This window comes from Scyliorhinus canicula, chromosome 6, assembly GCF_902713615.1.
Source record: "Scyliorhinus canicula chromosome 6, sScyCan1.1, whole genome shotgun sequence".
NCBI classification, from domain to species: Eukaryota; Metazoa; Chordata; class Chondrichthyes; order Carcharhiniformes; family Scyliorhinidae; genus Scyliorhinus; species Scyliorhinus canicula.
This window is the reverse complement of record NC_052151.1, coordinates 102,895,945-102,967,613: the sequence shown is the minus strand read 5'-3', so window position 1 is coordinate 102,967,613 and position 71,669 is coordinate 102,895,945. Positions and strand designations below refer to the sequence as shown.

General features: G+C 46.9%; 2 protein-coding genes and 1 long non-coding RNA gene across 12 annotated transcripts in view; 1 reads left to right on the top strand and 2 right to left on the bottom strand.

Moving 5' to 3' along the window:
* The first annotated feature begins 20,549 nt into the window (after positions 1-20,549).
* Positions 20,550-66,339, top strand: echdc1 (enoyl CoA hydratase domain containing 1). Of its 4 annotated transcripts, none has more exons than XM_038799775.1 (6): positions 20,550-20,609; positions 39,679-39,914; positions 44,199-44,341; positions 52,693-52,745; positions 55,519-55,599; positions 65,502-66,339. In XM_038799775.1, the coding sequence occupies exons 2-6, from the start codon at positions 39,698-39,700 to the stop codon at positions 65,905-65,907; spliced, it is 900 nt and encodes a 299-aa protein (XP_038655703.1). In that variant the 5' UTR covers positions 20,550-20,609; positions 39,679-39,697; the 3' UTR covers positions 65,908-66,339. The 4 variants fall into 4 exon arrangements, with proteins under 4 accessions (XP_038655703.1, XP_038655701.1, XP_038655704.1 ...); XM_038799773.1 differs by lacking the exon at positions 20,550-20,609 and adding an exon at positions 37,243-37,421; XM_038799774.1 differs by lacking the exon at positions 20,550-20,609 and adding an exon at positions 38,040-38,420.
* Positions 34,414-37,165, bottom strand: LOC119967357. The gene is made up of 3 exons (XR_005460966.1): positions 36,948-37,165; positions 35,674-35,754; positions 34,414-34,811 (listed from the first exon to the last, which is right to left on the bottom strand). It is a non-coding gene; the product is annotated as an uncharacterized LOC119967357 (long non-coding RNA).
* A 2,223-nt stretch (positions 66,340-68,562) lies between the features above and the next one.
* The window catches only part of rnf146 (ring finger protein 146), an 18,490-nt gene continuing 15,383 nt past the window's right edge, over positions 68,563-71,669 (bottom strand). For 6 of the 7 annotated variants that reach the window (XM_038799771.1, XM_038799766.1, XM_038799765.1 and 3 more), the window contains exons 3-4: positions 71,604-71,669; positions 68,563-70,526 (exon numbers count right to left, since the gene is read on the bottom strand). The exon at positions 71,604-71,669 is cut by the window's right edge and continues 20 nt beyond it. In XM_038799771.1, coding sequence (XP_038655699.1) covers positions 69,434-70,525 — 1,092 coding nt within the window. In that variant the 5' untranslated portion in view covers position 70,526; positions 71,604-71,669 and the 3' untranslated portion in view covers positions 68,563-69,433. The remainder of the gene's footprint in view (positions 70,527-71,603) is intronic. The other variant, XM_038799772.1, reaches the window with a different exon arrangement.

Here is a 71,669-nt window from a genome sequence, read left to right as displayed (position 1 = left end):
TCGATTATAACCAATGGGATTGTTTACCCCAATTCCCATTGATTTCAGCGTTGCAAAGGCTTGTTGATATCACATCCCACCTCATGCCCAACTGCCAACTCCTTCTCACATTCCTTCCTCACATTTCTCACACCTCCTTTAACATTCATGAGGAGTATGCTGGTCAGCCCCTTAAGCTTGCTTTACCAATCAATTAGATGATTGCTCCCTCGATACATTTATTGATCAAAGCTCCACCTTTCTCAGGGTTAAAAGCTGCAATTTTCCCAGCAACTCTATCTACTCTCAGTGAATAATTTTAACATTCGAAATACCTCAATTAAATCACCCTCAATATTCTAACCTCAAAGGAATACAAGTCATGTTTATGAAACCTGACCTCAGATTTTAAACCATTAAATCCCTTCATTTCCTGAAATACAGTCCACAAAACTGAATGTAATACAGGTGAGGGTCTAACTAATACTTGATAAAAGTGAATTATAAATCTCTTCCCTTTTGTACCCTAGCCCCCTCAGAATAAAAGTCAACATTCCTATGTTTGAGAGGCAGTTTGCCACAGGGTGAGATCCTCTCCAGTTCCACTGAGCAAGATAGAGATTAAAACTTCAGGAAGCTATTCGTGAAGAGTAAACTGCATGTCTAAAGCAAGCACCAATACCAGATGTTGAAAGGCTTGTCAAGGATTTTTAACACTATAACTGAAAATATGGAAAAGCCTGCTGTCCTTTAATGGAGCATGAACACTGTTCATGAATATTGCTGACTAGTAGTCTGAGGCCCTGATGAGAACATCTCAGCAGTCAGTGATGCTTTGGAGGCAAGGGAAGCTAGCAGCTACCCTATATCTTTGAAGTACTTTGTGTTGTCTGTTCTGATCATTGAGGAAGGTGATGGCCTTGTTAGCCGATTCGTACAGGCTCAATAATGATCCTCAGTTCTGATTATATTGTCAGGGCCTAAACCTTCACTTTTATCGCGAGATTTTATGTTCTTGTATTCCGGGGGCAGGATCGGCAGCAGGGATGGACAATCCTGTGGAAGTCCCAAAATGGGTTTTATGGTGACAGGATTTCCAGTTGCGATTGTCCCTGCCCCCCTGACCCCCCCACATTGATGGCATAACAGGTATCGCGACATTGAACTTTGGGATCTGAGCAATCAGTGATGCTTTGGAGGCAAGGGAATCCACCCTATATCTTGAAGTCCTTTGTGTTGTCTGTTCTGATCATCGAGGAAGGTGACAGCCGATTAGTACTGGGATTTGGGATCCCCATTTGAATATCTTTAAACATAATTAGCAGGCCTTTACTATAATTAGCTCCCATTGCCTCCCCCACACTAACTTGTCTATTCACGCTGACTTGATGGCACGCCAAAGTGAATAATTATGTAATGGCGGAGGGATTATCAGGTGTAGAAGTTTGATAATGAGATGTAAATGTATTGTGATGGAATTCCTGACATTTAATGTCAGATTCTCATTACGTCACTGGTGGGAGGCAGGAACAATAGCAACGGGAACTCCCGCCAGCGTAAAGTGGGTTTTGGGCATCTTGTGGGATTTTCTGCTCCCCTGGCGGTCCTGCCCACTGAAAAAGGGAGAAGGAAGCTCCCCCTCCCATCCCCCCCCCCCCCCCCCCCCCCATCACTAACTTTACTCAAATCCAAATACCTTTATTTCACTACTTTCAGAGCTAATTCTCCCTGAGCGTTCCACAGCATTTTATAGATGTTTAAAAACTATTTTAAAAATCCAATAACAATTACCACATTAGGAGTTACATATATATTTAGGGGATTTGTCTGATGTAAAACAAATAACCGGTTTCTCAAGACAGGCTCACTTCACGGTCACGACTTGTTGGAATTTAAGAACAGCTATTTCTGCTATGGCTGGGGTTTATACAGTATCTATCACTGCCGAGGGTTAATCGTTTCCTGTTATACAGATTTTCCCTTTTGATCAATCTTAACCGAACTAACCTCTTTAGAAGTCAAACGTAATTACCTTAATTTTGTAAGTCTACCTTTTAGAGTGAAAGTCACACCTTTTGTCCTCCTTTGAACCTCTAACACCTTATTCAAAACCCTTTATGTCCTGTTCCCTATTGTTATCAGCTTGCCTTAGGTAAACATCTGCAGTGTTTCTCAGTTTATCGATGTATCAAAAACTCTAGTGCCATCAGCAAAACCAAACTGTCCCTGCCTTAATCAGCTTACATTTTCCAATAGTTTTTAGAAGTATATAACCAACGGAGAACATTCCAATTTATTGGATTTCCCTGATATTTTCATGTTATCACTATTTCCCCTGAAAATGAAATGAAAATCGCTTATTGTCACAAGTAGGCTTACTTGAAGTTACTGTGAAAAGCCCCTAGTCGCCACATTCCGGCGCCTGTTTGGGGAGGCTGGTACGGCAATTGAACCGTGCTGCTGGCCTGCCTTGGTCTGCTTTAAAAGCCAGCGATTTAGTCCAGTGTGCTAAACCAGCCCCTGACAAATGGGAATGGTGATATACAGGTTAGCCCTGGCGCAGTGGGAAGCACTGTTGCTTCACAGCGCCAGGGTCCCAGGTTCGATTCCTGGCTGGGTCATTGTCTGTGTGGAGTCTGTACGTTCTTGCCGTGTCTGCGTGGGTTTCCTCCGGGTGCTCCACTTTCCTCCACAAGTCCCGAAGATGTGCTGTTAGGTAATTTGGACATTCTGAATTCTCCCTCTGTGTGCCCGAACAGGCGACTGGGGGCTTTTCACAGTAACTTCATTGCAGTGTTAATGTAAGCCTACTTGTGACAATAAATATTATTATATTATTATTAGAATCTAATAGCAACGAAGTTAAAGGCTGTGGGCACTTTGAGAAAATGGAGGCATGCAGAAACATATTGGGAATGCATCAAGAACTATGTGGCCATCATTTGAATTTTGCCAGGTGGACGTGATTAAAATCAGGTTGAAAGATTTTTCAAATAGCTGAGAGAATAGTAATTGAAGCAAAATTAATATACTGTACCAGCAAAGTTTTAAATTTATGTAAAATCTGCTATCGCAGCTGGAAACTAACAAGTTGACAATATAAGACGCATTCATGTGTGGCAGCTGAAACAGTGAGGTCGAGTGTGGATATCAATCCTGACATTAAATGGCAAACATTTACTTGCTCACTAATTGAACTCACAGGTCCTTAAATCACAATGGTAAAACAAAATAGGGGAAGGGGATACAACGACGAATACTAATTTTCCCTAAGCAATATATTGCAGAACCAGCTGGAGAAATGCTAATACTATTCATGATAGAGGTACTACACTTGGGTAGGAACTGGCGTGGAGCTCAAAAAATAGCTGAATATACTGAAGGCACTCAGTGGATCAGGCATAATTTGTGGAGAGAGGCAAAAGGATAAGTTAATGTTTCAGGTTGATGACGCCTCAGCAGAACTCTGCATTGGATTCTGCAGTAGCATTCCACTGTTTGGCTTATGACATGCTTTGCAGTTCAGTTAACAGCCTCCACCGATCTTCACAAATAATACTCTTTCAGCTGCATGGATGTTTGAGGCAGGAACATTTAATTAGTTTGTTAATTTGGTTACTTACTGAGGACCAAGATCATGGGGGAGACAGTCAGTTTAATCAATCACAAAAGTCAGACAGCATCAAAGAGATTTTCTAAATGTGGTGAAGATGTTATGAAATCATAATCCAGGGAATATGAATTCAATGCTCTAGTGATCAAAATCATTTTTATACGAACATACAAACAAGGAGCAGGAGTAGACCATTCAGCCCCTCGAACCTGCTCCACCATTCAATAAGATCATGGCTCATTTGATTGCAACCTCAACCCCACATTCTTGCCTCCCCCCGATACCATTTCACCCCCTTGTCAATCAAGAATCTATCTAGCTTACCCTGCAAAATATTCAAAGATTCTGCTTCCACTGCCTTTTGAGGAAGCGACTCACAACCCTCTGAGAGGATCAGTTTCTACTCATCTCTGTCTTAAACGAGTAACCCCTTATTTTTAAACAGTGATCCCTAGTTCTAGATTCTCCGACAAGAGGAAACATTCTCTCCACATTCACCCTGTCAATGTACTTCATGATCTTAAAGGTTTCGATCAAGTTGCCTCTACTCTTCTAAGCACTAGTGGATACAAACCTAACCATTCCTCTGAAGACAACCCGCCTAGTCATGGAGTGCGATCTTCCCAAAGGGGAACAAAGTTCCCGAGTGAGCACGTTTAGCTGCGTGTTTCCCGGCACTCGCAGTGCTGAGAAACGCGTGGCTATTCAACGCGACTCGCTTTGGATAAGGGGCCTATGCAGGTTACGCACGGCCGAGGCTGCACATTGCCCCAAGTTTTAAATGGGGTACCGATCTCCGAGGCACACAAAAAAATCCCCGATCTTCCCCTCCCAGTCCAAACCAAACATGAGAGGGTCTCCCACTCGCCACCATGGTGCAATCGCGCGTGCGCAAAAAAGCCAGCTTGACAGCATGGCAGTGCAAACCTGGCACCCCGGCGGTGCTCCTGCCAGCTGGCAGTGCCACCTGGGCACCTAGGCAGTGCCAAGCTGGCACCCAGGTGGCACTGCCAAGGTGCGAGGCTGGCATCGTCAGGGTGCCAGGCTGGCACTGGCAGGCGTGCACAGGTGGCATCAGCAGTGAGAGGGCACCACCGTGCCCAAATGGCATGCAGCTGGGGTCCTCTGATCCACTCTGCCTTGTAGATGGTGGACAGACTTTGGGGCATCAGGAGGTGAGTTATACATCACAAGCTACACAGCCTCTGAGCTGGTCTTGTAGCCACAATATTTATGAAGCTGGTCCAGTTCAGGTTCTAGTCAATGATAACTTCCAGAATATTGATGGTTGAGGAATTTGGCAATGGTATTGTAGTCGAATGTGAAGAGAGAGTGGTTAGATTCTCTCTTGATGAATGATGAATCTTGGCCAGGATGCCAGGGATAACTCCCCTGTTCTCTGGAATACTTCCATGGTCAGCTGAGATGCAGGCAAGCCTCAGTTTAATGTCTTATCCAAGAGGCATCAACTTTGACAGTGCAGCATTCTTTCAACATTGCAGTGGAGTGTCAGCTCAATTTTCTGCCCCAGTCTATGAAGTGAGACTTGAACTCACACTATTCTCATTCAGTCAAGATTGATATCACAAAAGCTCCATACTTTTCTTCAAAAAATGAAATGGGCATGTTTTTCATTCATTTGTGACAGCCCTGGGTTAATGTTTTGTCTGAACAACTGTAAGGATGTGTTTTGACTTGAGCACAGCTTAGGAAGGTGGTAGACAGTTTGGATACTGCATCCATCCAAAGCAGTAGGAATGCGGCCTGTGCCATTTACATAGCTATGCACCATGTTCATTAATTCAGGTAGCTGTGAGCATGCTACACTTTTCCTAAAGGCATCTTGTGTTGCTCGTTCTGGGTGAGTGTGCTTAACACTCAATTGGCTCTGTTTTATTCCTTAGCTCTAGAGTCGCCAGGTATCTTGATGATACCGCCACGAGGTTCAAGTTCAAGTTCAGATCAATGACTCAATACACCAGTTAGTAAGTTCAAACAAGACACGTTTATTATTCCACAGTTATTTACTACTCATGCACATAATACTAAGACTAAACTGTTCCTACCACTACTAGGCCAATACTTATCTGGAATAAGGGAACTGCCGGATCAGGGAACAATGGCCTCTTGCTTTGTCCTGGATCCGCAGGCTTCCAGTTGGTGTGGACTAAAGGGGGCAGGAGTGTCTGCTCCCGTAGCGTGTGTTGTATGACACTTACTTGTCGGTGTAGCAATTGGCCAGGCCTCTCCTTCCCACGTCCAAGTTCCTGGAGAGCTGCTGCAAAGGTGTTCTGCTGGGAGGCCAGCTCAGGGAGAGAGCTGGGGTCAGGGTCTCTGTCTTATACTGTTTTGGGTTTCACGCCCATCTGGGCGGACCCTCTATAAACGTGCAATCGATTGGGTCTCTTCCCAATCGATTGATTTGAATTTCCCCAATAACGGGGCTGTTCCTCGATCACTGGGCGGTTCTTGGGGCTGTTTATATCTTATTGTCCGGGACTCCTGCTGGCGCTGAAGAGTCTAGCTTGGCCTTTGTTATTCTTAATTGTGTCCATTGTGCCCGGGAATCGTTCAATTAATATGCGCAGCTTGTTAGTTTCTATGCTGTCTGGTTTCTTCACAGACAGAATCCACAGAAAGATTCTGCAACCTGCTTGCCTCTCTGACATTGTCCAATTTTCCCTGCATGCAATTCAATGTTCCATTTTATGTCGGGAAGTGGCCAGCTTCGGTGGCTACACTTGTTCATCTGGAGGCTGAGAAACCTAGTGAGACAGCTAATTTTGAACGGTCTGCAAGAGCATCTTGAAAGGAAAGGTGGAGGTGGATGCATTAGGAGTAAAGGAAAACTCCAGTTTTGAGCAGCAAGCAAGAATTTTGCAGCATGTAAGATAGTAAATACAGTGGCCGGGATTCTCCGACCCCGCGGGCAAGTTCTGACGCCGGCGTGAAAAGCGGCGTGAACCACTCCGGCGTCAATGGTCCTCGATTGTCAGGTATTCACCCTTTCCTAGGGGGCTAGGTCAGCAGTTTAGTGGTCTCCACTGCTCCAGCCGGTGTGCCGCGGCCGACACGTCCGTGCATGCGTGCTACAGCCGACGTGTGTTCACGGATGCGCGTGGGTTCCCATCTCTGAGCCTGCGATCCCCGGGCAATATGACAGAGCCCTACAGGGGCCCGGCGGGGAGGAACATAGGCCCCCATGGAACCAGCCCGCCCGCCGATCGGTAGGCCCCGATCGCAGGCCAGGCCATCGTGGAGGCCGCCCCCGGGTCGGAGCCCATGGGCCCCCCACCAGGATGGCCCACACAGACAGAACTTCCAGGTCCCCGCCGTGTGGGACCATATGTGACCCATGCCGGCGGGATTCAGCCGAATTCAGCGGGCACTTGGCTCGTCGAGGCCCGGAGAATCGCCGGGGGGGGCTTTCAACGGCCCCCGACCGCCGCCGCAGTGATGCCACGGGCGCACAAGAATCGGCCCCGGAGAATTGGCGAGCCGGCATTGGGGCGGCGTGGTGCGATTTCCCCCCCCCCGGGGATTCTCCGACCCGGCATGAGGTCGACGAATCCTGGCCATTAAATGGTGAAGCCTTTAAGCTTCAATGCCCACCAACAATTGACATGAAGGAAGTATGACAAATTAAAATTCCAGCTAGCTCTGACTTTAGATGAGGATCCCTTTATTAGATGCTCAGAATGGCCACCAGCTCTCATGAACTGTCCCTGATTGGTGGGTGGGAATAGACTTTGGCCTGGATTCTCTGCCGGGAAATGGATGTAAATGGGTCAGGAATTGGATTCTCCAAGCCCTCGTGATCCTCTGGGGCGAAATTCTCCGACCCCCAGCAGGGTCGGAGAATCGCCTGGGGCCGCCGAAAATCCGGCCCCCACCGTGGCAGAGATTCTCCGCCACCCGGGAAGTGGCGGTGGCGAAATCTCGCCACTCCGATCGGCGAGGCCCCTGCGGTGATTCTCCGGCCCGGATGGGCCGAAGTCCTGCCGCTGGGAGGCCTCTCCCACCGCCAAGGTTTGAACCACCTCTGTAACGGCGGGATCAGCGGCGCGAGCGGGCCCCCGGGTTCCTGGGGGGGGGGGGGGGGGGGGGGGGCGGGGAGCGATCGGACCCCGGGGGGTGCCCCCACCGTGGCCAAGCCCGCGATCGGGGCCCCCCGCTCAGACTCCGGGCCAGTGCCCTGGGTGCACTATTTCTCTTCCGCGGCCGCCACGGCCTCCGCCATGGCGGAAGCGGAAGAGAAACCCACATCGCGCATGCGCCGGTGGTGACATCAGCAGCAGTTGGCCGCTGACGTCACCGCCGGCACATGTGCCGACCGGGAATTAGTGAATGGCTTGCAGCTCAAGGATCAAGGGTTTAAACACAGGTCACTTGTTTATCCTTTCCACAAATCAACATGCGGTCCTTCCTCTGTCTAAGCCAGCAGCTGTATGCCATGGTGAGTGTTACAACAGTATTTGTTTTCACTTGCCCCTGCCTGGACTGCTGTCTCGCTTCTATACAGGGTCTCTTTTCTGGGGTATGTGGGGGTCCCTAAATTTAGGGAGTCTATTTGAGGCCCCCTTTATTTATGGGATCCCTAGGAATCCCTTTATTTAGGGAGTCTCTGGGGGGGGGGGGGGGCTCTCCTACTTAGGGAGTCTCTGTCGAGGACCCCTATTTCGGGCGTCACTGGGGGTCTCCTTATTTAGGGGTCTCAGGGGCATGGATGGGTTGTATCACCCCCATACTTGGGAGAAGGGGGGGGACCTAGAAATTCCAGGGGGGGGGGAGGCTGATTCACGATGCATATGGGGGGGGAGTTGGCTGATTTGCAATGCAGAACAGGGTGGGTGGCCAGCTACAGGACCACGTTTTCGGGCTGCCACTCAATGTGGAAGTCCCTTGTAATCCTCGCCATACATAAAGTTGCATGCTGAGGGATAATGAATTGCTTCCTGACTTGTGCTCCCAGTTCCAATTCACTTCCGATGAACATTGGGCTGGATTCTCTGATTCTGAGGCTATGTCCAGAGGAAGTGTCTAGTTTTACAATGAAAAAGTCGGCGCCGCCCCAGACCAATGTTCCGCCCGGTGGGGGGCTAGCAGCCGTGCCACTCACTTGCAGATACGGACGGAGAATTGCTGGGACTGTGGCCGCGCATGCGCACAGTGGTGACTGCAGTACTAGGGTGGCAGTGCCAAAGTGCCAGCTGGGCAGTGCCAAGGTGCCTGTGTTACAGAGGGAGGGCCAGTGAGCTACCCTGCACTGACCCTGACCATCCAGGGATCTACGAGGGTCCGGGAGACCCCCCCCCCCCCCCCCCCCCCCCCCACCCCGGTCACATCATGAGCAGAAAAATTGATTTAGATTCTATTAAATCAAACTTGACAATTGGGCACTTAAAAAATCATAACATGATTAAGCAGAATCAACATGGATTTATGAAACAGTAAACAGTGCGGGTGTTTGGATTTTCAAAAGCATTTGTTAAGGTGCCATCCATGAGATTATTATAAAAATCATGGGATTGAGGGTGATAAATTAGCAGGGTTGGGAATTGGTTATGGGGGAAAAGGCAAGAAAGTGAAGATAAGGCCACAATCAAATCATCCACCACCTTATTGAATGACAGAGCACGCATGAGGGGCCAAACGGCCCACTCGGGCTCCTATTTCTGACTATCTTATATTCTTACTGTACAGGAAAGCAGAAAGTAATTTGGGACATTTTCAGGTTGGCAGGCTGTAACAAGTGGGTTTGTGCAAGGGTCAGTACTTGGGATTAAGCTATTTATAATCCATATTAATGCCTTGGATGAGAGATCTGAGTATAACGTATCCAGGTTTGCAGATGAGGCAAAGTTAGGTGGGAAATTAATCAGTGAGGTGGATGCAAAGAGGCTCCAAAAATATAGTCAGTTTGGGGAAATGGGCTAGAACATAACAGATGGAATACAATGTGGCAAAGTGTGAAGCTATCCACTTTGGTGGGAAACATTTTTAAAAAGCAGAATATTGAATGGCACAAGATAGGGAAATATTCGCATTCAGGGGAACCTGTTTCCTTTTACATGAATCACAAAAATGTAACATGTAGGTACTGCAAATAATAGGGATTGGAGTGTAAGAGTAAAGAAGCCCCAATATTATTATGACGGGCAATAGTGAGATCACACCTGGATTAACGGGCTGGATTGTACCATTCCCCGAGGGACAGCCTGAGAGGTTTGGGGCAGGGAGCATAGAAAGGCAAGAGAAGATAGAGTATTGAGTGGCTATACCCTTCCCACCACCAAGCAATTTATCAGCAGTAGGGAAGGTGAAGAATCACCCTTCTGCCCAGGGGCCAGTTGAGCCACTTCAGTGACCAATTAAGGTCCTCTTACCATCACTGCTGACATTTTACCAGCAGCAGGTGGGCACTCTGCTGTGTTGGGAGATCACCTGGTATGTATTGGTGGACTCACTTTCGGTTGGGGCAAGGGCTTCCCCTCTTAGTTGGCCCATGGAGGGGCCCTCAGTGGCAATAGATACTCCCACCCTCACCGAGTCCTCCTCACCCGTTCTTTTCACAGGGCTTGACTGCCTGGCTTGGAGAACTCAAACTCCACTTAACTAGAACATGGGCCGGGATTCTCCCCTACCCGGCGCCACGGCTGGCCAAGAGGCCTTCGCCGGTCGGCGTGAGTCCGCACATGCGCCGGAGCGTCAGCGGCTGCTGACGTCACCCCGGCGTATGCGCGGTGGTGGGCCCCGATCGCGGGCCAGGCCACCGTGAGGGCACACCCCGGGACAGATTGCCTCGCGCCACCCCCCCCCCCCCCCCCAGGACCCGCTCGCGCCGCCTGCTCCCGCTGGCACCAGAGGTGGTTTAAACCACGTCGGCGGGAGAGACCTGACAGCGGCGGGACTTCAGCCCATCGTGGGCCGGAGAATCGCTGCGGGAGGCCTGCAGACCGGCGCGATTCCCGCTCCCGCCGATTCCCGGGTGGCGGAGAATTCCAGCCATGGCGGGGGCGGGATTTACGCTGGCCCCGGGCGATTCTCCGGCCCCCCGGGGGTCGGAGAATTCTGCCCATGGTCCATGGTCTCAGAATAAGAGGTTGACCATATTAGAATGGAGATCAAAACAGATTTCTTCACCCATAGGGGATGATCTTGAGTCCGCATTCTTCGCCCATGTGAAAATCGGCGTGGGCTGAACATTTGGAGAGGCTGTCTGGGGCTCTACCGCGGCTACATTGGTGATCGGGTGTCCATGGGGAGGGAGCATGCGGTGTCCACAGGCCATTAAGATCTTCCGTGCCTGGTAGGCCCTGCAAAGTCTGGCGTGCTTTATCGACCCTTGTAGTCACATTTTAGTTTTATATTTCAAGTTTCATTTGTGATTTGTTTTTGTTTAAGACAGCATCCTTTTAAGGGGCTGCCTCTTTTATTGTCCCTCAGCTTATTTAATTTAGTTTATTTGGTGCAATCAAAATAGTTGGAGTCCTAAGCGTTGAACCCCAATGCTCATACAAAAGTTTACATCACAGTGTGTACCCGAATGCAAGGCTTCATGCTGAAGTCTATCATCACTCACCCCCATTATAGGTCATGACGGGGAGTGTCTTTAAGGTGCCCCTTTTAGGATACAGATGCGGGTCCCATGCACCCACTGAATCCCCCTGCCACCTAACGCATAATTTGGAGGGGGGGCTCTGTTGTCTAGGCGCCCAGTCCTGATGGAGTTGAGAGGGTGATGCATAATCAATTACACAGAGACAAGAGTTGGATGCAATTGAGGCTTTATTACACTAAGATGTGTGGCCTCCTACAGCAGCTGGCGAAGTGGCTGCTGTTTGGCGAGCACACATATTTATGCTCCGCCTACTGGGCGGAGCCAGCAGGCAGGGAACTACCCCCGTACCTGTAGTACAGGGCCTTACCACAGAACACCTACGCCGACATCCTCTATATACATTATATACATCAGTGGTGACTACCACAGTGGGGATGTGCCAGTGTGAAAGGAGAGGGTGTGAGGCACTCATTAAGGGGGAAATACATGGACGGAGGTCCCAGAGGACAATAGTGGGAAGGGCTTTCTCAGAACTCCTCACCGCTCACTTTGGTGTCCTTTTCTTCTTAGTACATGATTCTAGAGAATTGTGGAACCTTTGGGGTGGTGTGTCTACTACATACGATCGAGCAGTAGCAAAGAGTGATGGGGCACTGCACGTGACCAGGACCAGCACCCTGCTGAGGAGGGGGAGGCTGGGCCCATAACTGTACAGTGAACATCACCACAGAGGGGACAGCCCTATTTGAGATTGCACCAGCAAAATGTTTTCCGACGTCGGACTTTCTATCTGCAGATGTTGGAGCCACAGTGCCGGAGTAGAATGCGCCTATCCCAGGGGATGGTGGACCACCTTTGCTATGTCCTGCAAGAACGGACACCACATTGTGGCATGGTGGTGCAGTAGTTAGCACAGTTGCCTCGTGGTATCGAGGACCCAGGTTCAATCCCAGCTCCAGGACACTGTGTGGAGTTTGAACATTCTCCCCATGTCTGCGTGGTTCCGACAACCCAAAGATGTGCAGGGTAGGTAGATTGGCCATGCTAAATTGCCCCTTAATTAAAAAAAAAAAGAATTTGGTATTCTAAATTTAAAAAAAAGAACTGCCACCACATGGAATGGGAGGATACACACTACCCATGGCCTTAAAAGTCACCGCCACTCTGAACTTCTATGCAAGTGGCTCGTATCGGAGCAGCACCAGTGATTTTTGTGACATCATCCAGTCAGCCCACATACACGCATAAGGGAGGTAACCGCTACCCTTTATGCAAGGGCCTACACGGAAATGAACTTGGACCAGGAGAGCGAAGTTGCCAGGGCCATGGACTTTGCCTGCTTAGCAGGCATGCCCCAGGTGCACGGTGTAATAGAGTGCACTCACATGGCCCAGCTGTCTCCATGGCATCATGTGGTCTCATTTCTGAACTGCAAGGGATTCCACTCTCTCAATATCCAACACGTTTGCAACCAAACAATGCGAATCATGCAGGTATGTGCCTGTTTCCCAGGGAGTGTCCCTGGTAATTATATCTTGGGACACTCACAGATCCTAGACGTTTTTGAGGGAGAGCAGCGTCTGGAGGGATGGCTCCGAGAGGACAAGGGATACATAGTAAGGAGGTGACTGATGATGCCAGTACGGAGGCCACAAACCGAGGTGGAGACTCGTGTTTCAACGTGGGTGCTGGTGGAACAATTGGGAAGATGAAGGTGCATTCCGGTGCTTGGACCGGTCCAGGGGGTGCTGCCCAGTACAGCCCCCAGAGGATGCTCCACATAATAGTGGTCTGCTGTGCTTGCCACAACTGCAGAAGGAGACCACCTGGAACAGGAGGAGATGGAGGAGTGCCACATCTTCTCGGATGATGAGGAGGTCAAGGATGATGGTGAGGGGCCATCAGAGGAGAAGGAGAGGATTTGGGTCATGCCCAGTGCCTGCTTGTGCCATCAGGCTGGGGACAGCGGCATAGCCCTTAGGTTTAGTGATGAGCAGGACTAAGGGTGAGGAGACTACCATAAGGTCTGTGAGTGTGGTGCCAGCGGTAGGTTTCTGTGATGCAGCCCGATTCCATGGGCTGGGCAGTAAAGCCATTGGCCAGACTCTGTGGGAGAACGATGATGACTTGCATTGAGGACAGCTGAGGTTGCTGCCTCCAGCACCCTGTTGTTTGAGATGACCTTGGTGGGCATGTCTTGGGGGGCCTGTACCTTGATGGTCTGGGTGTACGTCTGGACAGCACATGTGTTGCAGTGCTACCCTGTTTGGTGTTCGAGGCGGCAGGTGTGTTGCTCACAGCGGGGGAGATTTCAGATAGGCTGGACATTCCCGGGATCGCCAGGATGGAGGGCACGGGCTACACTCCTGTCGATCCTCTTTGCTTCGGGTGCCTGGGGGCTCCTGCGCTCCTCCATGGATAGAAGGGTCGCAGAGAGATCCAGAAGCCCCAACACCCTCCGGTGCAGAAACGTTTGGATCACAGCCAGTGCCTGCACCATGCAGTGTAAGCCCTCAACCATGGAAGTGGTGTGCTGAGCCATAGAAAGGATGGGGTAGCAGTGCCATGAAAAAAGAAAGGCCTTCTTTAGGCAACCATGGTAAGTCTGGCACCTCCAATCTCTCACCATGGAGTGCACATCCTAAAGATGGCACCCTCGCAGTGTTGGCCTCATTGAGGCACGGTAGCACAGTGGTTACACAGCGCCAGGGTCCCAGGTTCGATTTCCAGCTTGGGTCACTGTCTGTGCGGAGTCTGCTCATTCCCTTTTTTTAATAAAAATAATTTTAATTCAAATTTTCACCAAAACGAAAATAATAACAGAAAATTCTAAGAACAAAAAGAACATCCCCCCCCCCCCCCCCCCGTAATACAAAAGAGAAACAATAAATTAACGTCCGTCGTTGGCAAAAAACAGATATTCAACCCAAAACAAAAACAAAGAGACAAACCCCCCCCCCCCCCCGGTTGCTGCTGCTGCTGACCTTTTGTTTTTACCGTCCTGCCAGGAGATCGAGGAATGGTTGCCATCTCAAGAAAATCCCCTGCACTGACCCCCTTAGGGCAAATTTCACCCTCTCCAATTTAATAAACCCCGCCATATCGTTGACCCAGGCCTCCACGCTTGGGGGCCTCGCATCCTTCCACTGAAGAAGAATCCTCCGCCGGGCTACTAGGGACGCAAAGGCCAGAACACCGGCCTCTTTCACCTCCTACACTCCCAGCTCCACTGCAACCCCAAATATTGCGAGTCCACAGCCTGGCTTGACCCTGGATCCTACCATCCTCGATACCGTCCTTGCCACACCCTTCCAAAATTCCCCCAGCGCTGGGCATGCCCAGAACATGTGGACATGGTTTGCTGGGTCCCTGAGCACCTAATACACCTGTCCTCGGTCCCAAAAAACCGGCTCATCCTTGTCCCGGTCATATGAGCCCTATGCAGTACCTTAAACTGTATGAGGCTAAGCCTCGCACACGAAGAGGAGGAGTTCACCCTTTCTAGGGCATCCGCCCACGTCCCCTCCTCAATCTCCTCACCCAGCTCCTCCTCCCATTTATCTTTCAGCTCCTCCACCGAGGCCTCGTCTACCTCCTGCACCACCTGGTACACTTCCGAGATCCTCCCCTCTCCAGCCCATACCCCCGAGAGCACCCTGTCCTGAACCCCACACGGCGGCAGCAGAGGGAACCCCGCCACCTGCTGCCTGACAAATGCCCTTACTTGCATGTACCTAAAGGTGTTCCCCGGGGGAAGCCCAAATTTTCCCTCCAGCTCACCCAGTCTCGCAAACTTCCCGTCCATGAACAGGTCCCCCAGCCTCCTGACACCTGCCGCGTGCCAACTCAGGAACCCACCATCAATTCTCCCCAGAACAAACCGGTGGTTCCCCCGTATCGGGGACCCCATCGAGGCCCCCACCTCCCCCCTGTGCCGCCTCCATTGCCCCCAAATCTTGAGGGTAGCTGCCACCACCGGGCTCGTGGTATACCTCATTGGAGGGAGCGGTAGCGGCGCCATTGCCAGCGCTTCCAGGCTCGTACCCACACAGGATGCCATCTCCATCCTCTTCCATGCTGCCCCCTCCCCGTCCATTACCCACTTACGCACCATCGCTGAGTTGGCAGCCCAATAATACCTACAGAGGTTGGGCAACGCCAGCCCCCCCATCCCTGCCCCGCTCCAAGAACACCCGTCTCACTCTTGGAGTCCCGTGTGCCCACACAAACCCCGTAATGCTCCTGTTAACCCGCCTGAAAAAGGCCTTCGGGATAAGGATGGGGAGGCACTGGAACAGGAACAGAAACCTCGGGAGCACCATCATCTTGACTGAATGCACCCTACCCGCCAAAGACAGCGGCAACATGTCCCACCTCTTAAACTCCTCCTCCATTTGCTCCACCAGCCTTGTGAGGTTTAGCTTATGCAAGGCCCCCCAGCTCCTGGCCACCTGAACCCCCAAGTACCTGAAGCTCCTCTCCGCCCTTTTCAGTGGGAGCCTCCCAATCCCCCCCTCCTGGTCCCCCGGGTGTACCACAAACAGCTCGCTTTTCCCAAAGTTAAGCTTATACCCTGAGAAATCCCCACATTCCCAGAGAATCCCCATCACCACCGGCATTCCCCCCACCGGGTCCGCCACATACAACAATAGATTGTCCGCATAGAGCAACACTCGGTGCTCCTCCCCACCCCGGACCAGCCCCCTCCAATCCCCTGAATCTCTCAGCGCCAGAGCCAGGGGTTCAATTGCCAGCGCAAAAAGTAGGGGGGACAGGGGACACCCCTGCCTCGTCCCTCGGTATAGTCGAAAATACTCCGACCTCCTCTTATTCGTGGCCACACTCGCCATCGGGGCCTCATACAACAGCCTCACCCAACTGACAAACCCCTCCCCAAACCCGAACCTTTCCAGCACCTCCCACAAGCACCCCCACTTGACCCTATCAAAGGCCTTCTCCGCATCTAGCGCCACCACTATCTCCACCTCCTCTTCCACCGCCGGCATAATAATAACGTTCAAGAGCCTCCGTATATTAGTGTTCAGCTGCCTCCCCTTCACAAACCCCGTTTTATCCTCGTGGATAACCTGTGGCACACAATCTTCCAAGATTTTTGCCAACAACTTGGCGTCCACATTCAGGAGTGAGATCGGCCTGTATGACCCACACTGCAGGGGATCCTTGTCTCGCTTAAGGATCAAGGAGATCAGCGCCCGAGACATCATCAGGGGCAAAGCCCCCCCCTCCCTCACCTCGTTGAAGATCCTAACCAACAGGAGGCCCAGCAGGTCTGCATACGCCTTGTAAAATTCAACCGGGAACCCATCCGGCCCCGGCGCCTTCCCCGACTGCATGTTCCCTATACCTTTAACCAGCTCCTCAAGCTCAACTGGCACCCCAGACCCTCCACCCGTCTCTCCTCCACCCTCGGGAATCTCAGCCGGTCCAAAAAGCGCCCCATCCCCCCCTTCTCCGCAGGAGGTTCGGACCGATATCTTCTCTCATAAAAGTCCCTGAAGACCCCATTAATGTCTACCCCCCTCCGCACCACATTTCCTCCCCGGTCCTTAACTCCACCAATCTCCCTAGCCGCAATCCGCTTACGGAGCTGGTGTGCCAGCATCCTACTCGCCTTCTCCCCATACTCGTACACCGCACGCTGAGCCTTTCTCCATTAAGCCTCCGTCTTTCTGGTGGTCAACAAGTCGAACTCAGCCCGAAGGCTGTGCCACTCCCTCAGCAATCCCTCCTCCGGGGCCTCCGCGTACCTCCTGACCACCCTCACCATCTCCCCCACCAATCTCTCCCTTTCTCCCTGCTCCCCTCTCTCCCTGTGGGCCCGAATGGAGATCAACTCCCCCCGAAACACCGCCTTCAGTGCCTCCCAGACCGTCCCCACTCGGACCTCCCCATTATCGTTGGCCTCCAGGTACCTTTCGGTGCATCCTCGAACCTGGCCCCTCACATCCTCGTCCGCCAGCAGCCCCACCTCCAAGTGCCACAACGGGCACTGGTCCCTCTCCTCCCCCAGCTCAAGGTCCACCCAATGCGGGGCATGGTCAGAAATGGCTATCGCCGAGTACTCAGCGTCTACTACCCCCGCAATCAGCGCCGTACTCAAAACAAATAAATGGATCCGGGAGTAGGCCTTATGCACATGGGAAAAGTATGAAAATTCCCTGGCCCTCGGCCTCACGAACCTCCAAGGATCCACCCCTCCCATCTGGTCCATAAACCTCCTCAGCACCTTAGCCGCCGCAGGCCTCCTACCCGTCCTGGAACTGAATCGATCCAGTGGAGGATCCAGCACCGTGTTGAAATCCCCCCCCCCCCCATTATCAGGCCCCCCACCTACAAATCTGGAATCCGGCCCAACATGCGTTGATGAAACCCGCATCATCCCAATTCGGGGCATATACATTGACCAGCACCACCCGCTCCCCTTGCAGCTTGCCGCTCACCATCACGTACCTCCTGCCGCTGTCTGCCACCACACTCGACGCCTCAAACGACACCCTCTTCCCCACCAGGATCGCCACCCCCCCCCGGTTTTTTGCATCCAGCCCCGAATGAAACACTTGGCCCACCCACCCCTTCCTCAACCTAACCTGATCTGCCACCTTCAGGTGCGTCTCCTGAAGCATAGCCACGTCCGCCTTCAGCGAGTCTGCACATTCTCCCCGTGGGTTTCCTCCGGGTGCTCCGGTTTCCTCCCACAAGTCCCGAAAGACGTGCTGTTAGGTAATTTGGACATTCTCAATTCTCCCTCCATGTACCTGAACAGGCGCCGGAATGTGGCGACTGGGGGCTTTTCACAGTAACTTCATTGCAGTGTTTTTTTAAAATAAATTTAGTCTACCCAATTCTTTTCCAATTAAGGGACAATTTAGCGTGGCCAATCCACCTAACCAGCACATCTTTGGGTTATGGGGGCGAAACCCACGCAGACACCGGGAGAATGTGCAAACTCCACACGGACAGTGACCCAGAGCCGGGATCGAACCTGGGACCTCGGCGCCGTGAGACTACAGGGCTAATCTACTGCACCACCATGCTGCCCACTTTATTGCAGTGTTAATGTAAACTTACCTTTGACAATAAAAATTAGATTATTATTGTATTGCACTGACAGCACCATCTCCTTGGTCAGAAGGCAATTGAACTCTCCTGTCAGCCTTGCACTCCAAGCAGAGATGCTGTTATTCCCTCCTGATACTTGCAACTCTACCTTTGCAGTTCCAGCAGTTCTGGGTCAACCCGACCCCGTGGCAAGTCATCTTCCAGTGGCTCAACCATGTTCTAGGCTCTACGGCTTAATCCCACTGAGGTGTGAGTATCTTCACTGGTGCAGATGACAGATGTGACGCCTCTGATATGGTGACGTCGGAAAATTCTTCCTCTGAACTGCTCGGGTCTGTAGTTTCCAGTGGATGCAAGGATGGTTTGGGCTGTGTCTGATTGCACTGCAAAGGAAGGGAGACATTAGGACATCGCGGGGGATGAGTTATGCGAAATGCTTACTCACGTGAGATTTGAGGAATTACTGTTTGTCCTTAGGTTTTTCACTTTTGCTCACTGCCCTCACTTTGCCATCAGCACAGATGTGCTCCTGCTTCTCCCCGACCGGCTCTTTCCTCGGGGGGAGGGGGGGATGGGGGTCGGAGAGGGGGAGGTGGATGGGGGGGTCACAGAGGGGGGTGAAGGTCCTGAGCTCCCACATGACTCTGGGTGGCTGTGCCCTCTCACGCCGGTTGTGCTGCATTTTGCCCTGCAGGGATGCAGGTGGATGCCGATGGGGAGATTGTAGGCGGATGTCTTGTCAGTTCAGATGGTTGAGGATTGGCATACCTGGGACTGGATTGGGAGTAGAGGTGCGAGGAGCTGAACTGAAACTGGGGGCGAGGGGGAAGAGGACCTTGTGACAGTGGATGGGTGAAAGATTACCTTGTAGGTGTGAGGGGTGTGAGAAGCGGTGCATTGAGAGTCTGGAGGTGGCAGACTTACCCTGGCTGTGCGAATCTCATTAATCTTTTCAGGCACTGCTGCCACGTCCTCTTCTGGACTGAGCTGCCACTTACTAAGAATGCCATACTCTCCCGGGCGGGGGTGGTCACCTTGCTGGTGGGTCGCTTCCTAGTCGCATCCTGCTTCTGCTGGACTCTATGTAGGTCTGGTCAAGGCTTCCTCCAAAATCGTGGAGCAGGTTTCCTGGCTGCCATCTCACATCCAATTGATCTGGGACAAGTGCTAGGGAGGCGTTTATATGGAGCTCCCCAATGATTACTGTGATTAAGTTTCCCCAGGGTGAGTAAATCAATGGGAGGCTGCGAAGAGCAGCGCGATTCACGTAGATGGATAAACGTTCGCTTGAGCTCAAAGTTCCTTGAGAAATCCTGCATATCTGCACAGTTTTTCTCACTGGAACTGACTTTTGTTTTGGTAGGAGTTGCGAATCTTTCAAATTCTCTTTCCCAGAGAACAATGGATGTTCAGTTGTTGATATTTTCAAGACACGGATTTATAGACTTTTGGATATTATAGAGATGATGGGACAGTGCTAGTTGCTGTTCAGGTAGAAGATCGGCTTTAATCTTGTTGCGTGAAGTAGCAGGCACAAGGGGCAAAGGACCCAATCCAGCTCCTGGACTTGATTTGCTGTATTTGGGACTATGTCCCCATGCCCTCATAAAAACTGTGGACATTCATAGAACAGTACAGCACAGAACAGGCCCTTCGGCCCTCGATGTTGTGCCGAGCAATGATCACCCCACTTAAACCCACGTAACCCGTATACCCGTAACCCAACAATCCCCCCATTAACCTTACACTACGGGCAATTTAGCATGGCCAATCCACCTAACCCGCACATCTGGACTGTGGGAGGAAACCGGAGCACCCGGAGGAAACCCACGCACACACGGGGAGGACGTGCAGACTCCACACAGACAGTGACCCAGCCGGGAATCGAACCTGGGACCCTGGAGCTGTGAAGCATTGATGCTAACCACCATGCTACCGTGAGGCCCCTGAAGAACTGGTGTGAAAGGGCCACATATTCCTAGGCCTGCGTGGGGCTAGCAGTAAACCAGCATAAAACTAGCAGCTTTTGCTGCAGATAACGGCCCCCGCGCTTCCGGGTCAGAGACCGCACATGCGTACAGTGGTGGCCTCCAGAGGCCACGCCGTGCTCCATGATGGACTCAGACTGCGGACCTGGACCCTAAATATAGTGCCCCCGATCGGCCACACGCCCGACTCTGACCGCCCGCCCAAAAATTGCCCGGCTCCATATAAGGCCCTCCCTACCTTCCGATCAGCCCGTCTCCGACCGTGGACTGAGTCCGCAGCCGCCACACTAGAATCCTGACTGGCAGGACCATGTTAGATCCACGTCGTCAGGCCTTCAGCCGGTCGGGGTTGGAGAATGGCGGGGCAGGCCTCCAGCAATGACCGGAGGTTGGTGATATGCGGCGCAGTGCACTCTACGTGTACAACGCTTTTCGGGGCCCGATTCCATGCGGGGAAATTGATTCTCCACCCCGGTCGCGGAGTGCGGAGAATCCAGCCCCCTATTTCTAATGTTTCTTTTCTTCTTAACAAGGACCAATTAGCAGTTATTCTTTTCAGAAGATATTGCTATTAATAAGTGGATTGCTCCATCTAGTGTTCTTGTGTAAATGTGTTCCATTTAAATAGAGCTGCACCTTGAATATCTCTTGTCAGTTGATATGTTTATATGTTGTTCTGATCTTGGTGTTAGAGGTTGAAGGAAGTATGGCAGCAAGGACACCAAGAGAACACTCTGTTCTTCTTTCAATAGTGCCTTGGGGCCACGGGACCTTTAACGCCCACCTGCATCACTGGGAACAAGCAAATGCAACTTTGATTTAATGTCTCATTTGGAGTAATGCACCTTAAGGTGTATTTTGGTCATTGAGCCATGAATCGGGCAGGTTTGGCACTTTACTTTGCTTTTACAGAGTTTTGCCAAACTTTAAGTAAATGAAAACTATAAACGCTTCTAGTTAGGTTTGTTTCATGATTCTGTGTGTTCAGAATATCCTGCTGTTTATATGTGAATTACTCCCTCTGGTGTTCATGGTCACACGTTCTATTTAAGTAAAGCTGTATCTCTGCAGTTGGTTACACTTGCTGGAGCACACAAATAGCAATTTCATCAAGGTATGGCACAATGGTCTATTTACTGCACAGAGCTACTGATAACTTTTCCAAATGACACTGCTTCACAGCAATAAGGCAACAAACTCAAATTACAAAAAGACACAGATAAAGGCAGCAGGGTAGCATAGTGGTTAGCATAAATGCTTCACAGCTCCAGGGTCCCAGGTTCGATTCCTGGCTGGGGCACTGTCTGTGTGGAGTCTGCACGTCCTCCCCCTGTGTGCGTGGGTTTCCTCTGGGTGCTCCGGTTTCCTCCCACAGTCCAAAGATGTGCGGATTAGGTGGATTGGCCATGCTAAATTGCCCGTAGTGTCCTAATAAAAGTAAGGTTAAGGGGGTGGGGTTGTTGGGTTACGGGTATAGGGTGGGTTTGAGTAGGGTGATCATGGCTCGGCACAACATTGAGGGCCGAAGGGCCTGTTCTGTGCTGTACTGTTCTATGTTCTATATTAGGTTAAGTGCTAGGTTACTTCTGCCTTTCACTTTGTCTCTCCCTGTACCCATTGTTTCCCACCTCTCAAAGGCAACCACAGATAATGATTATAGCAATGACTTGTATTTCTACAATGCATCTTGATGGAACCATCAATTCACTAGACACGTGCTTTAAGATATGAACAGTGGTTTTAATCTACTTACTACAGAGCCAGCCTGTTACCCATTGAACTCTCGATGAACTGCAGGCTGGCTCTGGACAAGGGTATTTATACAGTAGTCCAGGGGGAGGAGTCGTGGGCGGAGCCAAGGGTGGAGCCCTGTACAAACTCCTGAGCATTCCCAGAGCTACTCCCCCTAGTGGTCGGAGAACGCTACTGCGCTTACAATGGTATTGGTAAATACAGTGTGAATTACTAAGTTACATTCACCACATTCACCCCCTGCAAAAAAAATCAAGTCCGGCGGGGGTGGTGGTCTACAAAGTCAGTCTGTCCGGTGGTCGAACTGTCCGCTGTGATCTGCGGAGCACCGGGGTTGCAGCCTCTTGCGGTGGCTGGATGGGTGCTGTGTGCTGGGGTACGATGGCGGACTCCAGGGAGGGTTGTGTCCGAGCTTCATACTCTTCTGGTCCGACCGGGGACTGGGGGCGCCGGGGGCTGGCCGGCGCGGGTGCACGGAACTGGTGGAGCGAGCTCGTGGGCTCGGGAGCGCGAGGGGGCGGCAGCATGGGGTGTAGGGTGAGGGGTCCTTCTGCGGGGGTAGAGGGGGCGCTGGATCCAGCGGGTGCCAGATCCCGGAGGGATACTGTCCTGACGGCCGTCAGGGAACTCGACGAAGGCGTACTGGGGGTTGGAGTGGAGCAGGCACACCTTCTCAACAAGGGGGTCGGTTTTGTGTGCCCTGACGTGTTTCCTCAGGAGTATAGGGCCCGGTGTCCTCAGCCATGCCGGAAGTGAGACCCTCGTGGTAGTGCCCCTGGAAAAAATGAAGAGCCTCTCGTGAAGGGTCTGATTGGTCGCTGTGCTTAAGAGGGACCTAATAGCGTGGAACGCGTCTGGGAGGACTTCCTGCAACTGGGAGACTTGGAGCTTTCTAGACCAGAGGGTCAGTAGGACGGTCTTCCAGACCGTCACGTTCTCCCTCTCCACCTGCCCGTTCCCCCTGGGGTTGTAGCTGGTAGTCCTGCTCGAGGCAATGCCCTTGTCGAGCAAGTACTGACGCAGCAGGAAACGGGAGAACTCATCTACGACGTTTAGAAAGTAAACGTTCTTGTTAGTTGAGGGGAGTGGCCCTTTGAAATCAATCGCGAGGCATTCAAAGGGCCTAGAAGCCTTGACCAGGTGGGCCCTGTCTGGTCTATAGAAGTGCGGTTTGCACTCCGCACAGATCGGGCAGTCCCTGGTGACCGCTTTTACCTCCTTGTTGGAGAAAGGCAGGTTGCGGGCTCTGATGTAGTGGGCGAGCCGGGTGACCCCCGGGTGGCAGAGGTCGTTGTGGATGACTTTCAGTGGGACAATCTGCACGCTGGCGCATGTCCCGCGGGATAGGGCATCCAGAGGCTCGTTGAGCTTCCCGGGTCGATACTTAATATCGTAGCTACAGGTGGAGAGTTCGATCCTCCACCGAAGAATTTTATCATTTTTGATTTTGCCCCTTTGCGAGTTATCAAACATAAAGGCAACTGATCTTTGGTCGGTGATGAGGGCGAACCTCCTACCTGTGAGGTAGTGCCTCCAGTAACGAATAGCCTCCACAATGGCTTGTGCTTCTTTCTTGACTGAGGAGTGTCGGAGTTCTGAAGCGGAGAGGGTACGGGAGAAAAATGCGACTGGTCTCCCTGCCTGATTTAGTGTGGCTGCTAGAGCTACCTCTGAGGCATCGCTCTCAACCTGGAATGGAGTGGATTCATCCACCGCCCGCATGGCCGCTTTGCCGATGTCCTCCTTGATGCAGTTGAAGGCCTGGCGTGCCTCAGCTGACAGGGGAAATCGTGTGGCCTTAAAGAGTGGGCGGGCTTTGTCCGCATATTGAGGGACCCACTGGGCGTAGTAGGAGAAGAAGCCCAAGCACCGTTTTGAGGGCCTTGGGGCAATGGGGGAGGGGGAGTTCTAAGAGGGGGCGCATACGGTCCGGGTCTGGGCCCAGGACTCCGTTTTCCACGACGTACCGAGGATGGCCAGTCTGTTTGTGCGGAAAACGCATTTCTCTTTGTTGTAGGTGATGTTTAATTTCTGTGCCGTCTGGAAGAAACGGTGGAGGTTGGTGTCGTGGTCCTGCTGGTCATAGCCACAGATGGTGACATTGTCCAAGTACGGAAACGTGGCCCGCAGCCCGTACTGGTCCACCATTCGGTCCATTGCTCGTTGGAACAGAGAGACCCCATTAGTGACACCGAAGGGGACCCGGAGGAAATGGAAGAGGTGGCCATTGGCCTCGAATGCCGTGTAATGGCGGTTCTCCGGGCGGATTGGGAGCTGGTGGTATGCAAACTTCAGATCCACCGTGGAAAAGAGCCGATACTGGGCGATCTGATTTACCATGTCTGCAGTCCTGGGGAGGAGCTAAGCATCGAGGAGCGTAAATCTATTTATGGTCTGACTATAGTTGACAACCATGCGGAATTTTTCCCCGGTCTTAACGACCACCACCTGAGCTTTACAGGGACTATTGCTGGCCTCTATAATACCCTCACTGAGAAGCCTTCGGACCTCTGATCTGATAAATACCCTATCCTGCAGGCTGTATCGCCTGCTACGAGTGGCTACGGGTTTACAGTCCTTTGTGAGATTGGCGAAGAGAGGAGGGGGGGAGATTTGCAGCGTAGCGAGGCTGCAGATAGTGAGTGGGGGCAGGGGCCCGCCGAAGCTGAGGGTGAGGCTCTTAAGGTTACATTGAAAATCTAGGCCTAATAAGAGTGGCGCGCAGTGGTCGGGCAAAACGTAGAGTTTAAATTTTGAGTAGCTAGCGCCTCGGATTGTGAGTGTCGCGGCGGTGCGTCCCTGGATCTGGACAGAATGGGAGCCTGAAGCGAGCGAGATAGTTTGCCGCACGGGGAAAATGGGGAGCGAACAGCGTCTTACCAGGTCTGGGTGTATGAAGCTCTCAGTGCTCCCAGAGTCGAAAAGGCATGGCGTGTTGTACCCGTTGATTTGGACCTCTGCCATCGGATTTCGCAGATGCTTCGGGCGTAATTGATCCAGGGTGACTGCGCCAAGTTGCGGGCTGCGTGACGAGCACCCGGGGAGGTCGTACTCTTCCGATGAGTTGTCCGAGTGTGGAGATGCAGGTCGGGCCTGTGGATTGCATGTGGCGGGCGGCGAGGAAGATGGCGTCCAAGATGGCGGCCCCCATGAGTCGCACGTGGCTGGCCGTGTGGTGGAGGTTTGCCAAGATGGCGGCCCCCATGGATCGCATGTGGCGGGAGGGGACGGGGTCGGGGCATAGGCCGCAGCGTTTCGGGCCCCGCGGGCCTGCGGGTGTGGGGAGCGATTACATTGTGCCACTGGGGAGTTATAAGCTGGGGCCCTTTTTGCGAGGCACACTCTCGCGTAGTGGCCTTTCCGCCTGCAGCTACTGCAGGTCGCGTGGCGGGCCGGGCAGTGCTGCCGCGGGTACTTGTTCTGGCCGCAGAAATGGCAGGCTGGAGCAGCATAGTGGCTGGCTGGAGCAGCATAGTGGCTGGCTGGGGCAGCATGGTGGCTGGGCGGCCGCGTGGCACAGGCCTGGGGGAATCGCTGGTCGGGGGCCCATGATTGGGTTGCGGGGTCCGTGGGGAACGAGGTGAGGCTGCGGAAGGAGACCTCCATCGTGGTAGCAATTTCCGCAGTTGTTTCTAAGTCTTGGGCCCCCTTTCCCAGCAGTCGTTGGCGCACATAATTAGACCTGAGGCCCGCTACAAAAACATCGCGTACAGCAAGTTCTCTATGTTCAGCCGCGGTAACCGCTTGATAGTTAGTCATTTGATAGATTATTGAGCTCTCTTAAAAATTCGGCGAGTGATTCTGTAGGCCGCTGGCGGCGAGCCATGAACACATGGCGTGCGTAAACTTCGTTAATGGGCCTTACATATATCTTATCGAGTACCGCTAGCGCTGCAGTATATGAACCGGCCGAGTTTAGTTGCGTAGAGTTTTGTGGCTCACCCTCGCGTGCAGTAGACTTAACTTCTGTTCCTCTGTTGTTTCGGCTGTGCTCGCTTCTGCCAGGTAGGCCTTAAAGCACCGCAGCCAGTGGGAGAAGATTTATTTTGCCTCTGCAACCTGTGGGTCGAGTTCCAGGCGTCCAGGCTTGAGGGCTGATTCCATGATCGATCCTGACTGTTCTTAAGTAGATTAAATTGATGGAACCATCAATTCACTAGACACGTGCTTTAAGATATGAACAGTGGTTTTAATCTACTTACTACAGAGCCAGCCTGTTACCCGTTGAACTCTCGATGAACTGCAGGCTGGCTCTGGACAAGGGTATTTATACAGTAGTCCAGGGGGAGGAGTCGTGGGCGGAGCCAAGGGTGGAGCCCTGTACAAACTCCTGAGCATTCCGAGAGCTACTCCCCGAGTGGTCGGATAACGCTACAGCGCTTACAATGGTATTGGTAAATACAGTGTGAATTATTAAGTTACATTCACCACACATCCCACAGGAGATACCTCAGAATGATTTAAACTGCAGAGGAAGAAAAATGAACGGCTAACCATAAGGAAAATAAGAAAACATAGGGCGCAATTTAATGGAAAACTTTTTAAGTGTGCTAACGAGCGGGAACTGACGCAACCTTCACGACGCTCGGCCCGGCGAGGCCGTCACCGGTATCAAACATTAATTAGTCCACTTAACAAGGCCCCACGGGCTCCACATCACAAATGACAGTCCCGCCAGATTCACCGGGACCGCATTCACCAGCTCTCCCGCCAACAAGGGGGAGCAGCACTTAAACCAATCCTGTAGTGCAAACCGCACACAGCTCGTAGCCATGCCACCGAGGAGACCAGCCCCACGTTTCGAGGATTCTGACCTGGCCAGATTGTTGTATGCGGTCGGGTTCAGATGGGATGCCCTGTTCCCCCGAAGGGCCTGGAGGGTCAGCCACAGGGCAGCCTGTGTCGCCTGGGAGAAAGTGGCAGCAGCTGTCAGCTTGGGGAGCATCAGGAGATGGACCGGCACCCAGTGCCGTATGAAGATCAACGACCTTCACCGGGTTGCACGGGCGGTTTGCACCAGCACCCTGACATCAGCCCCGCTCGCCACTCCCACCCCCCCACCGACGACCATGCACCTGGCACCGCCCCATCCTCGCCCAGCACCATAGCGTGCCCCACCCCACCTATGTCCAGCAGTGCTGCCCACGACATCCCCCCAATCCCCATCTCCTTAACCCAATCCCCCCACCTCCACCTCCCCGCATCACATTTTCCCCCACCCCATTCTCTTCCCCTCTGTAATGAATGAACCATGCAGCTCACGATGCCCCTCCTGTGTCTGTGCAGGAGAAGTTGGCCCACAACAGACTGGAGAGGGCCCAGTTGGGTGGTGGGGCTTCGGATATCAGAGTCCTCACCCCCTATGCGGAATGGGCCTCGGAAGACCTGGGGGTGGCTAAGGATTGATCAGTCACCAACGTAGAGGTTGGCATATGGTGCAGAGGTGAGATTCCGTGGCCGCCACCCAGATGACCTTTTATATGAGTTGTTAATGCAATGGAGAATGAGATGACCCTCCCACTGACCACATTTCCATAATTCCGCAGAATCTCCATCTGACAGTGCCGGCCCATCCGGTTGTTCACCCCCCCCCCCCCCCCCCCGCCAACCTGCCATAAGAACACCTCGGAAGGGAACTCCGATGAGACCGTTCTTGCGGTACAACTGTCATTTCTACCCTTCACCAGAACAGAGGCACACAGCTCGGTGGGCGACAGAAGTGGTCAAGCTTCTGGGGCACATTTTCGTAAGCATCACACAGCTGCTGATACACATTAGGTGGAGGCAAGAACACCCGGGTGAGACAAAAGTTGGAGGTATGCTGGAGGTATGAGGCGCAACGAGTCTATCCTAGTCTCAGGTGGGCATTGCCAAGGCGCTCCAGAGCAGGTGAGGCCTTTCAAGCATTGTTGCAGACTCAATGGGCCGAAGGGCCTCTTATGCACTGTAGTATTGTGTGTCGGTGATTTTGTGATGTGCCAGTTGCAGGTGGGCATTGCCACGGCATTGCAGAGCATATCCCAGCCCAGTCACTGAGAAACATCGCCGAGGGCATCAACACCATGCTGAAGACAGGGGGGAGCTGCCACGGTTGGCGAGTCAGATGATGCAAGGGCAGACGGGGCTCAATACAGCTGCCCCTTCATCCCGAGGTGACCCCCAGGGCCCTGTGGGCACTGACCGGGAGGAGGGGCTGCTGGGTGCCAACCTGGAGACACCCTATGAAGTGCCAATGGAGGCCAGCAGCTATCCCGAGTTCCAACCCCCTGATAACGGTGCGTCTCGGACTTAGCACCCAGAACAGGGTGGCATGGCGAGGCATATGCCATTGGCAAGTAGGCCAATATTCCTCCAAAGCTTCATCAGTTTTCAGTCGCCTCGATCTTATGTATGCTTCCTTTTTCGGGATATCAAATGTCAAGGTATGCAAGATATTAAGGGAAGGGCTTCCACTAGAAAATGCGACCAATACTCAGCAATTACCATTTCAGACCATGCCCCGCATTGGGTGGACCTGCAGTTCGGGGGGAGCGAGTTATCAACGCCCGCAATGGAGGCTAGATGTGGGACTGCTGTCGGAGGAGGGGATCTGCGAGAGGCTTCGGAAATGTATAAAAAATTACCTGCAGGTGAATGACACTGGGGAGGTCTCAGCGGCGACCGTGTGGGAGGCGCTAAAGGCAGTAGTGCGGGGGGAGCTGATTTCAATTGGGGCCCATAGAGCCAAGGCAGACCCGGCAGAGATGGACAGATTGGTCAGGGAAATGGGTCGGATAGATGAAGAGCACGCGGAGTCCCCGGGGGAGGTTTTACTCAGGGAGAGGCAGAGGCTACAGGCGGAACTGGGGGCACTATCCACGAGCAGGGCCGTGGAACAGCTTAGGAAGGCGAGGGGAGTGGTGTACGAGTATGGGGAAAAGGCTAGCAGACTGTTAGCGCAGCAACTTAGGAGGAGGGAGGCGGCCAGGGAAATAGGTAGAGTGAGGGACGAGGGGGGGCGCAAAGTGGAGGATCCGGCAGAATTGAATAGGGTATTCCGGGACTTCTATCGTAAGCTGTATACTTCAGAGCCGCCAGAAGAACCGGAGGGGATGAAAAGGTTTCTGGATGGGTTAACATTCCCAACAGTTGGGGGGGGGGGGGCGAGTGGAAGAGCTGGGGGCCCCGATTAGAGTAGAGGAGGTATTGGGGGGCCTAAAGGCCATGCAGTCGGGGAAGTCCCCGGGGCCGGATGGATACCCAGTAGAGTTTTATAGGAAGTTCTCGGAGCTGGTGGGCCCGGTCTTGGTGAGGGTTTTCAATGAGGCAAGGGACAGAGGGACCCTGCCGCCGACAATGTCACAAGCCACCATATCTCTGATATTGAAGCGGGGTAAAGACCCAGAGGTGTGCGGGTCCTACAGGCCAATCTCCCTGATTAATGTAGATGCCAAGCTCCTGGCAAAGGTACTGGCGGGTAGAATGGAGGACTGTGTACCGGAGGTGATTGGGGAGGATCAAACGGGGTTCGTGAAAGGTAGGCAGCTGGCGGCCAATCTGAGGAGATTGCTCAATGTGATAATGATGCCCCCGGCGGGTAGAGAGGTGGAGGTAGTGGTGGCTATGGACGCCGAGAAGGCCTTTGACCGGGTGGAGTGGGAATATCTATGGGAGGTGCTCGGACGGTTTGGGTTCGGGGAGGGATTGGTGGATTGGATCAAATTATTATATCAGGCCCCGAGGGCCAGCGTCAGGACCAACAGAGAAGTGTCGGAGTACTTTAGGTTGTACCGAGGGACCAGGCAGGGCTGCCCGCTCTCCCTGCTGCTGTTTGCGCTGGCCATAGAGCCGCTGGCGATTGCGCTGAGAGCCGCAGAGGGTTGGAAGGGGATGGTGAGGGGCGGGGTTGAACACAGGGTTTCTCTTTATGCAGACGACCTGCTCCTGTACGTGTCGGACCCAGTGGCCGGGATGGGAACTATACTGGGAATGCTGAGGGAGTTCGGCCAGTTCTCAGGATACAAATTAAATACGGTCAAGAGTGAAATGTTTGTGGTACAGGCAAGGGGCCAGGAGAACAGATTGAGAGGGCTACCGTTTAGGTTAGTTGAGGAAAATTTCCGGTATTTGGGAATCCAGGTGGCACGAGACTGGGGCAGGCTGCATAAGTTAAATTTGGCCAGGGTGGTGGAGCAAATGAAGGGAGAGTTTCGGAGATGGGATGCACTCCCGCTGTCGCTGGCAGGGAGGGTGCAGACTGTAAAGATGACAATCCTCCCTCGATTTTTGTTTATTTTTCAGTGCCTCCCGATCTTTATCCCACAGTCCTTCTTCAAAAGGGTTAACGGGCTGATCATGAGCTTTGTCTGGGCGGGAAAGTCTCCGCGGGTGAAGAAGGCGATGTTGGAGAGGAACCGCAGCGAGGGAGGGCTGGCTTTGCCGAGTCTGGTCAATTATTACTGGGCGGCCAACATCGCTATGATAAGGAAGTGGATGGTGGGTACGGGGTCTATTTGGGAGCGGGTGGAGGCGGCTTCGTGCAGGGGCTCCAGTTTGGAAGCCCTGGTCACGGTTCCTCTACCGCTGCCGCCGGCCAAGTACACCACCAGCCCGGTAGTGGTGGCGACCCTGCGGATATGGGGCCAGTGGAGGAGGCATGTGGGGGAAATGGGGGCGTCTGTCTGGGCGCCAATCTGCGACAACCATCGGTTTGCCCCTGGCAGTATGGATGGGGGGTTCCGAGTATGGCGGCGAGCAGGGGCGGGAAGGGTGGGTGATATGTTCCTGGAAGGGAGCTTCGCGAGTTTGAGGAGCTTGGAGGAGAAATTTGGGTTGGTAAGGGGAAATGATTTTAGATACCTACAGCTGCGGGACTTTGTTCGTAGACAGGTCCCATCTTTCCCGCGCCTCCCGCCAATGGGGATCCAAGACAGAATAGTCTCTGGGAGGGACGAAGGGGAGGGTAGAGTCTCGGGTATTTATAAGGTGCTCATGAGGGAGGAAGGGTCCCAGACAGAGGAACTGAAACTTAAATGGGAGGAGGAGCTAGGCGGGGAAATGGAGGATGGGCTGTGGGCAGAGGCCCTGAGTAGGGTAAACTCGACCGCGACATGTGCTAGGCTCGGGCTGATCCAATTTAAGGTCGTTCACCGGGCCCATATGACGGTGGCTCGGATGAGCAAATTTTTCGGGATAGAGGACAAATGCGCTAGGTGTGCGGCAGGACCAGCGAACCATGTGCACATGTTTTGGGCATGCCCTGAGCTGAGGGGGTACTGGGAGGGATTTGCGGGGGTCATGTCCCAGGTGCTAAAAACAAGGGTGGTGATGAGTCCAGGGGTGGCAATTTTTGGGGTTTCGGAAGACCCGGGCGTCCAGGGGGAGAAAGCGGCTGATGTGCTGGCCTTTGCTTCCCTGATAGCCCGGCGACGAATATTATTGGCGTGGAGGGACTCAAAGCCCCCGAAGACTGAGTGGTGGCTTGCGGACATGTCAAGTTTCCTGGGGATGGAAAAAATTAAGTTCGCCTTGAGGGGATCTGTGCAGGAGTTCACCCGGAGGTGGCAACCATTTATTGACTTCTTTGCGGGAGAGTGAGCGTCGGCAGGGGGGTGGGGGGAGGGGGTGGGGGTAGAGTAGAGTAGGAGGGAAAATATGGCGGATAGTACGGGTGGGAGGGGAGCGGGCTTGTGCAATACGGTACAATGGAAGTATTGAAAGTACGTGGATGTTTGCACATTTTTGCCTTTTTTGCTTCCTTTCTGATGATGTCTGTAACTGTTTATAAAGCCAAAAACTACCTCAAAAAAATTGTTTATTAAAAAAAAAGAAAATGCGACCAAGATTTGTCATGCAAGGGAGCTAGCTATTTTGGCCCTCTGGCTCCCAGAGGATGCCCGCCAGGGCCATCAAAGGCCATGAGACACGGTAAGCAGCAGGCTGTCTCCAGCTCTGATGTGCATTCTGGGTACACACCTAGACACAACGGTAGTGCACCAAAGGCTAAGCAGGATCACTGAGAGGGCACGGGGGAGGGGGAGAGAGGCTGAGGGAAGGGAAGGGGGGAAGGGGTTCGGCACTATCAAGGGCTCGGGCACGTATGTACAATGTCAAAAAACGTTGCAGCTGAGAAATATGACACCTCAGACACTTTCTTCTGTAACGCGGACAGACCACCAACCCCATGGCCAAGTCTCCCGGGCACGGTAATGGGTGCGCGCACTCAGCAGACCTGCAGGTGTCTCACTATGGCATAGATTGAGTGTGCTAATCTGCTGTACAGCTAGCTCCCTTGCATGACAAATCTTGGTCGCATTTTGTAGTTGAAGCTCTTCTTCCCCTAATATCGTGCGTACCTTGTCATTTGATATCCCGAAAAAGGAACCATACATAAGATCGAGGCGACTTAAAACTGATGAAGCTTTGGAGGAATATCGGGAAAGTAGGACAAATCTCAAAAGCGCAATAAAGAGGGCTAAAAGGGGTCATGAAATATCTTTGGCTAACAGGGTTAAGGAAAATCCCAAAGCCTTTGATTCGTATATAAGGAGCAAGAGGGTAACTAGAGAAAGGATTGGCCCACTCAAAGACAAAAGAAGGAATTTATGCGTGGAGTCACAGGAAATGGGTAAGATTCTTAATGAGTACTTTGCATCGGTATTCACCAAGGAGAGGGACATGACGGATGTTGAGTCTAGGGATGGATGTTTAAAGTCGGCATAAGGAAGGGGGAAGTTTTGGGTATTCTAAAAGGCATTAAGGTGGACAAGTCCCCAGGACCGGATGGGATCTATCCCAGGTTACTGAGGGAAGCGAGGGACAAAATAGCTGGGGCCTTAACAGTTATATTTGCAGCATCCGTGATCACGGGTGAGGTCAGGGAGGACTGGAGAATTGCTAATGTTGTCCCTTTATTTAAGAAGGGTAGCAGGGATAATCCAGGGAATTATAGACCTGTGAGCTTGACGTCAGTGGTAGGCAAACTGTTGGAGAATATACTGAGGGATAGGATCTATTCACATTTGGAAGAAAATAGACTTATCAGTGATAGGCAGCATGGTTTTGTGCAAGGAAGGTCATGTCTTACGAACCTAATAGAATTCTTTGAGGAAGTGACAAAGTTAATTGATGAGGGAAGGGCTGTAGATGTCATATACATGGACTTCAGTAAGGCGTTTGATAAAGTTTCCCATGGCAGGTTGATGGAAAAAGTGAAGTCGTATGGGGTTCAGGGTGTACTAGCTGATGGATAAAGAACTGGCTGGGCAACAGGAGACAGAGAGTAGTGGTGGAAGGGAATGTCTCAAAATGGAGAAAGGTGACGAGTGGTGTTCCACAGGGATCCGTGCTCGGACCACTGTTGTTTGTGATATACATAAATGATCTGGACGAAGGTACAGGTGGTCTGATTAGCAAGTTTGCACATGATACTAAGATTGGTGGAGTTGCAGATAGCGAGGAGAACTGTCAGAGAATACAGCAAAATATAGATAGATTGGAGAGTTGGGCAGAGAAATGGCAGATGGAGTTCAATCCAGGCAAATGCGAGGTGATGCATTTTGGAAGATCTAATTCAAGAGCGGACTATATGGTCAATGGAAGAGTCCTGGGCAAAATTGATGTACAGAGAGATCTGGGAGTTCAGGTCCATTGTACCCTGAAGGTGGCAACGCAGGTCGATAGAGTGGTCAAGAAGGCATACAGCATGCTTGCCTTCATCGGACGGGTATTGAGTACAAGAGTCGGCAGGTCATGTGACAGTTGTATAGGACTTTGGTTCGGCCACATTTGGAATACTGCGTGCAGTTCTGGTCGCCACATTACCAGAAGGATGTGGATACTTAGAGAGGGTGCAGAGGAGGTTCACCAGGATGTTGCCTGGTATGGAGGGTGCTAGCTATGAAGAAAGGTTGAGTAGATTAGGATTGTTTTCGTTGGAAGACGGAGGTTGAGGGGGGACCTGATTGAGGTCTACAAAATTATGAGAGGTATGGACAGGGTGGATAGCAACAAGCTTTTTCCAAGAGTGGGGGTGTCAATTACAAGGGGTCATGATTTCAAGGTGAGAGGGGGAAAGTTTAAGGGAGATGTGCGTGGAAAGTTTTTTTACGCAGAGGGTGGTGGGTGCCTGGAACGCTTTGCCAGCGGAGGTGGTAGAGGCGGGCACGATAGCACCATTTAAGATGCATCTGGACAGATATATGAACGGGCGGGGAACAGAGGGAAGTAGATCCTTGGAAAATAGGCGACAGGTTTAGATAAAGGATCTGGATTGGCGCAGGCTGGGAGGGCCGAAGGGCCTGTTCCTGTGCTGTAATTTTCTTTTTTCTTTTGTTCTTTGAACACTGTCTGATCGCAGATCATCGATGACTTTAAAGTACTAAAATTGCACGACTGCGTCTTCAACCGCAAGTCAGTTCGAACACTATCGAAAGATTCACCTGCCTACTGTGCAAAAGATATAACGCTTGAAAATTTAATTGCTGTCTGCCTCACTGTCGAACATGAAGGTATTATAAATTTCAGTGACTGGACGACCTGCTACCGTGAGTAGCAATGCAATGCATTTCTCGTAAGGCTGTAACTGCAGGCCAAGGACTGCAACATAGAGTTTGAATTGTTGCTTAAAAACACGCCAATTCTCGTGTCCATTACCGGTGACTTGAAGCTGGTGAGGTGTCTTCAGAAATTCCATCTCTAACTTCACAGTCTTTCTGTGCGTTGAGTTCCAGGTGCCCGTAGTTACCAGGTAGGTGGAAGAATTTTCTTTCTTAAATCTTCAGTCTGTTTCGTCCAATCATCTCCATGGTTATCTTCAATTGTTCTGAATTCCTGGTACCATGTTATGTTTGTGTTGTGGCTATAGGAAAGATGCACACAGAACATCTAGCTCTTGACTAGTGAGATAGTTTATTGACAAAATGAACACATGGAAAGATAACTAAAGAAACTATAATACAAATTGTAACGATTAGTGAATTCTCCTGGAACTACTTCTAATGCGGCTGTCCTCTGATACGAGTTACTACCGACAGCCTATCTCTGGAGTCACATGGTGGAATTCTGACCCCATCTGCTGGTCGGAGGTCATATATCCAACTATATACATTACTTTGCATATGCATTTCACAGCTTAAGGAAGTGCAGTCAGAGAGGGAATGGATGACCACCAATCAAACAGTGAGAGAGATGGTTCCTCTAGGGAGTGCAGCTAGAGTCAAGTTCACGGCACTGTGGGTGGCTCAGCTGCATAGTGTGGAGGTGTAAGAGTGGAAGAGCAATAGTGGTATGAGACTCAATAGAGAAGGGTGCAAATAGGTGTTTGTGTGAACAGTCAGAAGTCATAGTTCACATTGATACTGTTGCATCACCCTGCGCTAGTGCGTTGTCAATTTCAGCCCCACTTGGCCCAGAGATTCAACACAATTGAAATTTACAAATAATTCTTAGAAAATACCCGAAGTCTTTGGTCTATAGGTGCCCAATAACTACAGTCACCAGGTTTCTGAATTTAAACACAATTAATTTTTATTAATAACAATAACTATAATTAAATATGCAGAAAATACGACTGGCTAACTATTATCTAATTCCAAACCCTCCCCCCTTTAACTCACCCCACCCTCTGCACACACACAAGACAGACACACACATGGGTGTAAAATAATGATGAAAGTAAAAGGATAAGAGTCTTTGTTTCAGATGGATATCTGACAGTATACCTTTCTTCAATCTAGTTAGAGGTTTTTGTTTTCAGTCTGTAATGATTTTCATTGTAGATTCATCCAGGTCTCAAGACGTTGCTGCAGGTTCAGAAAACAGTAGATAGGCATTATTTCTGACAAGGTAGACAGACACTCACAGCTGCTCCCTCAGTGTCCAATATCCGACTGTCACTTCCTGCGTCCTCTGAAAACTATCCCACATGGGTAGGACCCAATCACTGCCTGTCTCTGGGCAGAATATGGCCTCTGGCCAACTCATTGGCCTCAGCCAGTCAATCTAACCGAATTTCTCCACTCTTTCGGAGTTCTGCTGTTCAAAAGCTATACATCCAATAGCACATTGTACGAATTTGCAACTTTTTGAGTTCCTCACTTCCTCTGCTCGACTTAAAAGTATATGCCCATTAATCATCCCTGGATCAAAATGATAACCACAAACTAAAAGAAATGGGAAATAAGTGAATCAACTGGAAGGACCCTTACAGTATCAACAACATAGGTAGAAAGAGGGATGAGATCCCGCATCAAGAATTTAGGGAGCGCATTGAAAAGCAGGACCTCAAAGATTACAATCTCTGGATTACTCCCGGTGCCACGTGCTGGTGAGTATAGGAATAGGAGGATAGGGACGGCATGGTGGCACAGTGATTGGCACTGCTGCCTCACGGCGCTGAGGTCCCAGGTTCGGTCCTGGCCCCTGGTCACTGTCTGCGTGGAGTTTGTATGTTCTCCCCGTGTTTATGTGGGTTTCACCCCCACAACCCAAAGATGATGTGGAGATGCTGGCGTTGGACTGGGGTGAGCACAGTAAGAAGTCTTACAACACCAGGTTAAAGTCCAACATGTTTGTTTCAAACACTAGCTTTCGGAGCACTGCTCCTTCCTCAGGTGAATGAAGAGGTATGTTCCAGAAACATATATACAGACAAATTCAACAAATCTTTGAATTTGTCTATATATATGTTTCTGGAAATAAAGGAAAACCCCAAGGTGTTCTTGAGTATATTAAGAGTAAGAGGGTGATCAGGGGAAGAGGAGGGCCATTAGGGATGTTAAGGGTTCCAAGGGAAACTCCGTGCAAACTGTATACCATTACTGTGCCACTTGGTCTGCCCTGCCGGAGAGTATGACTGTCAGGCTTAACCTTCCCGACCTGTTCCACAGTTGACCACACTCCCTCTTCCAATATAGACCAGCTGGATGAGACTGCTTTCACCTGGTTTCATTTTTCTCTATTGGATGGTAGCTAGCAATTGCAATAGCTTCTCTACCTCCAACTGCACCATTACTTCTGGTATCCCCCCAGGGATTCTTGCTCCCCTCCTGTTATCGTCTACTTGCTGGCTCCCCGCAACATCGTCCGAAAGAACTGCTTTGTATCCGGATCCAGTACTAGATGAACAGAAATCTCCTCCAATTAAATATTAAGAAGGAAGACTGCTGTTGCCCTAAGGCTCAAAGTGCTTAATGAAAAGATTTAATCATGAAACATGTCCGGGGATTGATTGACAGCTGCTATTGTGGCGTCACAATGATCCATTGGACCCGGGATTCCAAAGCGCGGAACGTTCTCGCGCGGAACGTTCGATCAGTGCGCGTGTTCCTCTCGGACTAACATTGAGTGCGGAGGTTGCAGCAGCTCTTCAAATACAAATATTAAAGTTAAGGAAAGAAATCAAAACTAATGAGGTTTCAGCATTAAATGAGGGAAGGATTGCAGTAAACTGCACTTCAACCGGAAGAAGGTGATGTTTATGCTTAAATTACATTTGAACAAACGAGCTTGACTTTGCTTACAGTGAAGCACCGCATCTGAATTGGGGGTGGGGGAGAGAAGTGGGCCGCTGATGTGTTACTTTGAATCTCCTGTTTTTGCTGAACAGATGAGGGGCAATATAGTATATGGTAACGGTTCGTGCTGAACTCTAAAGATTGTTTCTATTTTATGGGCGTTGACACGTTCTCATACGAACTCTAGTATGAGCTCATGGCCTTTTGTAATTAATGTTGCGTTCACTCTGCTGCTAAAAATCTTGGATGAGCTTGTGTACATTGTTTGGCTGGATTTCCAACTCCACATGCCAAGAAATGTGCTCTGCAACTGTGTAAATTTATAGCTCCTCTCTCAGCAGTTACACTTTGATTATTTACAGGATACAAATGGTAGTGTTCGCATATTAATTAAACGTTGATATATTTCATTAAGTTCATTAATTTTTAAAAATCTCCTTGAAACTTTTTAAATGTAATACGTATTCTGAAAATATGTATTTTGATTGGCAGGGTACCTCCTTGACCCCCTGGTCCACTCCTTCTCACAAAAATGATGTTTGCTGATGATTGCCGTGTTCAGTTCCATTTGTAATTTTGCAGATAATAAAATGATCTGTGTCTGCATGAAGGAAGACCTGGACAACATTCAGCCTTGAGCGTCTAAGTGGCGAGTAATCTTTATGCCACCCAAGTTCCAGACAATGCTCATCATGGGGGTCAGAAACTGAACTGGACCAGCCATATACATAAAACTGGCTACAAGAGCAGATTAGATTCTGGCCATTCTGTGGTGAGAAAGTTATGTCCTGACTTCCCAAAGCCTGTATCACCTCCAGTGTGACAAACGTCCAGCTGCTTTTCTCATAGCACACACACACACAGATCAACAGTGAGGCAGACAGACCATGGGCAGCTCTCTCAGCTAGCCCCTATCTTTGTGTATTCAAATTGGAGTCCACTAGTCGATCTAGGTAATTATACTCGCTCTTTGATATGGCCATCATGTTCCCTTTGTCTTTACTGGACATGGTAATCAGTCTTTGCGTTATTTTAGAATTACCTTGCCTGGAACCGTTATTCCTTAAAGAAACACCCTGCAGCCATTCCTGTCAGTGGCTGGGGTCTGTGCCCATTTTTAAAGTATAAAGTATTTTTTTTAAAGTCCAATAGTTCTGTGTATAATTTCAGGGTATTTTTTCCATCATAACATACAGTATTCACACCCTCCACCAACGGTGCACAGTGGGAGCTATGGGTACCATCCACAAGATGGACTGCTGCAAATTGCCAAGCCTGCTTTGACAGCATCTTCCAAACCCATGGGGCGGGATTCTCCAGTCCGCCAGTCGTGCTTTCTACGCAGTGCGCCCCCGCCAGAGTGGGATTCTCTGTTCCTGCAGCCGGCCAAAAGTGTTTCCTGGCCACCTCACGCCGCCGGGAAACCCGCATGGGTGCGCTGCCAGTGGACTGGAGGATCGTACCGACGGTGAAATCCATTGATGATCTGGACTACTTTGAAGATAAAGGACAGAAGGTGCATTAAACACCACTGCCTGCAAGTTCTCCTCCCAAGTTGCACACCTTGCTGACCTGGAAATATATTCACATTTCATCATCATTGCTGAGTCAAACTACCTTAACAGCACTCTTTGTGTACTTGCACCATATGGACAGCAGTGGTTAAAGAAGGTGCCACATATAAAAAAAGAAGGTACCACATACCACCACCTCAAGGGAATTTAGATGGACGCTCAATGCTGGCCTTGCCAGTGACACCTACATCCCATGAATGAATTTTTAAAAATGTAATCTTCATGATACCAAAAATAATGGCATGAACCTATTATGTATGCAATCCTGAGTGTGAAGGTGAATTGTATCCAATCCACATTGCAACATGTTGGAGCATTGCTTCTGCAATACATGGCATTCCCAAAATGTATATGTGTGCAAGTTTGAAAAGCATTATAAACCATTTGAAGAATTAGCTACAAAAACTTTTTAAGTTCCCATTGTTTTGAAATATTTGGTATAACTAAGTTGAATAAATATGTGTAGCCCATCTACTGCTGTACATTATGTAGAATTAACGTTGGATTGTAGAATTGTTAGATCCAACTGATTTATACAAAAGGGAAAAGATGGATTGTGAGGGCATATGTTTAATAGTACAGAGAGGAGGAAAAGGAGAACGTTTTTTAATGAAGTTGACTTCTGTTTTATTTTCAGTGTTGAGTAAGTGGAAGCCATGTTCTGCATCCATAAATGTCTGCCTTGCGGCTTAAGGAATCAAGTACTGCAACGGAGAAGTCTGTCTGTATACACATCTGTTTACCGAATGAATGAAGATGACATAAAGGCAAAACTTCAGCAGCTACGTGGTGGATCCATTGATTTGCAGAAAGATCAAAATGGAGTAGCTACCTTGATGATAAACCACCCTGAGCGAAAGAATGCATTTTCTGGTATGATATGGTTACCTCCTAATGAGGCGCACAGGCAAAAGAAGTTGTCCATCTGCTTTTTTTTTTAACAAACTGTTCTTGTTGCTTATTTTCTGGTGGGGGAACAGTTCTTGTAAGTTAAATTTTGTTTATTATGTGAAGAGGATTCTCATTTTGAAAGACCTACATTAAATACAAAATGAAAGTCATAATCCAGTAGTTCCATGAGGTAGATGCTGACACATGGTTAGGTGAATTAAAGGCACACGTATTGGCTTCCAAGTTAGTTTTGGACTCAACGCAGATGCACAATGCAAACCAAATCACCTCTGACCCATCAGATCACGTCTGGAATTCACATCATGATTCCATAATTAGATTTTACTCGCCCTATTTCTTGCATTAAAAATGGCTTAAGCTTGCATAATCACTAAGGTCATGGCAATGCTCTCATGCCAATAACATTCCAAGTTCACAACTGAATAAGGCCTTGATGTATCTAATCTTTTTATTTCACAATTTTACTCCACATTTTTTAGTTGAGCAAGTGTTGGACTGGGTAAACTTGTTAACCTTTCTGAAAAATCAAACCATTTAGGAGGTTTACCAGTTGTCAGAACATCTCCTGTCCCACCAGGGGCGACAACACACTTGACCACTGCTACTCAAAAATCAAGGGTGCCTACCGTTCCATCCACCGACCGCACTTTGGGAAATCAGACCATAAGACTGTGCTCCTTCTCCCGGTATACAAGCAGAAACTCAAGCGGGAGAATCCAGCTAAGAAGGTCGTGCAGTGCTGATCCGAGGAAACAGAAGAGCTCTTATGTGACTGCTTAGGGACAGTGGACTGGTCCATATTTAAGAACTCAGCGACCAACTTAAATGAGTATGCCACCACCGTCACAGACTTCATCAACAAATGTATGGACGACTGCGTGCCAAAGAAAGCAGTACGTACATTCCCCAATCGGAAACCATGGCTTAATCGCAAGTTTGACTCCCTACTAAAGGACAAATCTGAGGCGTTCAAGTCAGACGATCCTGACCTATACAAGAAATCCAGGTACGACCTCCGCAAAGCCATCCGAGATGCCAAGAAAGAATATCAAACCAAGCTAGAGTCACAGACAGACCCTCGGCGGTTGTGGCAAGGACTAAACAACATAACGGGCACAAAGCAAAGCCGAGCAGTATCTCCGGCAGCAGCGCACCCCTCCCCGATGAACTCGATGCATCCTATGCTCAGTTCGAGCAGGTAACCAACAATCCGCTGTCGAGTGCCCCAGCAGCCCATAACTCGCCCATAATGGTAGCATGGTGGTTAGCACAATTGCTTCACAGTTCCAGGGTCCCAGGTTCGATTCCCAGCTTGGGTCACTGTCTGTGCGGAGTCTGCACGTTCTTCCCGTGTGTGCGTGGGTTTCCTCCGGGTGCTCCGGTTTCCTTCCACAGTCCGGGTTAGGTGGATTGGCCACACTAAATTGCCCTTAGTGTTGGGTGAGGTTGCTGGGTTGTGGGGATGGGGTGATGATGTGGGCTTGGATAGGGTGCTCTTTCAAAGAGCTGGTGCAGACTCAATGTGCTGAATGGCCTCCTTCTGCACTGTAAATTCCATGACAACCACCATCACAGCTTCCAAAGTCAGATCGGCCTTTCCTGACAGTGAACCCTCGGAAGGCGACGGGCCCGGATGGGATCCCTGGCCGTGCACTCAGAGCCTGCGCGGACCAGCTGGCAGAGGTGTTTGCGGACATCTTTAACCTGTCCTTACTCCACTCCGAGGTCCCCACTTCAAGAAGACCACCATCATACCGGTACCAAAGAAGAACCAGACAATGTGCCTCAATGGCTACCGTCCGGCCCTGACTTCAGTCGTAATGAAGTGCTTCGAGAGGTTGATCATGAAGCGCATCACCTCCATACTCTCCGAACGCCTTGATCCACTGCAATTCACGTACCGCCGCAACCGGTCCACAGCAGATGCCATTTCCCTGACTCTACACTCATCCTGAGAGCATCTCGACATCAGACTCCTGTTTATTGACTACAGTTCCGCCTTCAACACCATAATCACAGCCAAGCTCATATCAAAGCTCCAAAACCTTGGACTTGGCTCCCCACTCTGCAATTGTATCCTCGATTTTCTGACCAACAGACCACAATCAGTAAGAATGAACAACAACACCTCTATAATAGTCCTCCATATCAGGGCCCCGTAAGGCTGCATACCTAGCCCCCTACTCTACTCCCTGTACACATATATCACTGCGTGGCAAAATTTGGTTCCAACTCCATCTACAAGTTTGCTGACAATACGACGATAGTGGGCCAGATCTCGAATAACGATGAGTCAGAATACAGGAGGGAGGTAGATAACCTAGTGGAGTGGTGCAGCGACAACAATCTCTCCCTCAATGCCAGCAAAACTAAAGAGCTGGTCATTGACTTCAGGAAGCAAAGTACTGTACACACCCCTGTCAGCATCAACGGTCCACCCACGTCGATGCTACCACCAAGAAAGCACAACAGCGCCTATACTTCCTCAGGAAACTAAGGAAATTCGGCATGTTCATAATAACCCTTACCAACTTTTACAGATGCACGATAGAAAGCATCCTATCTGGCTGCATCACAGCCTGGTATGGCAACTGCTCGGCCCAGGACCGCAAGAAACTTCAGAGAGTCGTGAACACCGCCCAGTCCATCACACGAACCTGCCTCCCGTCCATTGACTCCATCTACACCTCCCGCTGCCTGGAGAAAGTGGGCAGCATAATCAAAGACCCCTCCCACCCGGCTTACTCACTCTTCCAACTTCTTCCATCGGGCAGGAGATACAGAAGTCTGAGAACACGCATGAACAGACTCAAAAACCGCTTCTTCCCCGCTGTTACCAGACTCCTAAATGACCCTCTTATGGACTGACCTCATTACCACTACACCCTCTATGCTTCATCCGATGCCGGTGTTATGTAGTTACATTGTATACCTTGTGTTGCATTATTATGTTTTTTTTAATTCCCTTTTCTTCCCATGTACTTAATGATCTGTTGAGTTGCTCGCAGAAAAATACTTTTCACTGTACCTAGGTATACGTGACAATAAACAAATGCAATCCAATAACAATATTCAGCTTTAGTCAGCTGGTAATACTGAACAATGGAGACAGGGGAAACCGTCAAGAAAGGACATTTTACTGAGACTTACAAATCGTTGAACTGACATTTAAATTCTGTTTTCATTGGCTTAGTTATACTGCACAGTTTTGTGTAGATAAAACCCCAAACTACTTTGAATTGAAACAAAATGTACAGCATCATGATAAAAGGTCACTAGACCTGAAGCATTAATCGTTTCTTTCCACAGAAGCTGCTTAGCCTGTTGTGTTTATCCAGCATTTTAAAACAAAATTTGGACAATGTAACCTATGATTTATATGCCATGGCCACAAAAGGATGGCCAACTAACTCTCTTTTAATATTAAAATCTACCCAGCAATTTGATTTGGGCAAATGGAGCTTTCAGTTTTTCTGCAACCATGCATATGCAGAGTTCATTTTATCTTAGTCAGAGTGATGTGCAGCGGGCATTATAACTAGTCTGGCAGCCCTACAGTTCTCTTGGAAAATTCTAATCCTACTTCTCATGATATTTAATTTGTAAAATGAGTCGCAAGTGTTAAGTTTATAAGCTTGGTAGTTGGCCTCCGGCCTCAATGTTTTCTGCCTTGCATCAGTTTTAACACCTACGTAAGTGTCCATTTGTACATGGGTTTAGAAATTGTTCGCTCCAACATAGAAAGATGTTGAGAATAGTTCTTTTGGTATAGGACAGAAATGAAATCATATTAATGCAGTTAAAATTTTTGAAAATGACTAGGATCTCATTTTTTTAAAGAGTTGTATAGCCTTTTCCTCCTTCCCCTGCTAAACAAGAGCTTTTAATTATTTTTTAGCGTCCAAGTCATACACTACAATTGATATTTATTCCACAACAAACACTCCTAATTTGATGAATGCTGTTAATTAGAAAGACACATTTGCTAACTGGAATACAAGACAATGTTCCAAATATAAGTTCTAATTTTCTACAGCGTGTACATGTGTATAATATTGTCCTGTGGCTGCCAAGGAATGTTTTACCAATTTATATAAAGGGCAGTTACTAAGCAGTGGGGAGAATTGACAGAAAAGTTTGAATGCATTAATTATTCCAAACCAATCTGGTAATCGTTAGTGGTAATACTTTTGACACAATTATATTTTCCTCTTTTTAAAAACTTTGTTTTGTTTCCTTTGCAAGGAACGATGATGTTAGATTTACGGGATAGGGTGGAAGAACTGGAGCATTGGACTAATGGCAAAGGTCTTATTCTGAGAGGTGCAGACAACACATTCTGTTCTGGTTCTGATCTAAATGCAGTTAAAGCAATGTCAAACCCTGAGGTAAGTAAGCAAATACTCAAGACACATTATTACTTCACTTCTGGTAACTTGGCAGGTTGGGGAGCCATTGTTAAAGTCCAATTATTTAAATCTCATCCTCAATTCTATTGAAAATGTTATACTTTTATATTTTTTCTAAATGTTATAAGTTTTGTATTATAGATACATGGGAACCAGTGCTCTTAGATTTTCAGACAGATTTTGAAGGGCATGGTAGCACAGTGGTTAGCACTGTTACTTCACAGCGCCAGGAACCTGGGTTCAATCCCGGCTTGGGTCACTGAATGTGCAGAGTTTGCACATTCTCCCTGTATCTATCTGGGTTTCCTCCGGATGCTCGGTTTTCTCCCACAAGTACCTACCGACTTGCTTGTCAAGTAAATTGGATATTCTGAATTCTCCCTCGGTGTACCCAAACAGGCGCCGTAGGTGGCGACATGGGGCTTTTCACAGTAGCTTCATTGCAGTGCAATGTAAGCATACTTGTGACACTAATAAAGATTATAAGAAGGTCCCCTCACAAGAACAAAGAAGAACAACAAAGAAAAATTACAGCACAGGAACAGGCCCTTTAGCCCTCCAAGCCTGCGCCGATCCAGATCCTCTATCTAAAACTGTTGCCTATTTTCTAAGGATCTGTATCCCTCTGCTCCCTGCCCATTCATGTATCTGTCTAGATACATCTTAAATGACGCTATCGTGCCTGCCTCTACCACCTCCGCTGGCAAAGCGTTCCAGGCACCCTCCACCCTCTGCGTAAAGAACTTTCCACGCATATCTCCCTTAAACTTTTCCCCTCTCACCTTGAACTTGTGACCCCTAGTAATTGAGTCCCCCACTCTGGGGGAAAAAGCTTCTTGCTATCCACCCTGTCTTTACCTCTCATGATTTTGTAGACTTCAATGAAAATAATCCTAATCTACTCAACCTCTCTTCGTCGCTAGCGCCCTCCATGCCAGGCAACATCCTGGTGAGCCTCGTCTGCACCTTCTCCAAAGCATCCACATCCTTTTGGTAATGTGGCGACCAGAACTGTACACAGTATTCCAAATGTGGCCGAACCAAAGTCTTGTACAACTGTAACATGACCTGCCAACTCTTGTACTAAATACCCCTTCCAATGAAAGAAAGCACGTCGTATGCCTTCTTGACCACTCTATCGACCTGCGCAGTCACGTTCAGGGTACAATGGATCTAAACACCCAGATCGCTCTGTACATCAATTTTCCCCAGGGCTTTTTCATTTACCGTATAGTTCGCTCTTGAATCGGATCTTCTAAAATGCATCACCTCGCATTTGCCCGGATTGAACTCCATCTGCCATTTCTCCGCCCAACTCTCCAATCTATCTATATTCTGCTGTATTCTCTGACAGTCCCCTTCACTATCTGCTACTCCACCAATCTTAGTGTCATCTGCAAACCTGCTAATCAGACCACCTATACCTTCCTCCAGATCATTTATGTATATCACAAACAACAGTGGTCCTAGCACGGATCCCTGTGGAACACCACTGGTTACAGTTCTCCATTTTGAGAAACTCCCTTCCACTACTACTCTCTGTCTCCTGTTGCCCAGCCAGTTCTTTATCCATCTAGCTAGTACACCCCGAACCCCATGAGACTTCACTTCTCCATCAGCCTACCATGGGAAACCTTATCAAAATCCCTTACTGAAGTCCATGTATATGACATCTACAGCCCTTCCCTCATCAATCAACTTTGTCATTTCCTTAAAGAATTCTATTAAGTTGGTAAGACATGACGTTCCCTGCACAAAACCATGTTGCTTAACACTGATAAGCCCATTTTCTTCCAAATGGGAATAGATCCTATCCCTCAGTATCTTCTCCAGCAGCTTCCCTACCACTGACGTCAGGCTCACCGGTCTATAATTACCTAGATTATCCCTGCTACCTTTCTTCAACAAGGGGACAACATTAGCAATTCTCCAGTCCTCCGGTACCTCACCCGTGTTCAAGGATGCTGCAAAGATATCTGTTAAGGCCCCAGCTATTTCCTCTCTCACTTCCCTCTGTAACCTGGGATAGATCCCATCTGGACCTGGGGACTTGTTCACCTTAATGCCTTTGAGAATACCCAACACATCCTCCCTCCTTATGCCAACTTGACCTAGAATAATCAAACATCTATCTCTAATTTCAACATCCGTCATGTCCCTCTCCTCGGTGAATACCGATGCAAAGTACTCGTTAAGAATCTCACCCATTTTCTCTGACTCCACGCATAACATTCCGCCTTTGTCCTTGAGTGAGCCAATCCTTTCTCTAGTTACCCTCTTGCTCCTTATATATGAATAAAAGGATTTGGGATTTTCCTTAACTCTGTTTGCTAAAGATATTTCATGACCCCTTTTAGCCCTCTTTATTCCTCGTTTCAGATTGGTCCTACATTCCCGATATTCTTCCAAAGCTTCGTCTGTCTTCAGTCGCCTAGACCTTATGTATGCTTCCTTTTTACTCTTAGCTAGTCTCACAATTTCACCGGTCATCCATGGTTCCCTAATCTTGCCATTTCTATCCCTCATTTTCACAGGGACATGTCTGTCCTGCACGCTAATCAACCTCTCTTTAAAAGCCTCCCACATATCAAATGTGGATTTACCTTCAAACAGCTGCTCCCAATCCACATTCCCCAGCTCCTGCCGAATTTTGGTATAGTTGGCCTTCCCCCAATTTAGCACTCTTCCTTTAGGAGCACTCTCGTCTTTGTCCATGAGTATTTTAAAACTTACGGAATTGTGATCGCTATTCCCAAAGTAATCCCCGACTGAAGCTTCAACCACCTGGCCGGGATCATTCCCCAACACCAGGTCCAGTATGGCCCCTTCCCGAGTTGGACTATTGACATACTGCTCTAGAAAACCCTCCTGGATGCTCTTTACAAATTCTGCTCCATCTCGACCTCTGACACTAAGTGTATCCCAGTCAATGTTGGGAAAATTAAAATCTGCTATCACCACCACCCTGTTGCTCCTACATCTTTCCATAATTTGTTCACATATTTGTACCTCTATCTCACGCTCGCTGTTGGGAGGTCTGTAGTACAGTCCCAACATTGTTACCGCACGCTTCCTATTTCTGAGCTCTGCCCATATCGCCTCACTGCTCGAGTCCTCCATAGTGCCCTCCTTCAGCACAGCTGTGATATCCTCTCTGACCAGTAATGCAACTCCTCCACCCCTTTTACCTCCCTCTCTATCCCGCCTGAAGCATCGATATCCTGGGATATTTAGTTGCCAATCATGCCCTTCCCTCAACCAAGCCTCAGTAATAGCAATAACATCATACTCCCAGGTACTAATCCAAGCCCTAAGTTCATCTGCCTTACCTACTACACATCTTGCATTAAAACAAATGCATCTCAGACCACCAGTCCCTTTGCGTTCATCATCTGCTCCCTGCCTACTCTTCCCCTTAGTCACGCTGACTTCATGATCGAGTTCCTTACAGGCTTCAGTTACTACCTCCTTACCTCCTTACTGTCCACTAACCTCCTCATTTGGTTCCCATACCTCTGCCACGTTAATTTAAACCCTCCCCAACAGCGTTAGCAAAAGCACCCCCAAGGACATTGGTTCCAGCTCGGCCCAGGTGTAGACCGTCCAATTTGTAGTAATCCCACCTCCCCAGACCCGGTCCCAATGTCCCAAAAATCTGAATCGCTCCCTCCTGCACCATCTCTCAAGCCACGCATTCATCCTGCCTATTCTTTCATTTCTACTCTGACTACTACGTGGCACTGGTAGCAATCCTGAGATTACTACCTCTGAGGTCCGACTTTTTAAACTTGGCTCCTAACTTCCTAAATTCTGCTTGTAAGACCTCATCCCGTTTTTTACCTATATCATTGGTGCCTGTATGCACCACTTCAACTGGCTGTTCACCCTCCCCCTTCAGAATGTTCTGCAGCCGATCTGAGACATCCCTGACCCGTGCACCTGGGAGGCAACATACCATTCGGGAGACTCGTTTTCGACCACAGAACCGCCTATCTACTCCACTTACAATTGAATCACCTATGACTATCGCCCTTCCATTCGTTTTTCCGCCCTTGTGTACAGCAGAGCCAGCCACGGTGCCATGAACCTGGTTACTGCTGCCTTCCCCTGGTGAGTCATCTCCCCCAACAGTATCCAAAACGGTATACCTGTTTTGGAGGGAGATGACCGCAGGGGACACCTGCACTGCCTTCCTGTTTTTTTCTCTGCCTTTTGGTCACCCATTCCCTTTCTCCTTCAGCAATCCTAATCTGCGGTATGACCAATTCGCTAAACGTGCAATCCAAGACCTTCTCAGCATCGCGGCTGCTCCAAAGTGAGTCCATCCGCAACTCCAGAGCCGTCATGCGGTCTAACAAGAGCTGCAGCTAGACACACTTCCCGCACGTGAAGGAGCCAAGGACATTGGGCACGTCCCTGAGCTCCCCCATTGAGCAAGAGGAGCAAGAGGTCTGAGATTTCCTGCCATTTTTAGGGGCAGCACGGTAGCACAAGTGAATAGCACTGTGACTTCACAGCGCCAGGGTTCCAGGTACGATTCTCCGCTTTGTCACTGTCTGTGCGGAGTCTGCATGTTCTCCCGTGTCTGCGTGCGTTTCCTCCAGGTGCTCCGGTTTCCTCCCAGAGTCCAAAAGATGTGCAGGTTAGGTGGATTGGCCATGATAAATTGCCCTTAGTGACCAAAAAGGTTAGGAGGGATTATTGGGTTACAGGGATAGGGGGGGGGAAGTGAGTGCTTAAGTGGGTCGGTGCAGACTCGATAGATGGAATGGCCTCCTTCTGCACTGTATATTCTATGTTCTATGTTAATCTTAAACTTAACTTAGTCCAACTATAATATCAAATAATAGATAAATGAAAAAGGAAAAAAACAGAAAAGTTGTTACCAATTACACGATTAAAAAAAAATAGAAATAGAAAAACCTTACCTTATCAACACACCTCAGGGAAAAGAAAAACTACTTACCAGTCACCAGTCAATCACTTACCTGCTGGCTGTGATGTCACGGTTCAATTTCTTTCTACTTCTACCTGCCCTCGAGTCTCCCTCTTGATCTTTACTCGGCTGGGATCCTTACAGTGATTGTTTTTTTTTGTTTCGAGGAGGACGTAGGGAGGGAAACACTGAAGAAGTGTTTGGGGTTTCACTGTCACATGACAACAGCTCCTCCACAAACCACCTTCTGGATACAGTGACCGCAATGCTCTGATGCAAATTTTCCCCGCAACAGCCAATCAGTGGCTCCACTCTGCTGCCCTCTGCTGGATCTTAGTAAGAGCTTAGTTAGCACAATTAGAGCACATAGGATTGGTGGTAATATACTGGCATGGATTGCAAACTGGTTAATGGACAGAAAAACTGAGAGTAGAAATAAATGGTTAATGTTCAGGTTGGCAGGCTGTGACTATTGGGGCACTGCAAGGATCCGTGCTTGAGCCCTAGATATTCAAAATCTATATCAATGATTTGGATGTGGGGATTAAATGTAATATTTCCAAGTTTGCAGATGACATGAATCTAGGTGGAAGTGTGATTTGTGAGAAGTATTCAAAGCTGCTTCAAGGGGATTTGGAGAGGCTAAGCATATGGACAAATATTTGGTAGATGGAATACAATGTGGAGAAATGTGAGGCTATCCTCTTCAGTAGGGAAAACAGAAAGAGAGACTGGGAATACATGTGCTCCAAAACCTGACACACCCCTAGCCAAGCTGTTCCAGTACAACTCCTGTACACTGGCACCTACCCGGCAATGTGGGAAATTGGCTAGGTGTATCCTGTACACCAGAAATAGGAAAATCCAACCCAACTTTCAGTGTACACTCCCATCATCAGCAAAGTGATGGAAGGAATTATCGATAATTCTATAAAGCGGTACTTACTCAGCAATAACCTGCTCACAGATGCTCAGTTTGGGTTCCACCAGGGTCACTCAGTTCTTGACCTCATTACAGCCTTGGTTCAAACGTGAACAAAAGAGTTGAATGCCAAAGGCGAGGTGAGAATGACCGGCCTTGACATCAGGGCAGCATTTGACCGAGTATGGCATCAAGGCACCCTAGCTAAACTGGAGTCAATGGGAATTGGGGGGAAACTCTCCGCTGGTTGGAGTCGTATCTGGCACAAAGGAAGATGGTTTTGGTGGTTTGAAGTTAACCATTTCAGCTCCAGGAATTCCCCAGGGTAGTGTCCTAGGCCCAACCATCTTCAGCCGCTTCATCAATGACCTCCCTTCCATCATAAGATCAGAAGTGGGGATGTTTGTGGATAACTTCATAATGTAACGTCATTCATGATTGCTCAGACAATCAAGACTGTCCAAATGCAGCAAGATCTAGACAATATCCAGGCTTGGGCTGACAAGTGGCAAGTTATCTTCGTGCCGCACAAGTGCCAGGCCATGACCATCTCCTACAAAAGAGGATATAGCCACCGTCCCTTGACATTCAATAGCATTACCATCATTAAATCCCCCACAATCAACATCCTGGTTACCATTGATCAGAAACTGAACCGGAGTACCCATATTAACACTGTGGCTACCAGGGCAGGTCAAAGGCTAGGAATCCTACGAAGAGTAACTCTTCTCCTGACTCCCAAAAGCCTGTCCACTTTCTACAAATCACAAGTCAGGAGTGTAATGGAATACTCTCCGCTTGCCCGGATAAGTGCTGCTCCAGCAACACTAGAGAAGCCCAACACCATCCAGGACAAAACAGCCAGCTTGATTGCTACCCCTTCCACAAACATTCAAACCCTCCATCTAGAAGGACAAGAGCAGCAGATACCACCACCTTGAGGTTCCCCTTCAAATCACTCACCGCCCTGATTTGGAAATATATTGCTGTTCCTTCACTGTCTCTGGGGCAAAATCCTGGAATTTCCTCCCTAACAACACAGTGGGTGTACCTACACCTTGGGGATTGCAACGGTTCAAGAAGGCAACTCACCACCACCTTCTGAAGGGCTCCTAGGGATGGGCAATAAATGCTGGCCTATCCAACGACGCCCGCATCCCGTAAATTAATTTTAAAAAGAAACAAGAAGTGTTAAACTTCAGAGAGACTTGGGTGTCCTTATTCATGAGTCACTGAAAGCTAACATGCAGGAACAGCAATTAAGGAGGCACATTTTTTATTGGCTTTTATTACAAGAGGATTTGAGTATAGGAGTAAAATGTCTTGTTGCAATTATATAGTGCCTTGGTGAGACTGCATCTGCTGTATTGTGTGCACATTTGGTCTCCTTACCTCAGGAAAGCTATACTTACCCCAGAGAGGTAGTGCAACAAAGATTCACTAAATTAATTCCTGGGATGGAGGGATTGCCCTATGAGGAAAAATTATATAGACTGAGCCCTTATTCTGTGGAGTTTATAAGAATGAAAGGTAATCTCATTTAAACATATAAATGTCTCTCAGGGTTCGACAAGATAGATGCAGGATGGATGTTTCCCCTGGCTGGGGGTTTAGAACCGGGGGACAAAGTCTCAGAATAAATGGCAGATCATTCACTCAGAGGGCAATGGAGGCCCAGTCACTGACCATGTTCAAGACTGAGATTGATAGATCTCCTATATATTAAGAACATCAAGGGACATGACGATAATGCAGGAAAATGCTGTTGCAGTAGAAATGAAAAATGAAAATCGCTTATTGTCACGAGTAGGCTTCAATGAAGTTACTGTGAAAAGCCCCTAGTCGCCACATTCCGGCGCCTGTCCGGGGAGGCTGGTACAGGAAGATCAGCTGTGAACTCATTGAATGACGGAGTGGACTTGCAGGCTGGAGGTGTCCTCCCGCTCCAGTTTCGTACATTCTTCTGTTCTCCTATTGCGAATGGACTTGAAATTTAGTACAGTTACTACTGCCAGCTGCATTCTTTTAGGATAATCATTCCTGATGTGCTTATTTTCAATAAATAGATTTGCTTTAAATGGGCTAGAATGTTGGTTTTGTTTTCACTTTAGCAACTAATGAACCTGGCCTTTGGTGCCCTGTCAGTCCCATAGTTTTTGATGTGGCAGTGTAGGAGACCCAAAAGGGTTCGGGCAGAAAGACTCTCATTCGATTCAAACCGATTTTCATCACATTGGGCAGTGCATTGTTCAAATCTATATTTAGATTGGAACAATAATCGTATTTGCATATTACCTTTGTTTCTTTAGTTCTCTCAACTTGAGCACAAAGGTAAAATTAATATGAAACCGGAGACAATGGGAATTTTAAACAATGTGATTAAATTGATATCAATAGAATGAGCAAGAATCTTGCTGTCCAAAGGTAGGATGATAACAATCAGAAATTAAAGCTTCTGCATTTTCCTTCTAGGATGGATTGAGGATTTGCATGTTTATGCAGAATACCCTGACGAGGCTTCTGAGGTACTAATATATGATTAAAAAGTAAATCGGTATTGCCATTGATAGAGATCTGAACAACTGACAATGAAATGCTGGAAACAAGCAACAGATAAGTCAGAATTTCTAAGAGTAAAGGAGTAAATTAATATTTCAGGCATGCAATCCTTCATCCGGACTGATCAGTGCTGATTGAGGGCTATATCTTTTGAAACATTAAATTATCAGTCTTTCCAGACTGCTCTGTTTTCGGGTTTTAAAGTAACATATGGCTCAGATCTTCTGTTCTCTGGTGGGTCATACTCAGTAGGTATCCCGGTAGATGTTCTGAGGGCCTCCTCAAGGAACACACAGGAATTCCCCAGGAGATTTCAATTTCCATTGGGCAGCTCCCTGTGTGGAACCCTTCGAAACTGATTTAAAGTCGGAGCCTTCAGTTAGTTCTGACTCACTCAGTAGAACAATTATCCAGGGAAGAAAATAAGGATTAGAACCAGTTCTAACTCCTGGGTAATTGTTATTGACCCACCAACTAGTACCCATCCCCGAGCACCCCTCTCCAACCTATCCTACCCACTTTCCTTACACACTTGCCTTCTCTCATGTCAAAGTGGTTGCAACACTTCAATTCACGGGAATACGGCAGCTAATGCTGTACGAAGGGTGTGTGGCTTCACGTCCCTTGATGGTCCTACACCACACTGAAGGACTACAGGAGCAGCTACGCTCCATGTTTCTCAGCTGGCCTATGTCAAGAGTGAGAAATACAGACTAACTTAGGAAATAGGAGCATAGAAGATTCAGCCCATGATGTTCTTCAACAATTGTAGATTGCATACAGATTAGAACTAAACGTTAAGTAATTCTGAATTTTAGGGATTGTGATTAATCGGTCCATTTCTGGATTTCATGTGAAATTAGCTTTATTTTTACAATTGTAACTCTGGAATATCTTTTCTAAATTGGAAAGCTAATAGTCTGCTCAGTTTGATGGCATTTTCTAAGTATATATTTTGAAACAAGTGTGTTTGAATGGGGATCCTGACTCTGTCCCCTTACCTCCACTTTCAGGTGACATAGAGAAAGTAGATGCAGTTAAATTGTTTTCCTTGGGGTTGATTTGGAATCTTGTGTTTCCCTTTCCAGCGGTATTTAAATAGAGGCGGAGGCGTAGTGGTATTGTCACTGGACTGGTAAATCAGAGACCCAGAGTAATGCTTTGGGGACCCAGGTCCAAATCCCATCACTGCAGATGGTGAAATATGAATTCAATTTAAAAAAAAAATCTGGAATAAAAAAAGTCTAATGATGACCATGAAACCATTGTTAATTGTTGCAAAAACCCAACTGGTTCACTAATGTCCTTTAGGGAAGGAAAACTGCCAGCCTTACCTGGTCTGGCCTACATGTGACTCCAGACCCACAGCAATGTGGTTGACTCTTAACTGCCCTCTCAGGGGTAATTAAGGATGGGCAGTAAATGCTGGCACAGCCTGCGATGCCCATGAATCTTTTTAAATATATAATGTATTAGAATATACATTGGTGCTCAAAGCTTTTTATAAACACAAACCAATCTTCATCAACCTTCAGATTAACTATGTAAATCATGTGGGTACAGAAATAAATTATATCACAGATGTTGTTCAGCATTCTCAAAATGTTTTGTAACAAACTGTTTAGTCAACTTCCGCCATCTAGTGACAATTAGATGCTATTATTCAAGATTTGTGAAGTTTTATTTTCTTTGGGCGCGATTCTCCCAAAAGCTTTCAAAGTTAATTTGTGGTGGGTTTTTCAGGGAGTTCCCTGCCGGCTCGCGAGTTCCACACCGCTATTCAATGACACACAGTCACTGATTTGGGCCCTGGGGTGTATCTCACCGTAGAATTTTTTTGAGCACTGCAGAGTTGGACTCCAAGATCGGGCCGCTATTTTGAAAGGATGCCCCGATCTTTAAGTGAGCTTGTGGGTCCCACACACCACTCACCCATGGCCAATGTCACCCCCACACACACGGACACTACCCCAGACCCCCCCCCCAAGTGCTGACAACCCACCATGGGGTCCCTGAGCGGCCCCCAAGCACCCTTGCAGCACCACCTCCTTTCTAGAACACCCACCCATCACCGATCCAACCTCCCATGGCCCCGAATACCCTGTCCTGCACTCCGTGCATGTACGCCGTAAGTAGGTTTATGACCTACTTCCGCGAGCGTCATTCGGTCCCGCCCATTCAGGGCAGGGTTCCAACTCGGACCTCTTGCGGGACTGCGGTGACTCCCTGGAGGGAAACGCCCTCTGTCTTTGTTTTCTGATGTTTTCTAATTTTCTGCCGTTGGTTACAGCCAAAATCAAAATCCTTTGGTTTCTGAATTTCTACACCACCGTCTTGGTATTCCACCAAACTTATATGCCTATATCTCCAACATTGTTGACCACCAGAATTTATTAAGTGTGTTTTCAAAATTTTTCAGAACACCATTCGAGATTTGGTTTGCAACCTGTAATTTTTTTTGAAGAGTTGTTTAGTAATTGATTGTACTGTGGATAAGAAGGCAGGGCCTAGGATCTTAAACCAAAGCACGTTTGTGTAATTTCAAACTTTAACAATTAATTTGAACAAATTTTATCTTTTTTGGATCACACTGTATTTCACATGTACTGTTAAAAACACAATGCAATACATTTGCTTTTAATTCTTTGAATAGTGATTTATATGTTGATCTGTGATCAATTGATTTTGGACATTAAATGCATTAGAAGTTTATTCACCTTTCTGAAATTCCTAGTGCAGGCTACCTCTGGTCAGTGTAGCCTTAGTCCAGGGAAAGGCACTGGGAGGAGGAGCAGAAGTTACTACCGCCTGCGATTTCAGGTAAGCAGCAAAGTTTGATACTAATTAATGCCATAGATAAGGTAAAAAACACCCGATTAATTTAGTTTTAGCTTAGACAAAATGAAGCAGCAATTGATTTAGATATCATAATGCCACAATAATTTCCAAAACTTATAAACATAAAAGCACTTCAATCTTGGTTTCCAGTACGTACTTTAAAATTTTGTGCAGTAAAATCAAATTTTAACGTTGATTTTGTTTTCTACTTACTGAAATCCTTTTAGATTCTATTCCTTTGAAGCAGAGGGTAGGATGAAAAGTAATACCATTCTATTTAATGATATGAAAAATATATTCTATTTTCTTAATTATAATAACCTTGCTGTTTTTGTATTTAAGCCAGCAGTGAGCAGTGTTACGTTCTCACTTGCTGATGTTTATAGTCCAGAGAGCAATCATTGTAGGAAAAATGGCACATTCTCCCCATGTTTGCGTGGGTTTCGCCCCCACAACCCAAAGATGCGCAGGCTAGATGGATTGGCCACACTAAATTGCCCCTTAATTGGAAAAAATGAATTGGGTACTCGAAATTTATTTAAAAAAAAAAAAGAAAAATAAATTGTAGGAAAAGTGAGAAATATTAATTGAGACTTGTTTCAATGGTGTGGAAACTAGATATTTAGGAGTGATTTTATTAGTGCTTGGTACTGGGACCTGATGGAACGTACTGGTTTCCCCCTCTAAAATTTAAAACTTAAATACCAAAGAAAATCTCTGTAAAGAGTGGTGTTTTCCCTTTTTTACATCAGGCACTGATTATCAATTGCGATCTTTGTTGATACATGCTGTATAATTAAAAGAACTGCTGAAAGATCGGATGATTTTGTGATTGTGGTGGTTGTTGGCATCTCAATCCTTCTTTCATTCATACATAAGTTGTAAAATGTGGGATAAAGAATAGGTGGGAAGGAGTAGAAATGCAGCAGTGTGGATGAGAGGTTTAAATGCAAATAAACAAAGGGGTGATGCTTGCATGCTTTTGTGTGTCCATGGAACTGCACAATTGTTCATACCTTGAATACTGGTCAATGACAGTAGCATTTTATATTGCATCTTTAGTGCAAAAATGTTTGTTTCATGGAAGGTTAGTCAGACAAAAATTAACACTGAGCCAAAGGAGGAGATATTAGAAGGGTGACTAAAGGCTTGATCAAAAAGTTTAGTTTTAGGGAGGGTCTTAAAGGTGGAGGGAAGTTCCATGGATTGGGATTCAAGGTGGCTCAACCACCAAGGGTGGGTCAAATGGAGTGGGCAATGCATGCATTGGCATATTGCCTTTAACCCTCTGGGAATTCTGCAATATACCCTCAGTTTATTTTATTTATTTTTTTAAAGAGTGTACGGGAGCCCCTCAAACATCTTTGCACAGCCACACGCATGGCAACTCAGAGAAGCCAACTTGTGCACAGCTGTGTGAGAACTTTTAGAGCGCTATGCGGCTGTGCAGCTGAAGAGGAAATATTGGTTGTAGGCCGGAGGAAGTTACAGGAATTTGGAGGCAGGGCATCATGAAGAGATTTGAACATGGATGAAAAGTTTTAAATTGGAGGCATTGATGGATCAGGACGCAATATTGGTCACTGAGCACAGAGCTGATTGTGAGCAGACATTGGTGCAGGATAGGTGATGGGCACAAAAGCTTTGGGTGAGCTGAACTAGGGTGGAAGACGCCCAGCAGATCATTAGAACAGTTGAATCTGGAGGTGATGGGTTTTAACAAAAGGTGGCCTGTAACATGTGTGGAGCTTTTGGGTCACAGGGCACAGAGGGTGAGTGAGAGTTTTCAATGTCCACCACTAACAGAGCTATGGAAGCACCACCACTGTCCAAGCTGTTCGAGCCTTGAAGGACATAGCTGCCAGACTAAGCTTGCAGCAGGTAGTAAGAACAACACAAGGGAAAAAACCTTGTCCTCACCAATCTATTTTCCCAGCTGCATTTGGCCGTGACAGTATTGCTGGGAGTGACCAGAGCATAGTCCTTGTGGACCACTAAGAGCAGCCTCCTGCCCTGTGATATAACTACCATGCTAAATGGAATCGAATCAGAGCAGATCCAACAGCTCAAAAATAGGCACCCATGACATGATCTAAGCCATCAGAAGCAGCATTGTATTCCAGCACAATCTGTAACCGCATATTTTTCACTCTACCATTATCATCAGGCGTGTAGGAGGACATGACAGGATTAGCACCAGGTACACCTAAAAATGAGCTGCCAACCTGGTGAAGCTGCAATATAGGACTTGCTTGCATGCTAATGGCGGATGCAGCATGTAACAGACAGAGTTAAGTAATCTCATATTCTGTGGATCAGATCAAAACCCTGCAGTCCTGCCACATCTAGTCGTAAGTGACGGTGGGTAATTAAACAAGTTGGAGGAGGAGGTGCCACAACACCTTTTTGGGCAGCATGGTAGCCTTGTGGATAGCACAATTACTTCACAGCTCCAGGGTCCCAGGTTCGATTCCGGCTTGGGTCACTGTCTGTGTCGAGTCTGCACATCCTCCCCGTGTGTGCATGGGTTTCCTCCGGGTGCTCCGGTTTCCTCCCACAGTCCAAAGATGTGCAGGTTAGGTGGATTGGCCATGATAAATTACCCTTAGTGTCCAAAATTGCCCTTCGTGTTGGGTGGGGTTACTGGGTTATGGGGATAAGGTGGAGGTGTTGACCTTGGGTAGGTGCTCTTTCCAAGAGCCGGTGCAGACTCGATGGGCCGAATGGCCTCTTTCTGCACTGTAAATTTTATGATATCCACGATAACATCTCCATCCTCAAAGATGGCAGATATCAGCCATGAATGCAAAGGACAAGGATTACACTTTTACAGCCATCTTCAGACACAGGTGCCAAGTGGATGATTCATCCCAGTCTCCTCCTGAGGTCCCCACATTGCAGATGCCAGATTTCAGCGAATTTGATTCGCTCCATGTGCTATCAAGAAACTACTGAGGACACTGAATACTGCAAAGGCTATGGGCTGGGACAAAATCCTAACTCTAGGCTGGTGCTCCAGACCTAGCTGTGCCTTTAATCAAGCTGTTCCGGTACATCTGCAAACTGCAATTCACCTGAGAAAGAGGAAAACCCCAGAAATGTTCCGTTCACAAAAAGCAGGACAACCAAATTGCTCTCCCATCCCATCAGCCAAATGATGGAAGACGTTGTCGACAATGCTGTAGAGCAACACTTGCTCCCACAGCTCAGTTTGAATTCACCTGGCCCACGTAGCTATGGACCTTATTGCAGTCTTGGTCCAACAATAATAAAAGAGTTGAATTCCAGAGTGACTGCCTTCGACATCAATTCATTGAGTGTGGCATTAAGGATAAAATTGAAGTTAATGGGAATGGAGGGGAAAATTCTCCATTGGCTGACATCATAGCTATCAGCAGTTCTCCCAAGACTTCTCCGACAGCACCTTTCAAACCTTCTACCACCTAGAAGAATAAAGACAGGAGGCTCATGGTAATAGTTCTCCTCTAAGCCGCATTCCATTCGTCTTGGAAATATATTGCAGTTCCTTCACGGTCGGTGGGTTAAAATCCTGGAACTCCCTTCCTAACAACATTGCGTACACACTACATCACATGGACTGTAGAGGCAGTAAGGCAGCAGCTCACTGCCACCTCCCTTGGTCAGTTAGGACTATGCAATTAATGCTGGCCTTGCCAGTGATGCCCATATCCCATCAATGAGATTATCCATGTTGTGGCGTCAGATGTTTAGTTGAGGATTGAATTGGATGCTAAGATTGCTATAACTGGAAGATAAAAGCAAATGACTGCAGATGTTGGAATCTGAAACAAAAACAGAGAATACTGGACAATCTCAGGTCTGACATCATCTATGGAGAGAAAAGAGAGCAAACATTTTGAGTCTGGATGACTCTTTGTCAAGGCCCAGCTTTGTCAGACCTGCTGAGGTTGCTCAGTATTATCTGAGATGGGTAAGTGAGGGTATAGATTTTGTAACAACGGCATCCAAAGAGGATGACTGATTCTAGTCTTCACAATGTTTCAATACATTTGCAGCGTCTCCCTTTGTCTGGATGCAAGTAAAGCAGGCTGACAAATAGGTAGCGGAGAAGTTGAAAAGGGTCTGATGAAGAGGTAGAGCCAGGCGTTATCAGTAAATAGTGGAATCTCTGTCTTCTCTGTCTTCTCTTTCTGCACAATGTCTTTGGGTGACATAAGAATGAGGATTGGAGTGGTGAGATTGGGTATAAATCTTTAGGGGAATTCCTGAGGTAGTGGGGCAAGAAGATGAGCCATGACTGAAGATGCTCTGACTGTGATTAGATTTGAAAGAATTGAACCAATTGAGAGTGGTCTCACTCAGCTGGATAATGGAGGAGAGCTGTTGGAGAAGAATGGTGAGGCCAACCGTGTCAAAGGCTGCAGGTTGTTTGGGAGAGTTAGAGTACCAAGGTCACAGTTACAGAGAACTTATTAATTTGAATAAGACCATTTTACTGTGGAGCTGAGGCAGAAAACAGCTTGGAAAGAAGCATAAGTTTCTGGAAAGATGGGCATGCACTTACTTGGGATGTTACAACATGTTTAAGAACTTGAGAGAAAGACGAACTTGGAGATGGGTTGAGTATGGGATTTTTTGAGGAGGGGTGAGAAGATCAAGATAATTTGTGCAGCTGCACGGTTCTTGATTATCATCACTGCGCCATTATAAGCAAGGGGAGGAAAACACTTGAATTATTTTTCCAGATCACTTTTCTTTCCTAGTGGATCTCTTGATTAGTAGAATGGGAAGGGATGTTTAAAGCTGAACATCTTAGTCTTGCTTCCACCTTCATTTTATGCTACTATGTTAGGAAAATATTAGCTGAAGACAGAAATGAGTATATTTTGAACAAGCTTAAAATGGGGAAGAGAGGGATAGGAGTATGTCATTCATCCCTTTGAGCTTATTCAATCATTCAACTAAATCACGACTAATCTGTACCTTAACTCCCCTTTACCTGTGCTGGATTCCCATCCCTCAATACGATTACCTAATGAAATCGTGTTGATCTCAGTCATGAAAATATAATTTGTCCGAGCAGCCTGTAACATTTTGTGGGAGAGAATATCAAATTTCCACCACCCTTTTATGTGGAAAAATGCTTCCTAATTTGACTCTTAAATGACATTGGTCTAATTTTAAGATTGTCCCTTCTCGTCCTGGATTCCTCACCAGAGCAAATGGCTCCTCTGCCTTGATCATATCGAATTCTTTTATAATTTTAATCGGTGCAATTGGATCATCCCTTAACCGTCGAAACTCTGTATTTAAAACAAAATTCTATATTCTGCAAACATTACTATTATATACAAGTGAGCACCAATTTAAACATAACAGCTGGTAGGTAATAGGTTATTCAAGGTTTCCATTGTCCATCCCTTCAATAGATGTCATTGCTGTGGAGTACTGGTGGAATGAATTACTTTCTGCTCATTTTAAATAGTGTTTGCAATGCTACATCTATTATAGATTACTTTCTCTGTAGGCAACTATTCAGATTAAAAGCATTAGTAATACTGTAGATTTGTTCCATGTTCTATTTACGAGTTGACAGATTTTCAGAATAAAAAAAATGACACTTCTCTTTCAGGGAGGTAATCAAGTTGGGAAGCTGGCAGAAAGTCCAGGCAAAAGGTTGAATGAGGCACAATTCCCCTTCTGTGGCAAAGAACAGCGTCACAATAAGGTCACCTGCCTGATGACAACTAAAGTACAATGTTTTCAGAATGAGGAAAATTTCAACTATTTTCCTCAACTAATGAGCAGTGAACTAGTCACAGTCCCTTTCGGATGCTTCAGTGTTCCGTTATTACATTTTTCAGGAATTTTTTAAAATAATTTTGACGAAATTGAGGTGAAGATAAGGGGAGAATTGAGTGGAAATTTAGCTTTACCTAAAAAAATGCTCAGTAAAAATTCGTTATTTAAACACTTTTTTTTCTAGTTTATATAGGTTATGCAGATAGTTTTGTGTTTTTTGATGGAGAGGAGATGAGAGAAAATGTCTAAGACCTGACTGGGTGACAAGTTCCCTTGTTTTGTAAATTTAACTGTAACAACAGTCAGTGAAAAGGCTCACCAAAAGGATGTAATATTGTTCATTCAAAACAGTGAGTAGTTTATTGTATCGAAGTCTTGTTCATAGGAAGCAAGTTAATGTAACAATGATGAGTTTGCACATATTTGTACGAGTGATCAAGTAAATTTAGTAATGAATAGCAAAATGAAGTTTTGATTAAAGTAGATGTACCTGGAAAATACTTAGTTCAGTATTGAATCGTGTATCGGAACTTAATGGGATTCAACAAAATTACTTTGTTCAGGAATGATCTTAACTGTTAATCATATTTGCTCATCTAACAACATGCTCTCTCAGGAACACAGTGCAAATTCAAGATATGGTATGATCAGTTGTTCATCCAGCATATGCACAGTTTGGGAAGGTTGGGCAGTTTTCAGGTGTATTTCAAAAGGTATATTTTTTAAACTAGCTTTTAAACTCATTTGTATAGTAGCCATCTTATCAGCCACGTACCCTGAACAATTTGACTTCAAAAGCATTTTCAATTATTTCTGGTTAATTAGACAACTTCCTTCCATAAACTTTAGCTAAATTAATATATTTTCCCAATGTTTGCTGAGATAGAAGTAAACAGCATTGTACATGTGACATATCTTTTACTGACACCTTGAATATGGTGTCCAAATTCAATCTGTAGCTTGCAAATATGTTGCATCAACCTAGTGACCTCATTTAAGTCGAGATATATTCAGAAAGCTAGCACTATGAAGTCACAGGATGGGTGAAAGTTTTTGACCAGAAGAATAAATTAAACTCATTTTTTTTCCCAATTAACCCTCGAGTGAAAACAATTCATATCAAAAAATAGTCAGTTTGTTGGTTTCTCTTATTCTTTCTGGTGGGTGGGGCAGGTTTATAATACCATGTTAATGTTGCTGCCTGTGACTCTTATGATTAACTCTTTCACAGCATAAATGTGAAGTATTATTGCAAATACATGCTTCACTTTTTGAAGCTTTTTCAAATAAAACTTTTTTCCCATTTCCCACAGCTGCCTCCTTTTACTAACTTGCTTAACATTACCTATCCTTACGCCCTTGCGTGCGTTCTTGGAAGATGCTTTCAAGAAGTAGTGATTCCTGTTCTTTGCACAATGCTATATTTTCCCCTCCATTTTTAACTCTCAGGCCTAAATTCTTCCAAGGTTTCTATGTATTTTACTGATGTCTGGAAAGGCTCAAGATACAAGAAAAAAACCTAATCATTCAATGGGTCACTCATTCATTCTCCCCCTTATACTTCCCTCTCCCACACAATGTCTTTCTTTGACTTTGTCTTATTCCAGCTGAACTGTGAATAGTCAGAGTTCTACAGCACAGAAAGAGGCTCTTTGGCCCATCGTGTCTGTGCTGGCCAGCAAACACCTATTCTAATCCCATTTTCCAGCACTTTGTCTGTAGCCTTGTGTGCTGTAGCGTTTCGTGATCTTCTCAATGCTTCTTAAACGTTGAGGGTTCCTGCCACTACCATCCTATCAGGTAGTGAGTTCCAGATTCCCACCACCCTAGAAATTAAAATGTTTTTCCTCAAATTCCCTCTAAATCTTTGCTCCCCCTCAACTAAAGGGAAAAGAGTTTTCCTATCTATGTCTATATTGTGTGCACTCAATCAGATCCCACTTCAGCCTTCTCTGCTCTAAGGAGAACAATCCCAACCGTACCAACCTCCCTTGATAGCCGAGAACTCTTCAGCCCAGACAACATCCTGGTGAATCTCCTCTGCATCCTTTCTAGCACAATCACATCCTTCCTATAGTATGATGACCAGAAATGTACATAGTACTCTAGCTGTGACCTAACAAGCAATTTATACAGCTCCATAATAATCTCCCAGTTCTTTTATTCTGTGCCTCAGCTAATAAAAGTAGCCCATTTGTCTACTTAACCACCTTATTGATATATCCTGTTTCCTTCCGGGACCTAGGGATATGTACGCCAAAATCCTTCTGGTCTTTTGCACTTTCCAAGACCCTACCATTCATTGTGTATTCCCTTGCCTGGTTTGTGCTGCCAAAATGCATCACCTCACACTTTTCAGTGGTAAATTGAACTTTATCTTGTTCAGCCCATCTGACTAGTCCATCTATATTAGCCTGTAATTTAAGGTTTTCCTCCCCTCTATTTACCATTCCACCGATTTTGGTATCATCTGCGAACTTACTGATCATACCTCCCAATTCCTTTCTAGATCAATATGCCAACCCCTCTCTCACTTATTACTGTTAAAATTGAGATTCATTATGAATTTCAGAATTCTAACTCATTGGTTTGAATTATCGCAAAACTGTATAACCTTTTACCAGTTTTCCCTTCGTCTTCGTTTTTAAGGCTTTTGGAATTCTGGTTCCCAAGTGCAATGGTATTGCTCCCTGCTCTACCTTGTTTAGTTAAAAAAAAATTAAACCTTGATGTGAAGTGCTCTATGGAGCTTCGTATAATAGAACTTTTTTCCCCCCATAACCACCAAAAGCTGCATGTTCGTTAAAGAAAAAAATTACACCAGAAAGTATGGATTCATAATTATTGTGCAGAAGATTGCCTCGAATCTACTGCAATTGCATTACAGAAAAGTATTCTAGCCATCTGTGAATGTAGTTCAGCAACGTTGAAACTTTCATGTGTCGAGTTGAGCCATACTATAAGAAATGGCTACTTTAATCCAATTTCCCTGTCTTGCTCGGCCATGGTTGGTAAAGTGATTATTCACTTTTTTTCTCCTTTGGAGTTATTGCACGATTGTGGAGACAATTTGGAATTGATGGGATTCCTAGTGACCCTCTGTGCTAATCTCAAATATAGTATCAGCTATTCAAGTGAAAACCCTATAATTAGAGCTTTTTAATAGCTTATATTAACAAATGTACCAGAAAAAGAGTACACAAAATTGTCAAAGATATTACCCTCTGGCACGTGGCTATCCCCAGAGGGAAAAACTATGTTCATCACATGGACCCCAGTTCAAAATCTTTGGACTAGAGGCAGCTTTCTTTTTCCTGCCCTATGCTGTGGGTTTTTTTTTTTAAATGGCTGAGGAAATTGCCATTTTGCAGTTGTGGTATGCTGGTTTTGATCAGAATAATCCCCCCTTCCCTGAAAGAAAATAATCTTCAATAAGCATGAGCAGCCCTGGATTCTGGGAGAAATGAACCAAAATACATGCAAGATCAGAATTGGCACTATTCTGTAATACCGTTTGAATGTTTGCGGTATAAACCAAAGTGCAAATTGACCATCAATCACTGGCATGATGTAGAATGGCCAGGATGCCACATTTAATGCAGGATCAAATTTCTGCTACTCAGTGGAAAGGCACACCAGGAAACCAGTGCTGCCTATCCATCTTTGTGGGGCTGAAAATCAAATACAAAAATAAGCCCTCGGTGTTAATGCATCATCAGAATAAAGTTCCTGCTGTGTGAATAGCTTTGTTTAATGATGGTTTCAGCATTGCGGAAGAACCTCGGAACCGATTTTCAATGAACCTACTGACAATACATGTGTTCAGGTTATTTCAGATTGGAAAAGATTTTCTTCACTAGACATTCTCCCTGTGACTGCGTGGGTCTCACCCCACAACCCAAAGATGTGCAGGGTAGGTGAATTGGCCACGCTAAATCACCCCTTAATTGGGGATTCTAAATTTATTTTAAAAAAGGAAAAGATTTGCCCCACCTGCATCACTGGGAATGTGGTTCTAAACTTTAATATTCTCCTGTAACACATCAGTTGTGTGTACTGTACTACCATATTGACACATGTTTGCTTGTATTTTAAAACAGGCTCATGACTTCAGGAAGTGAGATTCGCTTTGTTCATAAACACATGGGATTGACACCAGGCTGGGGTGGAGCAACCAGACTGATTAAATTGATTGGATATAGGAATGCTCTTAAACTGTTGAGTAACGCTCAGCCTGTGGATCCTGCAACAGGGCTGAAGATTGGTCTGGCCGATGAACTGTTAACATCGACTGATGGGGATAGTTGCCTGGAAGAGGCAGAAAATTGGCTGAATCAATACACTAACGGATCTTCACAAGTTATTAGAGCCATTAAGAATGTTGTGGTTTCAGGGAGAGAACTGTCACAAGACGAGTCATTAAAGAATGAAAAAAGCATATTTGGTACTCTCTGGGGCTCTCCTGCCAACCTGAAAGCCTTGGCTCAAAAGATCAAACGTAACTAGTGCAACTGAGTCAAACGATTACCAACCCAATAAGCAAAATAGAATTTGAGTGAAGAGAACATTATCACAGTAACTTCATTGCAGTATTAATGTAAGCCTACTTGTGATACTAATAAAGATTAGCAGCATTTGTATCGTCATGATCTCAATGATCAAAGTCAACAATTTCCCTCCCACAACAAATGGTATTTTAATTTGAAGAAAGTTTCTCTAGTATATGCGAGTCAAAAAAATAGCTTAAGCTATGCTTTCAGTTCAAAAGGCTGTAGTGTGCTCAAGAGCTGTCCTTGGGATGCAAGGGACATGGCACAAAATGTAAGTTGTTTAGTTAAATCACTCAATCTAAATTCTACAATAAATGTAAGATCTAATGTATAATGTGGCCTTAATTACTAATTTCTCGTGTAACTCAGAATAAACCAGTAATGGTAACATTGGAAGTCTGCTTTATTTACTATAACTTGCACCTGAAGCTGGAAGACAACCTACCAACAGAAATGAAAAAAGACAAAATATATACTTACAGTAAACTAAATTAGTGATAGGATGCAGAGCTGCAACTGATGACTTGCCTTGAAGGACAAGGGCAACAGTGGAGGCAGAGCACCATCACAGACTGCAGTGGCTCAAGAAGATCACTATCATTTTACTAAGAGAAATTAACGCTGAACAATAAACTTTGCCGGCAATACCCACATTGAGAATGGAAAAAAGTTTGCATTAAAACATCACATCTACATTTAGGAATACACAGCAGGTTTGGCAGCATATGTGGAGAATTTTAATTTTACAAGTTGAAATATTAACTTCACAGATGCTGCCTGACCGGAATATTTCCAGCATTCGCTGTATTTTGCCTTTCCATGTTAAGGAAAATGGTTTTCAAATTCTAAAGCACAACATTTTAGAGGCCATCGCTTTGAAATAATGGAGAGAAACATTTTCACTATCAAATAAAGTTGTGACGAAGACTAAGCAAAGCTTTGAAAACTTTCTCTACTTTTGTAGAAATCCACAATTGTGGGTTTAAAAAATATTCCCCCTCCCCCAGATTCCCTCCTCTCCACTCAAAGTTTCAAACGTATTTGCATATCACAGAACATTAAATCTGCCAAAAACCAGTGCAATTGGGCAATTTAAAAATTGTCAAACATTGCTTAACCATTTAAAAAGAGTGGTAATTTGGTAAAGCTATATCTGAAAGTGGGAAAATAAGCATTTCAAATCTGTTAATTCCCCATCTGAGAAACCAGATTTTAAATGACTGAAATCACAAAGTAAACTTAATCTCCAGTTGGTGGGGTATAGGAGTCAATTCCTTAAATAAAATCTTATATCTCTTCAAATCATACCTACAATTGTCCTTGCACCCAAAAGATATAGAGCCACCTCTACCAACAGGCCGAGGGAGCAGAAACGCTCGATGGTGTGTCCAATTTTGTAGCTGGGCCTACTTCAAGTGTAATGTTTTTAAGAACAAAAGAAAATTCAACATGTACTGAAAATTTCTTGATCTGAGTCGGTTATGCCGATATTGGGCAAATAGCACCAAAACAAAATGTAGATTGAACAGAAGTTAATTCTAAGCCTATCACTAGAATCCCTACAGTGCAGGAGGCCATTCGGCCCATCAGGTCTGCACCGACCCTCTGACTTCACCGTCTACTTCACCCAACCTCACTCCCCCACCCTATCCCATTAACCTACTTATCTAATCTTTTTTGGACATTAAAGGGCAATTTAGCATAGCCAATCCACCTAACCTGCACATCTTTGGAATGTGAGAGGAAACTGGAACACCCAGAGGAAACCCACACAGACACAGGGAGAACGTATAGACTCCACAGTGACCCAAGGCCGGAATTGAGCCCGGGTCCTAGGCACTGAGGCAGCAGTGCTAACCACAGTGCCACCCTATGATTTAGTTCAAATAATACTGCAGTATCATGAATATTCAAAATAAATTATTAGTTGGGAAATCATTCCAGCATCATTCAGTGCAATGAGAAAATGATCAATTACGTAACGTACACGTCAGCACTTCAACTCCTAGAGAAACGTGAGGGACCATTAGCAGAAAATAAATTGGTATTGCCAGCATTAACAATTGCTTCCTTTAAAAAAATTTCCAATCCGCTGATTCCAGCTTTTTACGTTTCCTGTCAAATGGTCAACACGTTATCTGATTTTCTGTATGTATTGATTTGGCATTGGTGCCAAGAAAATTTTCATTTGTTTCTTTACACAAAGGTGCAAATTTCGAAATTGGGAAGTACAAAGTTGGGAGTGCATATCATTTCTGGGTTGTTCAGAATATTAGAATGTGCCAACTGCAATGTCAGTATGCAGGGAGGAACTTCAATGCTGGTAAATCAGGAATGTTATTTCTTGAGTACTGATTGGCAAAACACAGGACCATGCAACTTTGATGGATATTGAGCCAAATCCAATCCTCCAATGTATGAAGTTGCCTATTTATGTTGGACTCCAGGAGAGAAAGAGAGAGAGAAAATGCCATTAAAAACAAACTATTTGGGCCAAACAAAGATTGAAGTTCAGTATACTTTTAACAAAAGCAGTGACTATTTAAGCAGTTAAAAGCTCATGACAAAAATATGTTGGGAGTAAGAGCGGTCACAAAGAACAAAAAAAATCTAGAGTAAAGATCAGTTTTATCAATAAAAAAAGCAGATGTCAAGCCAAATTACATCACAGTCAGTTAAACAGAGATCATGTTATTCACAGTTGTTAAAACTCACTGTCAGAAGTGGTTTTTTGTAATAAATTGGTTTGTAATGCACAAAACCAGCATGAAGGCAATGGTTAACAAAATTTTAAGCTTTATTTTGACCATTACTATTGTCAGGTTAATGTAAATTAGAACTCAACTAATTGTTTCTACCAGTCTAACACTTCACTGAATGTCAACCATGTAGGCAATGTTACTTGTACAGCTATTACCAGCCTCAATTACAATGATACAATAGGGTATTGCAGTAATGTACTTTCTCACTAAATTAATTTAAAAATTAGGAGGAAAAAAGATAAACAATGATTCTTAGTTGGACTATACAAAGAGGTCTATTCAAACACTTGCCTTATAGAGCCAGCCAGTTAACTCTACATGAAAGTGTTTTTTTTTAATTCACAAGGGGTATCTCTACACATTACCAAGGAGAATGAGAAGCCTTCAGCACCATTGGCACTTGCGATTTCGGAATTCACATTTTATAACACATGCACAATGGGTGGGTAGTTTTAAAATTTAACACTAAAATATTTTTAAAGCACTGAAAATAAATTTAATGTTACCACAATAAATATCATGCAATTTCTACATTAAAGAAACATACAAATTGCAAAATAGACAAAAAGAGGCAGTCGTGCCAAAATGAAGGAAAGCAATTAAAGGTTAGTTCTCGTTTTAATTGAGTGCAATTCTGGCTGAGAAATTTGACGTTCCTCAGTTGCCCTTAATCTTGTAAGTGTTAAAATTTGTTCTTTTTAGAAGTGATGACTGCAAGATCTAGACCTCTGTTATAGTGCATTGTCCATCAGGTTGCTGCTCCCTGGCTCTGATGCTGCTGCTAGCTCCTTCTTCTGGAGATGGTTCACCTGGCATCTCATTGTTCAGAGAAACAAGTCTTTGCCTGCTGCTGGTGATGGTTTCAGGCTCATGAGGCTGACTAGTGTTCTCATCCTCAGTATCAGAGCTTGTGGCAGACTCCGTGTTATCATAAGACATTCTGACTGCACTCTGCACAGCCGAAACTCTACTTATAGTGGCTACATATTGCTCTTCACCTTCTCCTCTATGACTCCTGGTTAAGTTTTGCCCACTTAGCTGCAACTGAGCAAGGGAGTTCACAAGCAATATATTTGCATCTGGTGAAGGAGTTAGTGGACTTATTGGTTGGTCAAGCAAAGACGTTGCTGGTCTAACTGTGGGCCTCATTATGGAAACAGAAGGCTGAATTGAAATAGATGCAGATCCAGATCCAGCACCAGCTGCGCTGTCTGCTCCATCTGCAGAATTCTCTCGTTCTGTAGTCAATCCACTGGAATCGCAATCTAACCGAAGACCTGCCACTCCCTTCTTGGGAATATCTGCAATGTCTCGTTTCATCTTTCTGCGGCGACCATGCTCATTACGTCTGAACTGAATCATGTTCTCCAGGTCCGCAACATACAAGTACCCAGCTATGAGCATTTCAATAGTTTTTTTACCCTTCAAATGAGCATCTTCCAGTTCTATACTTGTGCGTTCATCATATTGCCACCAACCATTTGTGCCTTCATAATACCAAGCATACTCCCCATTTCCTCGGCTCGCTGCTTTGAGGTCTTCAGGGGACAGCAAAGCTGGCTTGTCCAGAAACTCTTCAGGAATTTCCTGGCGACAAAGTGCACAACGCCTGCTTTGCCAAGATGCCCCTTTCACACACAAGAAACAGAAGATATGTTTGCATGGCAATTTAACAGGATGAACACAAGTCTGAAGACAGATAGCACATTCTGGCACAGTCAGAGTAGGTGCTGTGTTTGAGCAAGAGTCATTTAGCTTCCTTCCTCCTGGAATCATGTTTGATGCATGATCGACATCCCCGCAGCCAGCCATTCTAAGATGCAGAACACATATTTTGTATTAGAAACTTGATGTTAACATGAAACAAACACAAAAGGAAGAGACTTCCCCTTGTCAGCTATGTATAACAAAATCAGAATATATAGAACTCAGGACATCTGTCTGCTTTTTCTTCAGTGGTCACAATGAATGGTGCCATGAAGATACAATATGTTTTTTTTGGGGGGTAGGAGGTGGTGGGTGAGACACAATTTCAAATACGGTAGTATCTTAATTTTGACACTAAAGCACAAGATCTGGAGCCAATGCTTGATTTACAAAAATATTTTCAATCAAAGAATAGAACAAAAGATTCCTTTAAACACGATGCAGCAGCTGGCAGACGAGCACACTAAATATCTGCAGTACCATGCTTCTTCACAAAATGTTCTACTTCAATGAAAAAAAACAAGCTGGCAATTCACCAGATGGAAAAGTAGTTTCTTAACGGTGTTTCCCTGTGAGAGCGCACACCGAAAACCTCAATTTAAATCTCTTTCCCATAACTTCTGCATTCAAGACAAATTTTGTGACGACCATACGTGGAGACCATTGCCACAACAAACTGATTGGGCAGATTATGGACAAATAACCAATTTTATAAAATGTGGAAATTCAAGAGCGAGTTGTTTTCTTTTGGACAAAAGCCGCAACTGAGAGTCAGGCAAGTATAGCGCAATTTTTTTTTCAATCTTGTAGATTCTTGCACTTAATTATATAATGGTTACGGAACAGGAGGCCATTTGACCCATTCCGTCTGTGCTGGCCCTCCGATGGAGCAAATCGTCGACTGCTACTTCCCTATCTTTGCCCTATAGCCCTGCATTTTTTTCCCTTTCCACATAACAATGCAAATCTGTTTTCAAAGCCTCCACTAACTCATCCCCACCACACTTTCAGGCAGTGCATTCCAGGTCCTAACCACTTGCTGCATGAAATTTATTTTCCTAATCTCCATGTTGATTCTTTTGCCAGTTATCTTAAACCTACCCTCTCTGGTTCTCAATCCTTCCACCAATGGGAACAGTTTCTCCTTATCTACTGTATCCAGACTGGTCATGGTTTTGAATACCTTTATCAAATCTCTGATCAGCCTTCTGTTCTCCAAGTACAGTCCAAACCTCTCCAATCTTTCTAC

What these genes read in the sequence shown, in the direction of transcription:
- echdc1 (XM_038799775.1), top strand. Translation starts at nt 39,698, where the DNA reads ATGTTCTGCATCCATAAATGTCTGCCTTGCGGCTTAAGGAATCAAGTA. An exon ending in ACCCTGACGAGGCTTCTGAG is followed by an intron (nt 52,746 to 55,518) that starts GTACTAATATAT and finishes TTCCTAGTGCAG; the next exon opens with GCTACCTCTGGTCAGTGTAG. An exon ending in ACTACCGCCTGCGATTTCAG is followed by an intron (nt 55,600 to 65,501) that starts GTAAGCAGCAAA and finishes ATTTTAAAACAG; the next exon opens with GCTCATGACTTCAGGAAGTG.